The sequence below is a fragment of the Phoenix dactylifera genome, chromosome 1 (genome assembly GCF_051530095.1).
Source record: "Phoenix dactylifera cultivar Ajwa chromosome 1, Ajwa_hap1_PhDact_Kaust_v1.1, whole genome shotgun sequence".
Lineage (NCBI taxonomy): Eukaryota > Viridiplantae > Streptophyta > Magnoliopsida > Arecales > Arecaceae > Phoenix > Phoenix dactylifera.
The window spans coordinates 2596934-2647499 of record NC_143190.1 but is presented as its reverse complement, the minus strand read 5'-3'; the positions used below and the strand labels follow the sequence as shown (position 1 = coordinate 2647499).

At 36.9% G+C, this 50566-nt stretch overlaps 5 protein-coding genes and 1 long non-coding RNA gene across 10 annotated transcripts; 3 read left to right on the top strand and 3 right to left on the bottom strand.

The window, feature by feature from the left end:
* The first annotated feature begins 1196 nt into the window (after positions 1–1196).
* On the top strand, positions 1197–15250 carry LOC103702705 (U1 small nuclear ribonucleoprotein 70 kDa-like). 4 transcript variants are annotated; one of them, XR_015975850.2, is made up of 11 exons: positions 1197–1392; positions 2179–2293; positions 2481–2560; positions 10439–10514; positions 10602–10666; positions 10771–12506; positions 12657–12738; positions 12831–12993; positions 13893–13967; positions 14128–14866; positions 14982–15250. XR_015975850.2 is itself a non-coding variant. In XM_008785244.5 (11 exons), the coding sequence occupies exons 1-10, from the start codon at positions 1297–1299 to the stop codon at positions 14849–14851; spliced, it is 1539 nt and encodes a 512-aa protein (XP_008783466.3). In that variant the 5' UTR covers positions 1198–1296; the 3' UTR covers positions 14852–14866; positions 14982–15250. The 4 variants fall into 4 exon arrangements, 2 of the variants coding, with proteins under 2 accessions (XP_008783466.3, XP_008783465.3); XR_015975847.2 differs by having other exon boundaries at positions 14972–15250; XM_008785244.5 differs by having other exon boundaries at positions 1198–1392; positions 10771–10833.
* A 402-nt stretch (positions 15251–15652) lies between these two features.
* LOC148714998 (uncharacterized) lies at positions 15653–16595 on the top strand. 2 transcript variants are annotated; one of them, XR_015975854.1, is made up of 5 exons: positions 15653–15791; positions 15909–15947; positions 16041–16134; positions 16249–16331; positions 16458–16595. It is a non-coding gene; the product is annotated as an uncharacterized LOC148714998 (long non-coding RNA). The 2 variants fall into 2 exon arrangements; XR_015975853.1 differs by having other exon boundaries at positions 16035–16134.
* A 2231-nt stretch (positions 16596–18826) lies between these two features.
* Positions 18827–25172, bottom strand: LOC103702704 (deoxyuridine 5'-triphosphate nucleotidohydrolase-like). Its single transcript, XM_008785242.5, has 5 exons — positions 24966–25172; positions 19935–20023; positions 19537–19727; positions 19343–19434; positions 18827–19240 (listed from the first exon to the last, which is right to left on the bottom strand). Exons 1-5 carry the CDS (start codon positions 25036–25038, stop codon positions 18996–18998), a joined length of 690 nt encoding a protein of 229 aa, XP_008783464.3. The 5' UTR covers positions 25039–25172; the 3' UTR covers positions 18827–18995.
* A 2019-nt stretch (positions 25173–27191) lies between these two features.
* Positions 27192–28316, bottom strand: LOC103702703 (deoxyuridine 5'-triphosphate nucleotidohydrolase-like). The gene is made up of 3 exons (XM_008785240.4): positions 27923–28316; positions 27729–27820; positions 27192–27625 (listed from the first exon to the last, which is right to left on the bottom strand). The coding sequence occupies exons 1-3, from the start codon at positions 28249–28251 to the stop codon at positions 27381–27383; spliced, it is 666 nt and encodes a 221-aa protein (XP_008783462.3). The 5' UTR covers positions 28252–28316; the 3' UTR covers positions 27192–27380.
* A 3616-nt stretch (positions 28317–31932) lies between these two features.
* On the top strand, positions 31933–38985 carry LOC103702749 (sulfite exporter TauE/SafE family protein 3-like). The gene is made up of 12 exons (XM_039114500.2): positions 31933–32696; positions 32796–32955; positions 33256–33456; positions 34332–34396; positions 34485–34518; positions 34950–35029; positions 35136–35222; positions 35400–35450; positions 37573–37794; positions 38275–38368; positions 38469–38609; positions 38692–38985. The coding sequence occupies exons 1-12, from the start codon at positions 32433–32435 to the stop codon at positions 38796–38798; spliced, it is 1506 nt and encodes a 501-aa protein (XP_038970428.2). The 5' UTR covers positions 31933–32432; the 3' UTR covers positions 38799–38985.
* Positions 38986–40997: 2012 nt separating this feature from the next.
* On the bottom strand, positions 40998–48055 carry LOC103702709 (guanine nucleotide-binding protein subunit beta). The gene is made up of 6 exons (XM_008785251.5): positions 47723–48055; positions 47529–47623; positions 45824–46248; positions 43443–43806; positions 42445–42558; positions 40998–41508 (listed from the first exon to the last, which is right to left on the bottom strand). Exons 1-6 carry the CDS (start codon positions 47826–47828, stop codon positions 41461–41463), a joined length of 1152 nt encoding a protein of 383 aa, XP_008783473.2. The 5' UTR covers positions 47829–48055; the 3' UTR covers positions 40998–41460.
* Between the last annotated feature and the right edge of the window lie 2511 nt (positions 48056–50566).

Sequence of the window (50566 nt, the reverse complement as noted above, 5' to 3'; positions counted from 1 at the left end):
CCTATGAGATAACTTGTTGCCAAGTAAAATTAAAATAAAATAAAAACGATTGCTAGTCAAGTAATTAACCTAATTGATAGAAAATAAAATAAAAATAATTATAATTATGTGGATCCAATACAGCTTAATAAAGCACATACAAGTAAGATTAGATGACTCATTAAACAATTAAGACAACTAACTCAATTAAAGCAGCCAATTAATAATTATTGTGAGGAGCCGTGCAAGGTGTGTGTTTAGTCCCATATCGATTATTCGTTGGGTAGATTTTGGATATTTATACAGGAACAAGGAACCCAAATAATATCTTCTGACTAGCCATTTTGGGTGAGGTCCTCGGTCTAATTACAATTAGACTCTTGATTAATATCATTTTAAAACTTAGGTTCAGCGATTGCATTTGCTAGTCTCTTAAAAGTAGGTATATGCCCATATAGCATGTGCTAAAGATTACTAATATATTATAATGGATGGTTATCAAAATTACTATCATAGCTTACGGAAAGTATAATTTTAGAGCTTTAATATTTACATATACAAGCAGACTAAAGGCGGCAATTTTAGGCCCACCCCAACCAACTCACCTAAAGCCACCTGAAATAAATAGATTGGGGTGAGGATTTTTCATAATTAGATTGGATATAGAGTTAGCAAAGAGCAAACCAATTATAAATGTGCCACATATGGCCCTAGACCTTTCAACTCATGGGTCATTTTGGGTTGAATAAACCTTTATAATTCATCCCTAGTAATAATTGTGTAATGAGCTACAACTACGTCCAATTTTAATTTAAATTTATAAAATTCAAAAAATTAATAATCAATGGAACTCGAAAAAAAAAGAAGAAGCAAAGACAACAAGTTATTTAAGAATCATTAATTTTTCTTCTCTATTTTTTCATCATGCTTTTTCATTCTATGTGGTTACTTAGTCCTAAATTTCTCATATTTGATCATATTTTATTTTAAATAATTAACATATGTAATTAACAAACAAATTGCTAATTAGATTGACAAGTTAAGGATAGCTCTATATAAATAAACAAGTCGCATATGGATTTATCTTTTTCAACGTTTTTATAAAGAGGTTTAGTATATGGAATCGGCAAACCCACACACGAAGTGACGGCAAGGCGGTGCAACGCAACGCCGTATCCGAACCTCCCCCCGCTATAAATATCGACGAATACATTAAAATCCGATACCAAATCCCTAATCGTCGTCTCTCGCCTTCACTCTCTCTTTCGCGGAGTTCCAGAGCGGCGAGGAAGAGCGAAGAAGAGGAGGACGAAGAAGATGGGGGATTACAATGATGCCTTCATGCGGAACAATAACGCCGTCCAGGCCCGCACCAAGGCCCAGAACCGTGCCAACGTCCTCCAGCTCAAGATCGTACGACTCCCGCCCCTCAAACCCTAATTCTTTTTCTCGGATTTCTCCTATTTTTATCAGATTATATTACGATTCGCTTGTTTATCATGATCGCTTCGGATCTTTAGATCTTCTGCTTCTGTCCCAAGCATTCATGATCGCTAGGGATGGATTTAATCTAATATGATCGGCTGGGTTTTTTAATGGTCCGATTTTTTTTGTTTAATAATAAATAATCGAGATGTTCCCGATGGGTTATTAAGTTAGATCTGTAGCGGTTATTTAGAATTTGTATCCACTTATGATCATTAACTTTATTTTTGCTTATCATTATTGGGGTTTTAGATGGATCTTTATAGCTTCAGCTGGATGTTTCTATTGGTTTGAGTTTTGCAGTCGGGATTCTTGGGTTGGTTGCATTCATCAGTACTGCTGAGCGCTTCTTGATTGTCTTTTCTATTGAACATGTTATGATGATAGTTTCTTAGGTGTTAATTATTCTATCAAATTATTAGGATTGGATAGAAATCTCGCTTAATTACTTGATAGCTTGCTCTATTGGTTGGTCTTACTGGTGATGTTGAAGCCTTTTCCGAATATAAACAGCGAGAACAGATGCATGTATTTGTCAATGATTCTCTGATTGATTTAATCCTGCGTTTATATATGTCATAGTTCGTTTTGTTGTTTTAGAGAATGGCATGTCTTCTCTTTCGTTTTTGCTTAAAGTTAAACCATGGCTGATGCCTATGTTATTTTGTGATACTTGCCTCTACAATACTTTTGTGGTGGTTTGGTAATACACAGATTGGTCAGAGTCATCCAACTGGGCTTACTTCCAACCTTCTGAAGCTTTTCGAGCCCCGACCACCTTTGCAATATAAACCGCCTCCAGAGAGAAGGACATGCCCTCCATATACAGGTATTTTATATCAATAAGAGTTAGTTCTGTTAGATGTTAAAGAATTTCTTGCTTTTTGAAACTGACTATGCCTTTTCCTTTTTTTCTTTGCTTTTTGAAGGGATGGCACCAAGTTCTGTTTGTTGTTAAAGAATTTGATGCCTTTTGAAACTGACTATGCCTTTTTCTTTTTCTTTTCTTTTTCAAGGGATGGCACAATTTGTCAGTCAGTTTGCTGAACCAGGGGATCCTGAATATGCTCCGCCAGTCCAGAAGGCTGAAACATCAGTAAGATTTATCTGCTTCCAATTCTTTGTTGATATGGGTTCTAGTATGCTATTTGTCATGCCACTGAGTAGCTTAAAATTCTATTGCTTATAATAATTTTTTGTCAACTACTTTCTAGCTAACCTGATATTAGTTTTGTCCCTAATATCTTGCTTCTCATGATGAGTGCTTAGTCTATGAAAGAGCGCATGATACTTTTTATGTGTAGTTCGTTTCTTTATTGACTGGTTTGAATTTTTTGAGTGAATAAAATCCAATTTGTCCAACATGCTACTCTTTGCCTTTGATCATCCTTTTGCTTTTAAGATGGTAAAATAGGAAACTGTTAGAAACTTGATAGCCATGATGTTGATTCTATCAATTTGGATTTATTATCTTGTATCAGTAATATCTAGAAGCACTATGAGGGCGAGGGTGTTTTTTCGGCAACTTTTTATCTCTGTTATCTTTTTCATATATAAATGCTGATACCAATTTGTGTTAGATATAACCACAAGCCTTGCTTTGTGATATTGCAGTTTTGGTATAAATTCAGAGATAATCCTGAAGGATATTTGAAGGCTGTTGGAAATAGAAAAGTATAACTTAGAAATTATAATATGGAAAATTGTATATTTGTTGAGCAACACTATCCTGTATCTTTGTGCCTTGATAGAATGCATACATACTTGTTTCATGGATGTGCAGAGCTGGAATGACAACTCAAATTCATCTAACATCTTATGTTTAAGAAAAGAATTACATCATTTTATTCTTTAATTTATGCTACTGATATGATGGATAATTCCACACTAAATGATCAAGTGGGGTTTAAGCCATTGCATCATTTTAGGGGATTGTAATTCAATTTTGCCTTTTAACTTTTTTAATTTGTGCCCTAAAGATGCATCTAGTGCTCCATGTCAAGTTTCCTCATTCCAAGTAATTTGGACCCTTCTTAAGAATAGGAGAAACTTGGAGGGCTTTTCTCTGTTTTGTGGCTTGTTTTCTCTCCTTCCTAACAAAGTGTTTGATGTCTACATGATATGGTTGCAAAGCTTGATGAATCATTCCTTGATCTATAGAAACAACCTCATGTAGACGTAACATGGCTTGTTGATTAAGGTTCATTGTGCTTAACCCATGCACTTGATTAATTTTTGTAATGACCTTTTCTATTATCAAACTGTCACATAAGCTAGATATAAATACTTGATATTAAAAAAGAATCATATCCTATTAATTTTGGCACCATAGCTACTTTACTATTTTTTTAATATCCAAGGTCAAGGCTTCTGAAATGGAGAATTTGATTGTCATCAGTATTTTTATCAAAATCTTCAATTAACACTTTTTTCAACCCTTAAAATATTTTCAAAATTAGGGTCAATGTCCTAACCCACTCTAATAAACTTCACTTTATGCTTTCTAGTTGTCACTGATGACCTATCTCTGATGAACTTATGTTTTCATTCCACCGCACTAGTTATATCATGCACCAAAATCAGCAGCCTCTTTTTGCTACCTTTTCTTATGCAGCTGGGCCCTTTTCACTACTGATACTCAATTTCATCTCATGTCATTGAGCTGGTCTTATACTTGTGCTTGTTTAGATCGGTGTCCTCAACAGTTTAACAATCGTACTGTACTCTAAAAGGTGCATCACACTTTTCTTGGAACAGGCATCCTTGTTGGCCTCGCTTATTAGTGTGCACTGATTTAAAATTCTGTCTCCTAGTTATTCACATCTTGTATATTATCATTGCCTAACATCTTGACTCACATTCCATAAAATAGACATTTCTTTTATAGATTTTTTTATGTTCTTTTCAAGGGTAATTGGAAGTTCATAGCACTGTTAGGGTCTGCCATTTTTAAACTAGATGGTGCATTATTAATTCTGTCAATATTACATTAGGGATTCACTGCGTGAAATAATAAAGACAAAGAAATCTAATCTATCTGATTTAGAAGGACCGAATGATGATTCAATCACATGATTAGGGAATATCAATCTTGGAATACATACTAGAGTCTCAAGGAAAGTTTAGATTTTTTTCCTTAAATGATTTTTGTGTTGGTTCAAACGACCTAATTTGTGGTTTTGGTTGAAGCTCTTTTAATAGATATTTAGTATAGGTGGACTAGACTCTCAACGATAGTTTAGATTTTTTTTTAAATGATTTTTTTTGTTGGTTCTAATGGCCTAATTTATGTTCTGCTTGGAGCTTTTCACAGATATTTAGTGTAGGTGGAGATGGGAAAATATTAAAGCTCACCTACCTTCTTCATGATGGTTAAGAGAAATTTCAGGTTCAAACAGAGAGTGTCAGCAAGCTTAATAAGCTTTAGTTCTAGACAATGTTATACATGATTAGACCTTTAAAATCCTTATTCCTTATTACCTTTTACATCAATTGTAATGCTGTGCCGGCAGTAGGATTGCTCATAATTGGGTTTGCAGGCCCTTTTTCTAGGTATATCAGGGTTTCAGAAAGATATCTGGGTGCTGTCCAGAAATTTCTGCAGAGAATAAATCCAAATAAATGTGCTGGGAGAGCTAAATTAGGACTTTCCTGGGTTTTGTAGCATCATTGTAATAGAAGGAAGGTCTACTTTTCCAGGATTTCCAGCATGCAGAATTACTACATGCAAAAATATTAATGGAAACACCCAAAGTGTAAAACTCAATCATCAGGTAGCATATTATGTAAAGAATAATCAAGTATACATAATATAGAAGTGTCAGAACAGGCATAACAGCAGATTTAAATAAAAATTTTGAGCAAAACCAGTGGGATCTGCTAGCGAAAGAAGAAAGAAAGGAAAGAAGTAATGGAGAAAAGGAGAGACAGAAAAGAGAAGAGGAAGAGGGCACTTTGTTGTTGTGGAAGAGAAAGAGCCTTTCTTTTGTTTCTGATCTTCCAAACACAGTACATAAACATAATGGGTCCTGTTCAAGGTTTTAGATAATGGTGTTATGACTGTTATAACAGCCGTCATGTTGGTTTCAGCCATCTTCATACATAATAATGGGCGGAAAATAGTGGCTGTTATAATATGTTATTTTCCATATTATTTACCATTACAGTGCTCCGCTACAACATAAATGATGGTCTTTCTCTAATGAAATACCAGTTTTTTTAAAATTCAATTTTTTGCATTAAATTTCCCTTCAAAAATGGTTATATGGTCTCAAAAATAATATTCTTTTATCCAATGAAAAGTAAAGGGAAAGATAATGCCGTTATCAGTCCATTATTATGCATTATTTTCTGTTAGCTGCTATAACAGTTTAAATATTAAAAATTTGAAATTTTACTCTGTGGGGCAAGAAACAGCCATTATAACCATTATAATGGTTAATAATGGTTTCGGTGGGTGTCCATTGTAACAGTATTACACATAATTTAAAAATTTGGTCCCATTTTTTTAGAATCCAAATTTTCTGCTTTTGCGTTTCCAGAATTGCTCTAGGCCGACACCTTAGTGTGAGGCCCAGAGAGATGACCATCCTAGGTGTAGGAGTGTCTACAGCGAGGGGGAAAGAGAAACTATCTGATTGCATCTCTCATTCCTTCTTTTGTAGGAGTGTCCATCCACGGGTCCCACTAATTAGTTAGTGCTGTTAGGCTTCCAAATTTATGTATCACTTTGTCATTGCCCATCTAACCCTTAACATGACTTTGAGGTCTGTTAACCTCAGTTGCATAGGACTTAATAAGTAAAAAAGAAAGCAAGACTCCAGCAAATTTTTGGCTAAAATTAAATCAAAGACAATGCTTTGACTTGCAACCCTCGTATGCATCATTCAAGATAAGTATTTTTTTTATTTAATTTGATCATCTAGCATAAGTGGAGGTTCCATTTTATGTTTCTCTTTCCTTTTGAAAATTTGATCCAAGCAAAGCAATTTTTTTAACAAACTCTTTCAATATACTTAGCTATATCTTCAGCTCCTCAATGTTCACTTTGAAGTTCTAAGTCTCTAACTACTTTTTCGAAGTTTGAATTTCTAAAATAGAATTCTGAATTAAAAGTAAAGACAATGCATTGATTTAGAACCCTCATATGCATCAATTTGAAACAATTTCTTTTTTTTAAAAAAATAATTTTATCATCTAGCCTAACTAGAGATTCCATTTTATGTTTATCTTTCTGTCTGAAAATTTGATCCAAGTAAAGCTATTTGCTTAACAAACTCTTTCGATATACTTTCAGCCATATCTCTGCTCAATGTTCATATTGAAATATCTAACTACTTTTTTGAAGTTTGAACTTCTAAGTTGAATTCTCAGTTAATCTAGCCAAATTTGGAAGTCCCATTTCTTTATTTTTTTAGTTTTTGCACAATTCAAATAGTCACAACTCAATTTCCCAAAAAAACTTTAGTTTTCCAATAACTTTACCGAACAGCCAAACATACCCTAAGGGCCCATTTGGTTGGGGGTAATTGAGCATGGAAAAATAAATTCTATATCAGATTATCATGTTTGGTAAAAAAATGGATTAGAGAGATGGTAAAATAAATGATGGGCCCCATACCTATTATTCTGAGAGAGAAAGTAAAACAAATATTGCCAGGGAGTGTTATTTGTTTTTTCATGTTGGATTTCGTAGTGGAGGTAATCTGAAAATATTATTTTTTATGAAAATATCCTCACTTATATTATATTAATATTGTATCAATTATATCATATAATCAATGTTAATTGTATTAATATATTATAAATATATTAATATGTTGATTAATAAATATTTATAAATAATAATATATTTAATATATTTATATATTTGTTAATAAATATATATTATGAATAAATAATTAATAAATATTTATTAATTATCAATAAATCTAACATAGGATTTATTAATAGTTAATATATTTATTTATACATCAAAACATACTAAAATTTATTTATAATAATAAACATATTTACTAATATATGTATAATTAATTTAAAAATATTTATTAACTCATGTCAATATATTTGAATATTCAAAATTGCTAATATTGACAACGTTTGTATAAGTGGGCTATAAATGGCCAACAAATGAACTAAATTTTTTTTTATTACTTGAAGTGTTTATTCAAGGGCATTGTTGAAGATTTGGTAATATTCCTGTATAAGATTACATCCAACCAATCATAGTAATCTTTTTCCAATGCCATTTTTTAGAGTAACTTTTCCACCAACCAAACATGGTATATTTTATTTTTTCTGCAATCATTTTGCAAATAAATGATTTTCAGGAATCATCAAATTATTCCGTAATTTGAATATCCCACCCAAATGGACCCTTTTATATCAACTATTAGTGCGTCTAAAACAATTGTAGAAAGCAGACTTGGTGGACCAATCCCATCGTGTACTCCCTATTCTTATGCAGGTAGTTCATGAACTTACCACACACTCATATGCATTGGCTTTCAACCATGTCATCGTACTCATGTTCGGCATGTTCAATGCATGTGATAGGAAAGGGAAGTTTTTGGGTTACTTTGTTTAGGATTTTTGTTTTTGGAAAGGATTTTCGAATGAAGTCCAAGTCGGGCATTTCCCTTGTGGACAAAGATATTTAATCTTGTGTGATAGAGTCCCACCATAAAGCATTGGAACATGAAAAGAGAGAAATAAGGTGTTGCAATGTGGAAATAGTCATAGCATGTGATGGAGATAGGGGCGAAAGTGGACTTGATAATATCCGTCCAGATTCTTTTTAGCATTCGAATCTATTTGGATATGAGTAACCGACTAATATCCATATCCATATTCGTCAAAGAAAAATGCATATAAATATGGATAGACAATTACTGATCCATATCCAATTCTATGTGTAATCCTATTTAATTTTATATAGCACTCATGAATTTTTAAGAAAAATAAATGACTACATTAACATGCTATTAACTCGATTTACCTTTCACTTAGTAATATCTTTGATTCTGTGGTCACAAAGTTTAATTATTCGACTTATATCTATATTTTTGTCCATACTTTCAGTATCTTCTTTGTATTTGTATCCATTTAAAAGAAATATGGATATGAATTTTTGTATTTGACTAACATTCTTATCCATATATGTATTCATCAAATAAAACAAATATGGATATTGGATATACCGGTATTCGATCCATATTCAATCTGGGTTCAGCCCTAGATGGAGATGTTTGGAGGTATGGGAAAGCATAGGTGAAGATTTCAAGATTTGTAGTCTGGCCTTGTGTGGCCTAACCCAAGTGTTTTCATTATATGGGATAGAAGTAGATTGGGCGTGATTCTGCGCTACCTTGACACTTCCATTTGAGTTGGACATGTCTAAACACTTAATAATTTTTTTGTAGAAGGTATTTGAACTCACCCAGCAAAGAGAGCTTGTTCAACTACAATATTGTTAAAAGTGAGTTTTTTTCTTTTCAGAATTTGGTCAAGAATGTAGATATCATAATAATTTTGCAAAACATCATTATTCCAAATCCTTAAGCTAATTAGGAAGTTTGGATGAGAAACTTGCATATTGAAGGGCCTTAACAAATATATGACTAATATTTTGTTTTATGCAATACGTAAATATCATATTTTTAGTTAAAACTATTTTTTCCTATGTATCCCCATGTCTCTTTCTTCCTCTTTTACACATTCAAACACTTCGACACGTGTCCGAATCCGTCGTATCTGTCCATGAAACACTGGTCTGGTTTAAATTCTCGGTAATTTCCCTTTCCTCCTTCAGGCATGAGTACAATCTATCTGAAATAGTTTGTTAGTAAAAAAACAGCAACCATCTTTGATTTACTCTTCCTGTTCTCTTTTTTTCTTCAATTGGCATAGGGGAAAATTACCTCAATGTCATCCTAGCTTATTATCTTTTGGAAAATTATTTCTTGCTGTAGTCTATGTACAATCTCTTCATGTAATGACAGAAGTTTAATGCCACTATTATTTTGATTTTATTTTTCATTATTTAGGATGAGCTAGTCTGAGCTCAAGCCAAGGGTTAGCTGCTTTGGCTTCAGGCCATATGCAGTAGGAGTTATGATCTAACTAGTCTCAAGCTTGAATCTAGGTCCTTTAAACCTGACTAGGGCCTTTTGTCGGCTTCAACTGTTTGGCTCATTAGGGAACTGATAATGCAGAGTATTATTGCTATTTTCTTTTTCTCAATGGATTGACGTAATTTTTCTACCGCATGTACATTTCCATAATGATGGTGTTTTTCAAAAATAAAACTTTGTTGTTCAGTGTCTTGGACTAACCATCCCTTAGAAGGTATTGTTAAAAGATCATCAACTCCTAATGAAATAGATGTAGCAGTTTGAAATTATGTGAGAAAGATGGGAGGTGGGAAAGCAGAATTAAAGCAAGAAAAAATCCTGATTTATAGGATTTTGTAGCTTAGACATTTGAAACATAGGTGTTTTCAGCTTCCACTTCAAAAATATGGATTACTAGAATCTTTAACCTCTACATGATTCACAACCTTTTCCTTGACATCATTTTTGAATTGTCTTCATTTATTGCATTGAGGGTAACATGGAGCTACCTCTTCCTCCATATCTTCTTTACTGTGGCACTTGGTAGTTCTTCATCTGTATGTTGTTTATATGCAGTATGCTGCCATGTACTGCGGTCAGCAAACACCTGGATTAAGAAATGAGAGAAGGGGAAGAAAGTGGAGTTTTGGAGATTGTGAATAGTTTTGAATGCGAGATGGAACATGCATTAGCATTACACGTTGTCAATATATGTGATCTTTTATATACATGTTGTCAGTATCTTTAAATCAAGTATGAAATGATCATCCTCATCTAGAGATGCATGTGTAATAGAAATGGCCCCATTTGATTAAGAAACGTTCATGATTGATACTTTCTCTTATTAATGTTTTGTATTATAGGCAGAAAAAAGAGCAAGGATCCGCAAGCTTCGGCTTGAAAAGGGTGCTATAAAGGCTGCTGAAGAGTTGCAGAAATGTAATCATTCTATGCATAAAATGTTTATAATTTGATTTATAGGTGCTACAGAGTATCGCTAAAATTGTGCATTTCAATCTCACGCAGATGATCCATCTAAAGATCCAAATGTGACCGGGGATCCATACAAGACACTGTTTGTCGCAAGGCTGGTAACTCTTTTATTATTATTAACATTTTCATCTTCCCTTTGCCTTGTAGTTGATCACTTGTTTTGCATATGACATAACCTACCATTTATTGCATGTATGTGCAGAATTACGAGACAACTGAACACAGGATCAAAAGAGAGTTTGAAACTTATGGGCCAATCAAGCGGGTAAGTATATAGGTTTATTCTTGTTGGGAGCTCAAGTAACTGCTCTCAACTTGGGTAAGGAGTTCCATCATTTGAACTTATAAAAAGGAAAACAAAAGCTTCAAAAGTCTCCGACTATCTTCTTCTTTTACTTTTTATACTTCTTGCCATCTTGTTCCAGTTCAAAAATTTAGTTATCTTTGATAAGCTAGGAGCAATACGTGATTTGCATAATCATAACTGACACCATTAATGAAAAAGAATGACCAACTACTTTTTGTTTTTGGGTTCTCTATAAAACTTGAACTCTTACATAAATGGAGAAAAGGATATAATGTCTATTAAGGTACTTGTCTTGGTATCGAGCCTCGTACTGGTGCCACCCTGTCACTTTGTCAGTATGCCCGGTACGGGGGCTGGTTCGGGGTCGGTACATTTTCTATACTACATATTGGTACCGAATCGGTATGGTACAGTATGCCCTATACCGTTTGATTCGGTACAGTATGACGTACCTTGATGTCTACCAAGTTATATTTTTCCTTCCATTTATCAGTTGACTTGTATATATGTCTTTTTATTTTAGTATTCTGGTTAGGTCTTGGGTATGCTGCTTTATCCATTGGTATCTGCGGTCATGAAAATCTCTATTTCTGCACATTTAAGTGCAAACTTGGTGATGCATAGGTGGTGTGTGCAGCCTCCACTTAATTATAACTCTGAAAACAGTGACTATTGAACACCTTCCCTGATATGACAAATGCTCCTGGGTTATTAGCACATCAGGTATATTTTTTGAAAGGTGATGATGGGTTTTCTTTCATTTGTCAACTATAAAAGCTTCCTTTCTGTATAATCAATTACCAGTTGAAAAATACCTAGAAGTTCAGAAGACTTGCTCTGTAAAGGAATAGGGAGCAATGGCAGGTATATTTTCCATAGAGGAAAGCTTGGGTTTGTTGCATCTAATGCTTCCTTTTTAAGTGTCTCAATTATGAAAATGGTAAGTACCAATCATTTTGGGTACTGAGAAGAGTTTTGCCGGGTGAGCAATTTCGGAGTCGGGACAGGTAAATTCTTCATTTGCACATAGGTCTCCCTTGATAATTCCCTTGTTATTTTGATGATTAATAGAAATCATGTAGGAATTTAGATGGTGCTATAGTTTTCAATAACTGGAATGCAGATTGGTGTTATATGCAAAACTTCCGGTAAGAAGATGGCTAATCCGTTTCAGTGCTGAACTTGTGTGGTGTGTTTCTCTCGTTGAATTGCAATGTTAGTGCTTTAACACAATAAAGTTGAGCAGGGTAGTACTGCATGGTGCTTGCTTATCTCCACTTTCGAGTTGTAAAGGGAGGGAAACTTTCTTGGATTTCTTGTTGCTATTTAACCACATTTCATGAGTAGTAGCAAGATCTTTTTCCATTATCTGAGTCCAAGTATGTTGCACTTCTGCTGCTTGTTTCTGATTTTAAAGGTTAAATGGAAATCTTTCTGCAATTCAGAAGATATCCTGGTATATTTTCCCTATTTTATTTAGTGCTAGTTTGCTATATATGAATACCCTGGTAAGGGGTGGGTAAAAGTTTTCGATACCTCTGGTTTACCGAGCACATACATCAGTTTTTCTGCACAAGTTGATTGATATGGCGGTGATTCATCTTGCATGGTGAAGCTTTACACCTTTGAAGGTGAGCACGGCTAGTGAGGCATGGAGCCTGTCTATCGTGCCATTTAAGATATGACACAAATAGAGTATAGGTCAAATAATAATTTTTATTTTATCTGGTATTGCTGGTTTTGCATCATTAATAATGTCTCTTTGATGGCGAGCTTCTCAGGTGCGGCTGATTACTGACAAAGAGACAAATAAACCTAGAGGATATGCTTTCATAGAGTACATGCATACACGAGACATGAAAAGTATGGTTATAAAGCAGTGCTGTCTTATAATCATTGTTATAGCTGAAATATCCTGATGGTGGTCACTATTTGACGATATTTGCATCATGCAGCTGCATACAAGCAAGCTGATGGGAGGAAGCTGGATAATAGAAGAGTACTTGTGGATGTTGAGCGTGGTAGAACTGTTCCAAATTGGCGACCTCGAAGATTGGGTGGTGGACTTGGATCAACCAGGGTTGGAGGTGAAGAAGTTAATCAAAAGCACTCTGGCAGGTAGTAAACCAATTCCCAACCTTCTTTCAGCATATTTTTAAATGGAATCTCCTTATTGGCAATCTCATTCAGTACCTGACATCAGAAATTTATTAATATGTTCCATGCATTTAAGTAATTTGGTTCATCCATTAATTCTTGCTTAAGTCATAAATATTGTCAAAGCGGTTGATTTTGTAATGCAACCAACCACCTTTTGCAGCCATCATTTTAGTTATTTTAGTTATATGGTCATCCAAACTATTTGTAAAATGTGTTCACACCCTACCGAGGAACACAGGTTGTAGCTTTGAATCATATTGAACCTTGTACCTGACTTTTGGCAATGTGTCAACTTATAGTGACCGGCAACTTTCCTGTGTAATTTTCTGTTTGCATATGCTTTAGAAACACTCTAGAACCGTGTTCTTAGCCCACTGAAAAATATCCGAATTAATGTAAAGCCTGGTTTAGCTAAAAGTATTATTTTTCAATAAAAATGTGTTTTTTCTAAATTATAGAGGCTCATTCCCTTTATAGAAATAAAATTATCTCGTCATGAAACTCCTTATAAGATCATTTTGCACTATATTCTCGTAATTTGTTATTCACAATTATTGCATGCTTCCTGATCCAAAACTCTTGTTATTCTTTTTACCATATCTCGTTTTCACCTTTTCACTGGTGGTAATTGGATGGTAAGTTTATGGTTGAAAGTATTCTTCCCAACCAAGTATGATCTTGTGCCCTGGTCTGAGTCTGTAATTAGGCTGTGAGTCAGTATGCTGTGATGCTATGGAAGTATGGTGCTTCTCCATCGGGTCAATTATTATGTTTTAAGTTTCTATATGTTGGTATGGGTAGATGGGTGTGCTTGCATGTTCCCCTTCTTGTACATGATGTTGCCTTCTGCTGACCAGGGAACAGCAGCAGATTTCATCAGGACATTCAAGATCCGAGGAGCCTAGGGTGCGAGATGATCGTCATGTTGATCGGTAAGGTTATCTCTGCATTTTTCAGTTTGCTAGAAGTGTAGACACCGAGAATGTCTTTTACTTGTTCAAACTTAGCACTGAATAGGAAAAGACAGATGCCTCTCATATGGTTTACATCTTATCTTCTGTGGTACTCATGAATTTTTGAACTTTGCTTCAGAGACAGGGAGAAGTCCCGAGAAAGAACAAGAGATAGGGAGCGAGAGCAGGAGAGATCCCGTGAACGTTCCCATGACAGGGTACGAGATCGGGATAGGGATGAGAGGCACCACCACCATAGAGAAAGAGACAGAAACAGAGACAAAGATAGGGAAAGAGATCGTGGGCGTGATCATGATCGGGCTCGTGGCCGAGACAAGGAGAGGGACCGGGGTCGTGAACGTGAACGTGATCGTCCTCGTGAGAAGGAGCGGGAGCGGGAGAGAGATTATGATCGTACGAGCCATGAAAGAGACCGCAGCTATTCTCATGAGAGGGACAATGAGTATAATCTCTCCAAGCTTAAGCATGGTTGGGACCTGTATGGTGGAAGGGAGAGGGATCCAGAGCAAGGTGAAAACAATTATGGACAAGACTGGTATGATGATCCTGGTAAGCATGGTAATGAGCATAACTATGATCAATATCAGCAATCACGACATCAGAAGCAGTATGATCATCTTCAGCCCCATGGTCTTGCTGAGCCTGAGAATACCCGGGAGCGCTCAAAGCGACACGAACCTGAATATTATGATAAGACATATGATGAGGGGCAGCTTGACAGTTATCCAAGTCAATATGGACATGTTGATTCTGAGCCACGTGAGGAGGGGGAGGCCGTTGAAGACCAGGATTTTGGATATCATCATTCAGAAAAATCCATCTCCCAGCAGTATGAAAGCTGATGTTGGATGCTAGCGGTGAGTGCCAATACCTCATTTGCTGGAACAAACAATAATAAGTTCATATATTTTTTAAGACTAGCATTTGATTATAATTTCCTTTTTTCTTATTTCTGGATTCAGCTGCATTCAGGTATTGCTGCTGCTCAGGAACATGGCATCATCATAAATTGCTTGTTGCTACTTATGAAATCTGCTATCAGGGAATATAAAAGTACCAAGGGACAAATCTTATTTTAGTCTTTGCAGGTATTGTAGTACCAGTTATATGACTTCATTTGTTGCTCTTTGCCCATTAGATCTTGTTGAAGAACAAAGGCATAAGTTTGAATGTTTTCATTGTTTAACCTGCTTGGGGAAGTGGTTTTATCATAATGATATTTTTCTCTGGTATTGTTCTTACCTTTCTATTAGCTTTAGGGTTTAGTGTTGACTGTGGATGGCTGTGTTCTGGTATGAGCAGGTGGGATTTAACTAATAAGTTTAGCATTTATACTTTGATGGGGAAATTTTTCTTCCCTCGGTTTCTTGTTGACACAAGAATGCTTACTAGGCCAGGCTGCAAATCGTCGTCACGTTGTAACCTTTGGTGATCCAGCATATGGTCTCCCTGGCTTTCTTTTACATGCTGATTTGCTGTGGGCTCTGTACTCTGAATTGCTGCATGTCTTTTGCCTGCCTTGTCTTTTCTCGAGTATCCTAATCTTACTAACCATTTCTAGCCTAATTTAACTGTCTCCAACTAGGACATGGTATGCCATGGCTCACCGGTAGAGTTGTTCACCGAAAGAGAGAGAATTACCCTGATTGGTGAATACATGCAACCAGAGAGCATCATTGTTCGAAGAGGAATTATCTAGGACAGCATGTTGAACAGTTCACATGTAGGGTGTACAACATGCAGTCCTCTTTTTTCTTAAACCAAAAAAAAGAGAGAAGAATGGTGAGGGCTTATAACCCGACAACTATCCTGTTCCCTTGCTCTTCTTTATTTGCTTTAAATCCAGATTCCCAGGCAGACCAAACTCAATGCTCGCTAAACTGAGGTATTGGAAAACAGGGACGGAGGCTCCCTTCCCCATCATTCTGCCGTGGCAAGGTATACCTTCTGAACTAGAGTTTGATGACGATATGCAGTCGTTTAAAGATAGGATGCAGGCATCACATGTCAGATTTTGCATTGAAGATGCAGGAGGGTTTAGCTTATGGCCGCAATTTCCCATTTCAGAACCACCCAAATTCCTGTTAGCAGGCTTTTTACCAGGAAAAAAAAAAAGAACGCTCCTGTAAGCAGTGGCAGATAGGTTTAATCCAAGCAAGATAAGAATTATGCTGCTTTGTTTTACTTGTGTTCTTACAGAGTTTATTGAACAAGCTGGATGCTCTTTGAAACTCCCCAGAATTACTGAAAGCCATCGTATTCCTGAGGCCATTGTTACAATTGGCGATATTCAATGTTTGAAAGGCTAAACACAGAAGCAAGGTACTTCTTTTTGCCTGACAAAAGAAAAATTGGGGCCTAAGCTTCAAAACAGCTTGAAGTGTTAAGTCTTAGATATTGAATTCAAATAATTAAAGTTAAGTATAATGATTTCGGTACTTTGTCTAGTTTCAGTAAGCCCTCGGTTACTTGCATATAGAACCAGAGAGCCAAATTTGGCCAGCATAAGGTTCGGGTGTTAAAGCTTCAGAGGTATGAACTACGAAATTTAGTGAAGATGAAATAAATGAATTATTGTCTCTTTCATCAGGATGTGATCAATGTTTTGACAATTGTTAAAGGCTGTAAGGCACTTGAGATGTGGAATGCATGTGAGATGGAACATAGAAAGTTATGCTCTGGTGGAGCTGTATTTCTGAATTCAGAAACACTCGGTCAACATTCTAGGGCTACTAAACATTATGTAATAGAATGAAGAGTTTCATGCCTATTCTTTGCCTTCAAGATCATTGCATTTTTTATTTTTATGGGCGCGCTTGCTTGCTTGCTTGCGTCTTTGTGTGCAGCATGTCTGTGTTTTGCAAGAAAGGCAAAAGCGGCATTGTTTTTTGCTCGATAAAGCATAGAGTTTAATCGTCAGCCCAAAGGAGGAAGCTCCTCGCCTCGCCTCATCTTCAAGAGCAAGCTGAGAAGTATTTTCAGCCGGAGACACAGCTGTTCCAAACCATGGGCACTTGCATGTCATGCCTGCTTTAACTTTGGATTCTCGTGTTTGGTATATATTGAGAGGTATCATTATTAGAATGTTTCACATGAGAAAGACTTGAAACTTACGTGATAGACTAGTTAAAAGCGGAACAAATGGAAGCTAAGCCCCCTTCATGCTTCCACCAGGACACCGCTGGTCTCGAAACCCCTCCAAGGGGTTCAGCAGAAGTGACTTGACTGAGAGGTTGTCTAATAACTGCTCCATGCCGTGACTTTAGAAAGATAACATCAGGAAGCATCCAAGAATTTCCCTGCCACCCAGAGTACCAGACTGGAACATTTAAGAAACAGACCAATTTTACCATTTCTTATTTACTTAAGCTCTTTAGGATGCTTTTATAGCTGCATCCATAGTTTCTTTCTGCAGGTTTAAATTTCTTTGATCAAAGGTCCTTGAACAAGGGATTCATTGGTTCGTGAAATTTTTTTTTTCTCGCTGGAATATTTTTTTAATAAGTTGATATATGATGTCTGTAAAAATAGTTTTTATATATTTGGTTAATCATGAAAATAACACGTTCCAAAATAATTTATATTTAGTTGAGCATCCATCTTTCTGAAAAAGTTGTGAAAAATATCTTTTATGCCTTTTTGAAAAAAAACAATACCTCTTGAAAATTAAACTTTTATATATTCTACATGAATTTTTCTTTCTATAAAATGTGGTAATTTCTATCCTCTTTTTTTTTTGAAAAAAAACTCCAACCAACTATGAGGCATGGTGACCACACTTTTTCCTCTCTCTCCTCCTAAGCATTTTAGGTTTTATGCTTAGAATCACTGTTTGTACTTCACAGCAGTACATAATGAGGTGTTCATGTCTTCTCTGCTTTGTGTTCTCAAGGATGGAGAAAATTATCATGCATCTTATCGTCATGAGATCATTCTTCTATATATGAAAAGCAGATTAAGTAGGTTGTTCTGCTCTTTGTTAGAGGATAACAGTGAAATGCTACGATTTGTGATTCGCGTCCTCACAAATGCCCATATCAGGACTTCAAAATTTGTTATCAGTTTCCACAACAGAGCTCATGCTAACTACCACTTATGACTTTGCCCAAGCAGTCAGAAGTTATAGTAATATCAAGAATCATATAACTAAACGGATTTTTTTTCAAAAAAAAGCTTATCCATGAATTATACACAATTAGTTCAAAAAGAAAAAAACATTATAAACTACAATATAGGCATACCATGTGTTATTTCTAAAGACATTGTTCCTCGTTTTTCTGTCGCATGTTTGTTGTCATGGCAATGCTTATATAATATTTCAATAGACTTGCATTCTTTCTTTTGATTCTTTTCCTAATTCTTGATTGGGTCACAACTTGGATCCAATTGAGATTTCACAAGACCTAGAGTTTCTAGATTGCTTGGTTCAAAAAGGTCTCTTGGGTGGTCCATTAATTTCTGACGATGAGACAAAAACCATTCTGAAAATATCCAATTTAGATTTCAGAAAACCTAGAGTTTCTGGATTGCTTGGTTCAAAAAGGTCTCTTGGATGGTCCATTAATTTCTGACAATGAGACAAAAACCATTCTGAAGAGATGAATACTAAAAGAGCATGAACCAAATATTTCAATAGACTTGCATTCTTTCTTTGATTCTTTTCCTAATTCTTGATTGGGTCACAACTTGGATCCACTTGAGATTTCAGAAGACCTAGAGTTTCTAGATTGCTTGGTTCAAAAAGATCTCTTGGATGGTCCATTAATTACTGACAATGACACAAAAACCATTCTGAAAAGATGAATACTAAAAGAGTATGAACCAAACATTACACCATTCAGATGGATGGGGATGCTCAGTGCACAGCAACAAAACATGATTCACTGATCATACTTTACTAGTAGAACTCCCTTCACAAGAAGCAACAAGAATGCATGCCATCCCCAAAATTCTAAAACATCAAGAGCATCTATAATTATCCCATTTTCAAACCCCTGTGGATCCAAACCCTGCAGCTCCCCTAACAGTAGAATCCAAATCAACAACCTCGACAACATCTGGAGTCATAATTCTCTCGATGATCATCTGAGCAATCCGATCGCCCGGCTTCACCTCAAAATCCACATCCGAGTAATTGAACAAAATGACGCCGACCGGTCCACGGTAATCTGCATCGATCACACCCGCTCCCACATCGATGGAATGCTTCCATGCCAGCCCCGACCGAGGCGCTGTAAACCATCGGATGAATCAGAAGCATTTTATCAAATGCATGGATGGCAACTCTGAGGAAACCAAAAAAAAAGAAACCGTTCTGGAGAAAAAGGGATTACCAATGCGGGCGTAGGTCCCTTCAGGAATGGCAATGCTGAGATCAGTGGGAATAAGAGCTTTTCCTCGAGCAGGGACTTTCGCTTCAGCAGCGCTTTTATGAGAAAAGGACAAGAGATTTATAGCATCGGAGATCTAGGATTCGTTTCCTCCTAAGATCGAAAGAGGCCAAAAACAAAAAAGAAGGGTTTTGAACCTGGAAAGGTCATAACCGGCGGAGAGAGGGGAAACTCTCGAAGGCAAGACAGCATTTTGGGAGAGCTTCTTGACCTTAAGGAGAGGAAGGTGGGGGCGGCCGACGGCGGAACCATTCTCCGAGAGGACTAAATTACCATTTCCTGATACCTTCACAGCATCTGGGCAATTACCATGATGAGGACTAAATTCCTGCAAGTATCAAAATTGCAATATTACATCTTATATTAGCATCAACACATATAGCAAGCAGGCATTCTAATCTGTAAGTAAAACCATTCAGGGTGAAGAAACACCAATCATGATATAACAAAAACATGATCTATGTAACATCTCTTTTTGAAGTCTCCCTGCAAGAGTGGAATAAGGCAAACAAAAGGATCTAATGAAATACTTCACCCCAGACACTAGTCCAAGCTTATTATCCCCAGGCTTTGGTAGAAGCCATTGTGGAGAAAGAGGTATAGGGTTGTCAGATCCTTGGATGTCTGCAAAAATCAAAGAAGATCATGAGAGAAAGACATACTACCGCATTTAAAACATAAAAAAAGGAATATAGACGGCATCATAATTTTTAAAAAAAAGTCAAAAAAGTACAGAAAACTTATTAGACTGTTTCCCACATTACTGCATGATGCATGTAATTCTGATTGGTAAACATATTACTTTATACCATTTTTCAGCATACAATATTTACTATATAGCATATTCACATGCTATTTGAGAAGGTATAAATTCTTTTAAATGTACATAATAGAAAACTACTACTGATAGTTGATTGTTGCATCATTGAAACCCATAGAATGTTTGCTCAATTTTTTAGTCTCAATATTCTAAGATATTCAATTTTTTGCTCAAAAATTTATTACCAGACATTCATCATTGGAAATAGCCTTGATCTTGCTGGCACAGGGTTTTCCCATGACTAATTCTGACAGTTGCCTGATGCATATGACACCAGCAGCTACTGGAAAACCTGAGTTTTTGTAATCATTTTTAGGCACTTACCTAGAATCTAAATGAGGTGCCAATCGGATGTGAAGTTACCAGCTATCCACCAAAGCTCCATATTTTGACACAGCTTTCATTTGCTAGTTGTCCAACAACCAACTGTATTGTTAGTTTCTCCTGTTCCTCCAGCGATCAATCAACATCAGGGCACTTTGGTCCATCATATATTTATGCACATCATTTGTTTGGGATTTGCAATGAAATTTAAGATATTAGGGCAATGGCTTAGCATAACTGTATGTCATAACCTTAAATAGTGGAATTTAAAGAATTTTGAAATATTGATGGCTTGCTCAACTTCTACTGGTGATAAAGTCACATCCTTCACACAGTGTATACATCTAAAGGTAAATGATTAACAAAGTGTCAGCATCAATATTGCATGTGTGCATCAGCAATATCAAAATAATCTCAGCACAAATACACAGTTTATAATCAGACATAGATAACCTGTAATATTGAAGAACCAATAAGGATTCATCAAGTTCAACACAAATGACCAACACCACATAAAGCCAAGAAAATTTTTGGCAAGGCCCACTACAGTAAGGTGCAGCAATGCCTGGGATTAAAACAGTTTGAAGCAGCGCATTCCCAGAGACTACAAATCTCTTTTCAACTACTCTAAGAGCCAAAGATGATGGTAAAGTCCACCAGAGTTGATCGACCAGTTAGATGTTCTGGCAAACAATGAATTTTATGATCAAGATCGTAGTAAGAAATAGCATACCAAGCGCCAGCAAAATGTTCCACTCATTTCTCCTCCTCTCACATAACTACCATCAGTAAAACCATTTATCTCTAACAAAACATCAACAGCCTCATCCAAATATTCATCAAGCCAGCTCTTAAAAAAAAACAAAGGGTTATTGAATGGCAAAACCTACACATGTGATGCATGTAGTCCTGTTCACGCGTCCCCTCCCTCCCCCAACAACCCTCTGCACATTCCCATACACCCCATATGCAGATAAACATTCAACCATCAAAAGATCTTGGCTTTCTTGTAATACTTTTGATTTCTTATCGAGGAACCCCAGCTAAGCTCTGAAGAAGGCATCCAAATATACATATCTACTTAGGATGCAGTTCTAACAAAAACATTTTTCATAAAATGACCCCCAGAATTTCTTATGTGCATGCAACAGCAAATCCCTGCAAGGAAAATCATCCTAGTTCTATCTTCACCATTATCCTCCCAAAAAATAGGACAAGAAGAGAACTAACAGTACCAGGATAAACTATAATCCTATCTGTGAAGCTAAAATGTTCCACCCTTTCAGCCCATTTCTCACTACATCTAATTCAACCAGTCATTTCCACTCTCTTATGTTATTTGAATTTTTATTTAATTTTCCATCTTTAACCAAGAGAATGACAAAGCGAAAGACAGATGCCCTCTGGCTATCGTTTCTTAGTTTTCACACAAGATTCCCACTGTTCGGTTCTTAAAGATGCATTTGGTGATTCGCAAGTTAGGTATCCTACATGCTAGGATCCACTGCCAAAAGAAACACGACATCCAATCTCCTAATCCACGAGATGTTTCAAGATGAAAGTTACACTGCATAAGAAGATGTTGGAAATATTGAAAATCTCAAGTATGCAAGTGGGATAATCACCAAACAAGGGTCAATTAATTGCAAAACATTCATCGGAAAATTGGAAATCTTTTGTAAAAGATATCAGCCTAAAGGCATTTATGTAGTAGGAGAGTAGCATTCTTGGACATAAGAAAGACACATCAGCATTTCCAACTTATAAGTATCTCCACCTACTCTCTTCTAGAGGAGAAGATGATCAAGTTGCCTTTTGAGGTCCCATAGGTGATAAATATTCTTGTGTCCATGAGACATTTGACTCCCATAAGTTTCAAGTAGTGATGCTTGAGGCCAAGAAAAATTCAACCAATTCTTCAAGAACATGAGAAAGAGTACCAACATATTAGGAACTTATCTTTGTAGTCATATTTTTTAAGGCAACAACCAGGGCTTAGCCCAATGGCTTAGTACCTTCCTCTTGGAGGTGATCTAAGTCCAATGATGCACATCTGAGATTTCAATTAATATGGTTGTAGATATTGTACAAGAAAAATAATCTAGTGAAGCTTTAGATATGGACCGAAAACAGGATTAGTGATTGCATACATGTTTCCAAAAGAAAGATCAAGGAGACAGTGGTGCTAGATGGAATTCTCCTTGCAAAATTAAGGAGGCTAATGATCATGGAAAAATGACAAGGATGAGCTGATCATCTAGACTTAGCAGGATGGTTATTGGGATTTGGAATATGAATATATTAGGTAATAGGACAGTCGCATGACCTGTTGGACTTACTCTCTTCACTGTTTGGCCTATATGCCATGACGGTGGCCTATATGACATCCCAATAGAGTTCAAACTGACTACGGATATCATATCACCACACGCGCCCGTGCACACACACACACACACACACTCTATATACATATAGAATACTTGTATGATTCACCATTAAAAAACAAAGACCATCTGATGAACATCATCGACAAGCAAAAGTTTTTTAAGTAGCATATCTCTGATATAAGGTCTCGAGATACGACGATACTAAGATATCAAAACAGCTGAATATATCAACTGTACTGCTTCGACAAGTACACGTGCGAATATTCTTATTCAGGTCATGATATATGTTGGCTAAGATGTTACTAACCAATGAAATTTCAAGCCCTGCAGTATAAAGAAAATCTCATTAGTAATACTCTCAAACAATGTGCAGCATCCCTATGAAGTCATGGTACAATAAAAAAGCCATGTTACAGATGTCCAAGACATCTAAGGCCCCATTTGGGGAAGCTTTTGAAATATGGGTGTTGGTAAAAGTTTCGAGAAGCTGTTTTAGTTTTTTCAGAAAGCTCAAACAGCTTTTTGAAAGAAACTCCATTTTGGAGCTTCTCTGAAAAAGCACTTTTAGAAATTGTCAGGAAGTTGTTTTGAATTATAATATATTTTTTCTTTTTGGACCAAAATACCCATAATAAAACAGAATAATTACACAAAATATTCCTTTATAAGTTTGAAAATATAATATTTTATACCTTTATTATTGTATTATACTATAAATATTATATTATATTATATCATAATACATTAGTATGTTATGTTAAATAATTTAATATTATGTTATATTATCTCACAATCATCGAGAGGATGAAAAATTAATTTATGCTAATAATTATGATATTTTATATCTTTATTATTATATTATACTATAAATATAATATTATATTACATTATATCATAATACATTGATATGTTATGTCAAATAATTTAATATTATATTAAATTATTATGCTATAGTGTACAATATTATATTACTATATTATAATAATATTATATTATATTACATTAATATTATACTATATCATATATTTATGTATTAATACATATTATATTTTATTATGCACTGTTGTATACTACTATGCAATATCTTATAAAAGGAAGAGCATCTGGAAATGTTGCATGTAAGGGGCATGACATGCATGATTACCAGTGTTCAGATCAGTAAAGCTAACAAAATTTCAGCTTCTTCTTTGTAACAACCCAGAATCTCACCCAAAATGGCTAGCCGGAAGTTATTATTTGGGTTCCTTGATCCTGTATAAGTACCCAAGATCTACCCAGCGAATAACCGATGTGGGACTAAACACACGCCCGCACGGGTCCTCACATACTCCTCCCGTTCAAGCCTTGACGTCCTCGTCAGGCTAAGGATTCATATCTATTCAAATCTAATCACAAACACCATGATTGGCCCGTAGTCAGCCCCAATAGATCCGTGCTGCAGTGTCCCCTAGTCCATATAGGTTATGGGCCGGGTCCGCTCTGATACCATTTGTAACAACCCAGAATCTCACCCAAAATGGCTAGTCGGAAGTTATTATTTGGGTTCTTTGATCCTGTATAAGTACCCAAGATCTACCCAGCGAATAACCGATGTGGGACTAAACACACGCCCGCACGGGTCCTCACATTCTTCTTCCAGAGAACTTCAAAATCTAAGCTACAAGCTCAATCAGGAAGCATAAAATATACAAAAATTTCCAAGATCGATGTTTAAAAATAAAAGAAGAATCGGATCAAATACCAAAAGCGGCCACATTTCTTACCGTATCAGGAAAAAAAAGAACTATTTCGAAACTAAAACCGAGAAAAACACTACAAATCGGCCAAAAAATTAACCCCTAAAAACAATAGGTTCATCGCACGGGAAGAACAACGAGCTGGCGTCCGAACCGCGAAGGAGCTGAATCGAGATACCAGCTTGGGTTTATCTCCATATGAGCTAGGGTTTTATCTCCAGAGGAAGGGAGAGATCAAAAAAAAGAAACCAAGAACTCGGTGGATTGGGGCTGGGGAGGGGCGGAGAGAAAAAAGAAACCTTTAGGGCTTTGATGCGGCGGAGGCTCCACCGCGAGGCCATGGCGAGAATCGTCATTGTTCCGATTGGCCATCGTCAGCGGCGGAGTCGGCAGAGTCGGAGGCGGACGGAAACCCTTGGGAACTCGCTATTCTCTTCCCGGCGACTGCTCTCTCGGGGGAGAGAGGGGCGGGAAAAATGTAGGCCTGGACCGATCCGACTGGTTCGGATCTGAATCTAAAATTAGAATCCGAACAAAAAATCGGATTGGATCGGACTCACTTAGGACCCGACCCATTTACACTCGTAGTAGAAATACGGACAGATAAAAAAGCGAATGAGATTAGGAAACCCCCGCTTCGCCCCCCCAGCTTTTGTTAGCCCGCCAGGTTCGAATCTTGACCGCCGAGAGCTGGCTCCAGAGCTGCCCTCGTGTCCCGCCGTACAACTCACCGATCTCATCCGTTCATCTCCCTAAGGAGCACTGATCGAACGGTACAAATCAGCCAGTGAGCAGCTCTCAGCGGGCGCCGGTCGAGCTTCTCTAACCCTTGCAGGCTTGCAGGTCTTCCTTGGCGATCCAACACGGCGCAATATAATTATAATGCTCTCTAGTTTGGCATTTGAAGTGTGAAGGACCAATCTTGCCATCATTGTTCATATACCATCACTGCCGTGCAATAGCTTATGATATTGTCTATGTGGTACATGACAAACTACTTCCTGCAAAACATCAATCTCACTCCATCAACAGCTACAAACAACCATGATCATCGAAGAACCATGTTCCTCCTGTTAATTTGAAACATAAAACCATTTCTCATCATATCATATCTTCAAGCTCAACAAATTATTGTGTCAATTGACGGAGCACCATCCAAATGATTTAGAGCATGGGTAGTGATTTATTCTGTGCCATCAGGTACCCAACCCAACCTAATCCTATTAGGACAGATTTTATCCAGCATAGCTGATCCAAAGCATGTATAAGTAACGATGAAATCCATCTTAAACCAAATCCGGATATATTTAACTTTTCACAAATCCCTTCTCCGATATGAAAAAAATTGGTTTATATACAAAAAAAAAAAAAAAAAGCTTTACCCAACCAATCTGTCTTGTCTAACTCTATCAATCCGGGCCCATATCGAGTCTTTACCCACCCCTAGGCAAGTACGAATCGGGTACGACTAATGGCCTACCTGATCCATATCTCATTCATTGTCGTCCCTAGCTTAGAGCAAAATAGAAGCCAAATAGGATAGTCAATATCTTCTTTCTCTCTCCCCCTCTCTATATCATCTTCATTTAGGGTTTCTTTTAGCAAATCCACCAAGCTGCAAGCTATCTTGAAGCAACCATCCAAATTCATCAAATGGAGAGTGCTTATGACTCCCAACATTTGTCAGTTACGCCTCATTATCAAAGACCAGCTTACCGTGCGAGATTAGCAAGCAGGACTCAAATCGATTGATAAATATATGTAGCAAATTGTAAAGACAAAAATCCAACGGCAGCAAATCTATATTGAACATCCCCAAGCAAACAATTATGAAGATCTACCATGCCATTGATCAAATCTTTCAGCATAAACATTAAACCAGTGGACTCATGCATGTCTACACTTCACTACTTGGGCAATCCCATCGTGATCAACCATATGCTCCAGGTGGTGAATCTAACCAAGATTACTAAGAATAGCTCCAAAACAATCATTTGCCCATGCATTGGCAAATAGGACTGCTTGATCTAGAGTATGCTAAGCTATATATCAACTTATAAGTAAGCATCTTTAGAGAAGCCTTTCCATGCCATCAGCCCCATCGATTAAACGACTAAGCTTCTTTTGGTGCCAAGACAAACTCAAGCTACTGGAGGAGATTGCTATGCCAAAGATGTGGTCTTGACAGTTATATCATGATGAGAAGCTCATAAAGTGTCTTCCTTTGAGACATGCAATGAAGGTTTTTATAGAGCCATGGTCTACATATAGTTAAGTAAATCAAATCAAATCGGTATGGATTAAGTTATCATTGGAAATGCAATCAAGAAAAAGGAATGACTCGGGCAAAATGAAAAATAATTTGAGCACCATCTTGCATTCTTTCTTTTGATTATTTTCCTATTTCTTGATTGGGTCACAGCATGGATCCAATTGAGATTTCAGAAGACCTGGAGTTCTAGATTGCTTGGTTCAAAAGGGTCTCTTGGATGGTCCATTAATTACTGACAATGAGACAAAGACCATTCTGAAAAGATGAATACTAAAGGAGCACGAACCAAACATTACACTATTCAGATGGATGGGGATGCTCAGTTCACAGCAACAAAACATGATTCACTGATCTTACTTTACCAGTAGAACTCCCTTCCCAAGAAGCCACATGCCATCCCCAAAATTCTAAAACATCAAGAGCATCTATAATTATCCCATTTTCAAACCCCTGTGGATCCAAACCCTGCAGCTCCCCTAACAGTGGAATCCAAATCAACAACCTCGACCGCATCTGGAGTCATAATCCTCTCAATGATCATCTGAGCAATCCGATCACCCAGCTTCACCTCAAAATCCACATCCGAGTGGTTGAACAGAATGACGCCGACTGGTCCACGGTAATCCGCATCGATCACACCCGCTCCCACATCGATGGAATGCTTCCATGCCAGCCCCGACCGAGGCGCTGCAAAGCATCGGATGAATCAGAAGCATTTTATCAAACATGTGGAGGGCAGCTCCGAGGAAACCAAAAGAAAGGGAAACCGTTCTGGAGAAAAAAGGAATACCAATGCGGGCGTAGGTCCCTTCAGGAATGGCAATGCTGAGATCGGTGGGAATAAGAGCTTTCCCTCGAGCAGGGACTTTCGCTTCAGCGGCGCTTTCATGAGAAAAGGACAAGAGACTCATAGCATCGGAAGTCTAGGATTCGCTTCTTCCTAAGATCGAAAGAGAGCGAAAACAAAAAGGAAGGGTTTTGTACCTGGAGAGGTCGTAACCGGCAGAGAGAGGGGAAGCTCTCGAAGGCAAGACAGCATTTTGGGAGAGCTTCTTGATCTTAAGGAGAGGGAGGTGGTGGCGGCCGACGGCGGAACCGTTCTCCGAGATCCTGGGGGCTTTGAGAGAGGGCTCTTGGACGCCGGGGCTGCCGCTCTCCGCTGCGCCGTTGGCCGCCATGCTGATCCGGGAGCGGCGAGTTGGAAGAGTTCTGAGGGAGGTGGGGAACGGAGATGGAGGGCTGATGAGAGGGGGGTTTGGTTTTAAGCTAGAAAAGCGCGGGAAACTACTTGGCGCCAATGCTTCCCGCGCCATTCCATGCTACAGTCTGCATTTCTTTCGGAAAACCGAGACTAGAAGACGACGGTTACGGTCTCATTTTTCCTAAAAATTAAGCTGATGATATAATATTATTATATATAATAATTATATATTATTATAATATAATAATATTATATTATCATGATATGATTATTATAAAATAATAATGATTTATAATATTATTATAACATCAAGTAATATACTATAATTTTATAATATTATTATATTGTTAGTGCACTGTACTATCATATTATTATTAACTTATAAATTATTCTTAAATTCATTTTTTTAAAAAAATTATTGCTGAGAGTTGAATCTCACTCACTTATCTAAAAAAAAAAAGAGCTTTCCACATATCTAATGTTTGGGCAGGATCTGGATATGGAAATCTTACTTGGATGAAATTTGGATTCTAAGAAACTTGGATGAAGGAAATCAAAACTTAACAATAGAAATCTTACTTGCATTGGTTTTGGAGGGTTTAGAAACACTTCTTAGAGGGCAAAAAACATTTTTGGATGATTTTGTATTTGGTAAAAGCTAATAATATGTTATGGTATCAGCTCATGGCATCCTCATCTTCTTCCTCCTCTTCCACATCCTCTTCTTCATCTTCTTTATCCACCAACTCAACTTCATCTTCCGTTCCATCACCTTCCCTTGTCATAACAAATATTTCCAGCATTGTATCTATTAAGCTTGATGCCACTAATTACTTGATGTGGAAGTCTTTATTTGAACCAATACTTCATGGGCATCATCTAATGGGTTGATGGCTCCACATTGGCTCCACCGAAAAACAGTCCTCAATACAATGACTAGTATGCAGAAGATCAAAAGCTTTTATCTTGGTTTAATGCAAATTTGTCAATCTCAGCTTTGCAATACATAGTGGGAATCAAGTTTGCCAGGAAAGCATGGGAAGTCTTGGAACATCATTATGAATTGGCCATTCCCTCTTATGTCATGACACTTCAGAAAGGTTTACTCTCAATGCAAGATTACTTGCAAAATTTTGAAGTACTTAATGCCGCCCCTGGTTCTATTGTCTCAGATGATGAACTTCGTTTTTGTATTTTGAATGGTTTGCCCCTAATATATCATGATGTTGCTTCTATCATTCGAGATCGAGCTCGAACCTCGTTTATCTTCTTTGAGGAAGCTGACAATCTATTGATTTGTGATGAGGTGAGCCTTGAAGAAGAGACTCAATAGATCTCATGGTTCTAGTATTATACGTTAATGATATCATCCTCACCAGAACAATCAATCCTCTCTTCAATGTCTTATTGATACTCTTAGAAATTCCTTTAAATGTGGGATATGGGACATCTTTCTTACTTCCTTTGTGTTGAGGTTCATCAAACATCTTTAGGTTTATTACCCAATCAAAGCAAGTACATTATGCACCTTCTTCAAAGTGTTAAGATGCTTGGGAGCAAACAAGTGGCATCGCCATTATCTACTCAAAAGTTGGGCCTCTCAGGAAGTCCTCCTTTTGCTGATCCCACTTATTATCAAAGCATAGTTGGAGCTTTGCAATATGTCACTCACACGACCTAACATATTTTTTCTGTTAATCAAGTATGCCAATTCTTGAAGAACCCAATTGAAGAGCATTTTACATCAGTAAAGCATATCCTACGCTTCTTAAAAGGGTTCATCACTTGTGGACTTTATCTCATGCCTAGTTCAATAGATTTTGTTGCCTATTGTGATGCCGATTGGGCAGGCTATCCAATTGATTTCCATTCGTCGGAGGGATGGCCACCCTATACTTAGAGATATATAGAGGATGGTGTCTGGTTGCCGCTCGATCCAAATTGTATATGTATTTCGGAAGACAAACAGAACTGCAGACTGGGTCGCCTCCTTTGTTGTTCATCACTTCGAAGAGGTGTTATGGACTGACACTATAGTTGGCCCATTACCTTTATGTCGTTTTCTTTTTCTTGATGTTGAGGGTAACACTCATGCTCATTTGATGTGAGCTACTGATATACCCAAAAAAAAAAATGATTGCTATTCTACAACTGTTTTGTGGTGTGCTACGAAGCAACCTACGATTTCTAGGTCATCAACAAAAGCTGAGTATCGTCCCATACAGTTATTGAGATCCATTAGTTATGTTCTCTAATCCAAAAACTACATCTCCCTCTTAAGAAGACACCTACTATTTGGTGTGCCAATATATCTACTATTGCCCTCATACGCAATCCTGTTTTCCATACTCACACCAAACATTTGGAAATTGACAATCATTCTGTTCGTGAGAAAGTGGCACAGAAGTTGCTCGATATTCGCTTTGTCTCTTCTATTGAGCAGGTAGCAAACATCTTCACTAAAAGGCTACATCCTTGATGGGTTACACATCTTTTTATAACTTGAATTTATTAAGCAGTTTCTTAGCAATTTGATAGAGCTTGTGTAGAAGTCTATTGATTGTACAATATGTTGTATCTATATAAACAAAAACATAAGATTGTCCAAGTGGATAAGTGGATGATCATTTTCATCAAATCTCTTTCCTCTTTTAACCAACCCAACCAAACACACAAGTCAAACAAGTTTTCCTAGAAGTTACTGTTGTTTGTTTGCTGTGAAATTTAGAAATGAAGGATTCTTCCATTAACTGGACTTTTATTATAACTATTCTAATATTATTGCACCAAATCCCTATTCACACACACACACACACAAAAAAAAAAAAAAAAAAAAAAAACCCTCATATTTGGTGCATGCAAGAGGAAAAAATGTCATTATGTTGGTTGGACTTGTAACCAAATCATCGTAATCCCCTTGCATCACACAGATAAAATCTATATCTAAAATCCATTACATGGATAAAAATCTCTCGCACAAGGTTTTACCATTATCTTTCCCTCTATGAATAGAGAAGCCTTAACAGTCATTAAAAAAACAAAACAAAAAGAAAAGGCCTCTTATTAATTGAAATGCTGTTGGTGAGCCCTCAAGGTGGAACTTCTTTTCCATCTCATCACTCTCTTCTTTTATTCCCCCTTCCCTCTTATGACTATGCCAATTATCAATGTAATCCATGTGATTACTCCTCATGAATATATAGAGTGTATTAGGGACCAAATAGAATTAGTCTAAAAAGTTTTAAAATTAATATGTTCTCGTACGAAAAAAGAGAGAAAAATTAAAAAACCATGGGAAGAAACAAAAAGGAAATACATATCAAGCCTGCAAGAAAGAAAATAAAATGATTCATTCTTTATAATGCCAAACTATGTGTGACATATATTGACCTCAAACTTAGTTCTAACATAAGTTTTAGACCTCAACAACTAATAACTCAATTGGTCGGCATCTATCTCTCCGAATAGGAGGTTTCGGAGGTAGACTCTCTAATTCAACCCTAATCGATTGGAGGATCAAAATCCTTGTTTTGGGACACCATAAGTGCAATAAATCACCACCTTGCATGCGGGAGTTCGAATTAGTCGACTCTTTATTATTTTTTTCATAAACAAATTAATTATTTAATTAATTAATTTTACCTATATCGAATTAATTCTGCACAATAAAAAAAAAAAGAAGCTATATTGTAAGTGCAATATATCACTCTGGCCATCAAGGCCGCATGGAAGTTTCCTAAACCGCCGTTCTTAAATGATATGATAAAAATCACGGATCAACTGAAGGTAACGAGAAGTTTCAGACACACACACACACACAGAGCCAGAGAGAGAGAGAGAGAGAGGGGAGGGGTTAAGAACAAGAAGAAACACATGCCCGTTGTGTATCTTGATTCTCTGATGCCAAGCCGGTGAAGGTTAACCGTCCACGGCCCCAAAAAGAGAATCCACAGCTATCATTCAAAGAAACAACATCGCTTCTACTAATAACGCACCAAAAACGATCACCAAAATCGAGAAACATATTTTTCTCCCCTCAGTCTGAGGAGTAGAATCAATTGCAAGCAGTTACAAATTAGAGCAGCGAGAAGGGAAAGAGCTGGAGATACAGAGTTGCAGCAAAGGCAAGCGAAAACCCGCCATCTTACTATAGTAGTATTCCAGCCAACCAGTGAAAGAGCGATGGAAGACACTCCAAAGCTCTCTCTTCTGTAAAAAGAGAGGAGGAAAGAGAGTGAAAGGCTTTCGATCATTTTGAGTCCATTTTTTGGTAGGTGCTGGGAAAAGAGAGCGATGGGTGGAAGACTGGAGAGCTGGGGGTGGTGGGTAGGAGGAATGTTGCTCCTTTGCTTGAGCCTGGCCTTGGAAAGCGAGGTGGTCTTAGCAAACAGGCCCCTCGCATCCTCACCTCATGAGATGGGAAGTAGTAGTATTAGCATTAGCACCAGCAGCACCAACCACAACAAGTTTATAGAGAAGGATCATAAATATATCCTTGCCAACATCTTCCATTCCCTGTTCGACAATGGCGACTCTTCTTACACCCATGTTTGGCCAGTATGGGACTCTGCTCTTAGAACACAATTCATTTGCTTTTCTTCTGTTATTTGTATATCTTTGTGGTGATTGAATGGAGTTGGATGGGATTGGATTCAGGACATGGAGTTCGGATGGAGGGTCGTGTTGGGTTCGACCATCGGGTTCCTTGGTGCTGCTCTGGGCAGTATTGGAGGTGTCGGCGGAGGTGGGATTTTTGTTCCCATGCTTACCTTGATCATTGGCTTCGACCCAAAGACATCTACAGCCATCTCCAAGTGTAAGACATAGGCTAATATAGATGGAGTAATGTAGAAATAATGTCTCCTTCCTTCTTTATTTCTTTCTTCTTCTGAAAACAGGCCGCATGGCAGGTTCTTAAATTTGAACATTCTGTTTCTCTTTAATCTAGACTCTGGAGCTATACAGAATAAAATAAACTAACAGTTACTATTCTGTTTATGAATTTAAAGTTTGTTAGCTATACAAAGATGGATCTCACCTGTACTGTGTTTTATTCTTGTAAGTCATGATTCGAGTTCCATTTCTTCATTTAAATCCGGCATTGCTTGTCTTGCAGGTATGATCATGGGTGCTGCAGGATCCACAGTGTACTATAACTTGAGGCTCCGCCACCCGACACTGGAATTGCCAATCATTGATTATGACCTTGCTTTGCTGTTTCAGCCCATGCTCATGTTAGGCATCAGTATTGGAGTCGCTTTTAATGTCATTTTTCCTGATTGGATGGTCACTGTTCTCCTCATTATCCTCTTCCTAGGTAAAATGATAGAACAAATTCTTTATGGCCATCACCTCCATAAAAGAAAATTTAGGTACTTCAGATCATCTTATGTTCCAAGCATCTTATCATATGAAATCTCATATTTGGCTGTTTCTGCTTCCCTAAGAAGATTTGGTTGATTTGTTCTTACAATAATATTAATGATTTAGCTAGTTTTCATCTTCTTGCAGACAGAAGCTATAACACCACTTCCACTACAATGAAATCTGAATTTTACTGCACAAGCTGATAATACAATCAAATCGTCAGAAAAAATCACCTACATGTTGAGTCAAAAGAAAAACTACTTCTAACAAAATTCCGAACTAGTAGATGAGTTTCTGTATTTTAGTTGTAAAGGTTGTCTCTTACTCTGTCGCTAGAAGCTTTCATCTAGCATTTTTCATCGCACGATCTGGCAATGTTTTTTCCTTATTATTATCAAAAAACAGTCATGTCTCCAAGTATTGAATTATGTATGCATATTCTCGGCATTTTCCATGTCTGCAGCTCGGTAATTTTCATGACCATTTGCTGGTAACCAATTCTCCAGAAGCTTCATTATCCTTTCACTTAGATCTCATAAGAAATTTAATCTCCTTTTTTTTTCATGCATTAGTACTTTAAGTGGAGTTTCTGGCAAAATCTAATGGCGGTCCTTGATGAAAATTGACCTTATAAGCAATATCATGACTCAAGAAAGTATTTCCTCCCAATGTAGTTCATATTTGGTAGTTTCTCCAAATTATGGTACTATCATCTTAGAGTAATTAATGAATGAAGTATACTTTTCTATATCTCAGTTATTGGTTGCTTCTTTTTTCCCTATGTTTAAGAGAGATGAAATACTAAATTGGTATGACTGATTCCAGGTACATCAACAAAGGCACTTTTCAAAGGTATAGAAACATGGAAAAAAGAATCCATATTGAAAAAGGTCTGTTCCTTACCTCATTGCTTTCAATTTTCTGATCTTGTTTAAATAAACCTTGATTAAGAGAGTTCTTGCGATACTTACATTTCAGGAAGCTGCCAAGCTGCTCACTTCTCAATCAAATGGTAAGTATGACAAAAAACCCACCTCAGCAATTGAAGTAATTGAAAACTATGATCTACTTATGCTCACTAAGCAAACAGTAAGAAGCATGGTTCGCCGTACTGGCCCGAACCGGACAATACAGAGCATACCATGTCATACCAGTTCGGTATCGGTATATATTACGGGAGGCATACCGACATTTGGTACACCGAAAACATCCCATTCTGTACTGTACCGATACAGTGCTAATATGGCACGGGTACCAAGACGGCGAATCTTGGTAAGAAGATTTACAAACCATCCTCTTCTCTCTCATGACAAGTGCATATGCACTACTATACGCACCGAATCGCAGAATCATTCATGCACGCGGTTATTTTTTCTTCTGTTATTTTATTTGAAGCTTTTCCTTGTAGGAAAAAACTAGTATTATCTTTCTTTTGAATTTTAGAGAGTCCAAAACTGGCATACAAACCCCTCCCAGGTGCTCCTGCTGCCAATGCGCAGGTCCTGTCATCTCCAGATGATGAGGTAGGTTTGTTTTTTCCTTTTCTTTTGAGAAAAGAAGAGTCAGGTTCTGTAGTTAACCCATTTGATCTTGAACTTATCAGAATTCTGATGAACTCTGTCTTCCCAGGTTCCAATCAAAGAAAACATCTACTGGAAAGAGTTTATGCTGCTGTTATTTGTGTGGGTGGCATTCCTTGCTGTGCAGATAATTAAGGTGATATATCACTTTTCTAGACTTAAAAAAGTAAAAAAGAACATTGTTAATTGTTAATTTTCATGACCTCGACACTGTGCCCTTTCTCACCGTTGTCTTGATCATTGTACATTATATGCTTATGCTATCTAACTTTTCATATATCATGATTTTCTTTCCTCTGGAATATGTATGCAGACGTATGCCACAACCTGCTCCATAGAATACTGGGTTCTAAATGCTTTACAGGTATCATCTCCTTTGTAGTTTTCTTTTCTTCTTATATTCCTCAAAGCAGATACAAGAGTGTTATTTTGGTAACAGACTAGACCGGAATAGGGTTATTTACATTATTATTGTGAGAAGGGGTCATTTGCGCATATGCAAACAGATATGGATCCCTACATTGTTACATTCTAGATAGGATTAGGAACAGGCATAATCAAACCTGCTTTTGACATAGCTATCATTATTTGGGTACCATTTTCACTTCTTTAGAATTTTATTGAATCAAGAAATAGGTTTAATTGTACATCTTTTAATATATATATATATATATATATATATATAAGGTATCCTCCGGGTAATTCAAATCGGAGCAATTTGATGTCTGACTCAGGCCTATATGACATGACTGATCGATAGGAATACTCCAACATTTATCCTTCAGGAGTCATTGGAACCTCAAAGCATTGGATAACTAAATGTTCATTTACTGCATTTGATCTCATTCCTATTTACTAATTAACAAGGAATAATTAGAATATTGGATAGTTTAAAATGATGTTCAGACACATATAACTGGTCTTTGAAAAAAAGAAACCAGAGGATACTGTTAGACTGGTATTTTTATTGATTCAACTTCATGTTTTGAAGGGAGTTCTCTATAATAGTGTATTCAATGTCCAAATCTGAAACTAATTGACGAACATGTACAAAAATTAAGATCAGCCAGTCTTAAAAAAGGTGTAACATGGAAACAGACTAGCGAAATTCCAGAGGCACATAAAAAGAGTACAGTCTTTATGGAAGTCGATAGAAGAAAGACAGATTTATCACTAGGTGAGCATGTCAGTTTACCACCATTTGAATCAGTAATTATATATTTCATGCTCACTGTTCTCAATCTGACACCAAGTGAGATATTCTTTGATCTCTCATTTGAGCTCTATTTAGATGATCAACCTGTTACACTTGAAGAGCAAATATCCCTTGGCCTTCATCTATATGTTGCTTGCTTCCTTGCCATGTTATTTTGGATCATTTCAATTCTAATTACTTCACATGAGCCCAGCTTTACCTTCAAACTAAACTAGTACTTTTGCAAAGACTTAATATCTTTAAATTTTGCTTCTTTTATGTACATATCTTATCCCACAACCAAATTTCTATGATCTGGCTACCAGAAAGGCATGCTGCTTATGTCAATACACGACTCGAATTCCTGAAAACATAGCCTATGCAACCCTCAGAATCACAGCCTTAATCATTTTGAGTCCTACTTCTAAATCTAGCATTCCTATATCCTTGGATTACATATTTCACCTAGCTGTCGTATCCATCTCTCATCCATCAGCATACTAGAATAATTCTCATATCAAATTATTGCTCTTTTTTTACCTAGAAATCTTCCAATGACTTGTATTAAATCTCAAATGCATACAATCTGATAAAGTTCTAGCTTCATAACAGGTACAATTTGAAACGGGTCTCAACATCCTTGAACTTAAGCAGACAACACAATGGCTTTAATTGTTTTTGGTTGCTGGTTATCTGCTAGTAAAGGCAAGTTATCAGTCCAACCAGCTAAACAGCCATTAACAAAGTTAGGATTAAAGTTATTTGGTCAAAGTCCTAAAAAGCCATTTAACCTGTTTCGAAATAAATTTGACCAGGCTCTCTCTTCTCCCTCTTTACATTTTCAGTTGTTCCATAATCCATTAACTCCTGGAATTTCGACCAAACAGAGGATAATTTTTAGCGCCAGTTAGCTGGCTCGCAGGTGGTTAGAAATGGTTAAATCTATCTACTTCCTGGTTAGCCATTCGGCATCCAAATGCAGCCTAACTGAATATCAGAGCAACAACATATAGGTTTAGTTGATCATTTTGATATGTGGATAGGTCAATTACTATCATCACTTGATAGCTTATCTGGCCAAGTGACAAAGTACAAATGCTTTCCATCGAAAAAAAAAGGACAAAGTACAAATCCTACCATGTAATTGATAAAGCTTCAGTATGTAGAAAGATTCTTTGGCCTAATGTGGATCTGAAAGGAACCCTGCCAAGTTGTGATAGGAAAACAATTATTTAGCTCAGAAAATGGCACATTTGTGGAAGAAACTTGACTGACATTTTGTGTTATGCAGGTGCCAATAGCTCTTTCCGTCACGCTTTGCGAAGCCATCAACCTCTGCAAAGGAAAGAGGACAATTGCCTCTAGGGGGAAGCAAGATATAAGATGGAAAATGCATCAGCTGCTCTTCTACTGTTGCTGTGGGGTATTAGCTGGGATAGTTGGAGGACTGCTTGGACTAGGAGGGGGGTTCATCCTGGGACCATTGTTTCTTGAAATGGGAGTTCCTCCTCAGGTTCTGCTCTCTCTTACACCACTAAAAATGCGGCAATGTCTGAATTCTTCATAATTTGAGAATAGATTTTTAAGTTGAAACAAAACTTCGAAAAAAAAAGGTTAAAAAATAACAGAACAGGCATATGAAAGCCATCTGAAGCTTGTGGAATTCTGCGAATGGAAAGCATTCATAAATGTTATGAACAAAAAAAAAAAAAATCCATGTTAATATATATATATATAATTCATGACCCTTGGTTGGGGGAAAGCTGAAAACTAAAGTTTTTGGACATCAGTCACTAGGTTTTAGTGTAAAGTGTTTATGGATACTTATTAAACAATCGGTCGTGCTGGCCCAAATTGCTCGCTGTGTTTGAAATGGAATGCATATGTTTCAAACATGCTTTTTAAGTCATTATAATGCAGGCATTTGTTTTTGGACTTGAAGATATCCTAGTTCTCATGCATTGTGTTATTAATGTTATTGTGTGTGTTGTAGGTTGCAAGTGCAACATCAACATTTGTGATGACATTTTCGTCATCAATGTCCGTCATACAATATTACCTTCTCCATCGCTTCCCCGTTCCATACGGTAAACAGCATTGCCATCAATTTTACCCCCTGAGAGCTATAATATTAGCTACTACAACTACTGGAATCTTAAAAGCTCTTTGACTGTTTTATTGCTGCAGCTGCCTACTTTGTTTTTCTGGCAACTGTGGCCGCCTTCACCGGTCAGCACATTGTTAGAAGGTTGATTGTGCTCCTAGGCCGAGCATCGCTGATCATCTTCATTCTGGCTTGGACCATCTTTGTGAGCGCAATTAGTTTAGGTAAATATTGTCTCAATTCTTCTGTCAAGGAGATGTTTCTAATGCATGGCCTATAATCTCTAATATGTTGATGTCACTGCAGGTGGTGTTGGTATTGCACACATGGTAGAGAAGCTGGAAAGGAAGGAGCATATGGGTTTTGAAAACCTTTGCTACCACTCTAAATCGCTTCAATTCAAAGTCCTTTAAAGTTTTAAAGATGTAATAGTGATATCCATATCTTTCTTTTTGCTACAGATAGGGTATTTGTCTACTTGAATCCGAGTTGAATCTTTGTTCTTGTAACCATGACAACTGAAACTTGGCATCCTTTTTTCCATATACAAAAGTAAATGCTTAATCTGTGCAGAAATTGCGGCATAATATCTAATAAAAAGTGCAGAGTTCAATTTATTCATCATGAATGTAATTTAAGGTCTAAGATAAAAAGACAAGTAACATTCTGTTCCAACTTCACAAGTAAAATTAACCTAACATAATCATTTGCATTTTAGGGAAAACAGAGGCTAAGATCAATGCTGTAGATCTCCACTTCCGCCAGTCTCTGATTTCCAAAGGACCTACCTAGATTATATTGAAGCCTGGCACTGGAAATCCACCATAGTCTGCATCATGGTTAAGTTCTCTTAGTGCCATGGCCTATCAACTTATTGTTCTCCGATCTCAGTGCCATACTTCCATGTGGTCATGGCATGATATGATATGATATGTAATGGCTGCAAAATAGAAGCATCAGTGACTGAGCTTTCTTTTTCCAAATAATCTTGTTCTACCTAGTCACTGGAAGGCATGAAGATTTGTTCTTCTGGAGTCGACTCATGGGCTTCAAGAAGAAGGGGCTACTGCAGCCAGTAAGAAACTGGTTAGCATTTGAAAGCTAAAAATTGAATCAGAAATCCTGTAGTTCTTGAATTTACTAGAAAGAGAAACAAATGTTAGCTCGAGTATTTATCTTGTATTTGATTTTCCTTTCCATCGCAGCCTATTTCCTTGCTCATTGAACGTTCCAATTAAAACTAATCCCATCACAAGATCAAATTACATGAAGTATTACCATTCTTGATGTCATTTGGCATTAGAAAAACAACAGAACTCTAAAGAGACTCTAAGGAACTTGTTAATTTGTTGCTAACATTAACCAGTTGTTTTTGTCATCTGAAACCTTGAACAAATTATAATGCCTCAGAAGTTCAGAACATTGAATAATGGTTGAATTAGTCACCTGGGAAAGCTCAACCAAATGTGCTAAATACAAGTTGGGATATTCCATATCTTAAAACACACATAAAGGAAACTACAAACAAATCAAGTAGTTATCAGCAATAGATCCAGACAAATATCTCTCTACCATTGGCAAATCATTTGCTAAGAATACTTGATATACAAACATGCTAAGTGTCTTCTCCCGTCTGGAAAAGTGGTCCTGCATTGCGGTGGTAGATATCGGTGCAGCATCAACATCAGAACAGGGAACGAGTCCAAGATGAGATTCCAGAAAAACCGATGGCTAGGAGCATCTACTGTTTGTCATCCTTTCCCAATCTCTTCTCAGCCAGTGCAAATCAAAATATAACTGTGTGAAAGGCCTTATGGCTACTACTCCCAAGCATACATAATTCCACAACGACATGGGACCTGCATTGGTAAACTCCCTCTTGTAGGTCCTTTTTGTGGGTACAAAAGAGGAGCCTGAAGCTTAAACATAAATTCATAGTTCAGAGTACATAACAGAACCACTGCAGAAACTACTAAGGCATCATTTCTAAGATATATACAACAGAATTAATAAGCTGAAACACTAAACCCACCCCAGAGCAGCAGAAGCCCATGTCACGCTACCAATCAACATTGTTCTTAGAGATCGACAGCAAGCCAACTTATAAAAATTCAATTTTCAATTCACCATTTCATTATCTTAATGAAACCGTGTGGGTGCACAGCCCTCCCTTTCTCCTCAACAGCAATACTTGATATATAGGACAGGGAGGAGGATAAATGATATATAAGTAATAAATCTCCTAAGCACTTAAAATCTTAAATCTCTTTTTTAGGCACATCTTACCTTCTAGATAATGAAAAATATCTGGATGCCCCAGAATGTCATTTTCTCAAGGGACAATAAATTGGATATGCCTTACGAACATGCTCCACAACGTGGATAATGAAATATAAGAAATTAAAGAAACATTATTTGGGGGTATCTGTAGAAGCCAGTTTCATCAAGAAAAGAACAAAAATCTGTAGGCCAAATCACAAGGATAAGAGCCCAGAAATTGACGAAGGGGAAAAAGAACAAATTTGTTGCTTCCCAGTTGCTCTACTGCCATTTCATGCAGATCTGATTGATATAACCTATGAAAACATTTTGTATCATTTAATTAACTGGTATATGTTAACTTATCACTTTCCCAGCAAAGTATCAAACCATCTCTGAAGTTCAAATAGCAAACAAAATATCAAGTCAAGATACCAAACCAAGTTGTACAGACCAAACAGAGTACAGACAGGATGAGATAACATTCTCTAGCCTAAAAAAGCCAACAAAAGACATTACATTTTACAAAAAAATATGAGGAAAAAGGAGTTACCGGAATCTAATTATACAAATGACAACAGATAATTGAAATGATGCACGACAGTCCTGATGGCATTTCTGCAACCTTTTCTCTATCTCACGCAAGTGCCCCCATCAAAAAAATTGATATCTCAAGATGCTTGAGCTTCATGGAATCAGGACTTGTAGCTTTAGGGGGCAAGATACAGCAGAATCCATCATACAAGAGCTAGCTGGCATTTGCAAGAAAATGGTCCTCCAAGTTGGGCCCCAAACTGAGATATTCCACAAGTGCTATCAACGCAAAGAATGGATCACCTTCCTGTGTCCTCCAAAGCCCCAAATCTGCCAAAATAATAAAGGACGAGTTTTATAGAATTTGAACCTACATCTTTGTACAACTGGAAAAGATTGATCTCACAAGATGCAGGTAGTGTTAGATGTTCGGATTTTTTTGAATGGACTGAAGCTTGGAACTGTTATAAGCTGACCAAACAGAGGTTTGATCAATCACCTGAGATTGGGCGCACAACTTGAAATTTGAGCATGATAATCAAGTTCTCAAGATGTTAATATCATCCGAAAATATGAAGGATGTAGATAGCAGAGGCATGGAGGAGGAAAAAAAAAGATTGGTACACAGACACTCCATTGCCCCTTATTATGTCTTAAGAGGAAAGAATTTTTGAGATCAAGAAAGCAATAAGGATGATAGAACAAATGGCTAGAACAAGATAATAATCCCCTAGCAGGTGTGCAAAATGAGTCACACCCATTTAATCTAGCTAACCTCTAAGAACCAATATCAAACTCATACCAAGATTTTTCAAGCTAGCTAGACTGATTAAGCATGCCTTGTAGCTAAAAGGCTGAAGTTGATGATAAACAACCCTTCACCGAAGGGTTGATAGAGAGAGAAGTAAATAAAAAGGTGACTCAGTTGTAAACTGGAAAATGGAACATCCAGCTGGTGTGACCAGAGGAGCCTGGGCTGAATTTTGTAGTTCAAATCTGAAACTAGTTGAGATTCTTTTAACTGTTGGAAACAATTTCCAAAAAACAAACAGACAGAAATAAACTTCCAAATGGGGAGACAAAACAAATTTGATTTCCGAGATATTCGATAAAGAAATGATACAACCCATAGTGAAAGTATAAGAAGCTGCATTTCTAGTCATGGTGCACCCTAAGCATAGCAGCTTCTACAAACTCTTAAAATATGTTCTAATGGTTCCAATGGTGAAATCTAATTATTGATTAACAAACTGGATAAGAAGGTACCTTTAGGTTTTTGTCCCAACTTCCTGTGCATAAGGCACTCCCATCAGATGACAAACCTAGGCAGCTTATGCGGCCCTCATGAGAGTTTTGCAGAGTTCCCAAATTCAGGACTACCTGAGAAAAGAGAAAAACATAGATGATCCAAACACCCTTTTCTTATAAAAGTTAGCAAAATGATAAACCAAAACACCCAAAGCAAGAAGGGAGGGGGAACAAATCAAAGTGATGGTTTCACTAACTACAAAGATTGGACTCTTGGCTGAAGTTCTGTCCGAAACTCCAAAACCAAAATCCTCAGTTTCACCTAAAACCAATACAAACCTGGGTGAGTTTTGGAGTTTTGGTTAAATTGATTTTTGCAACCAAAGTCATTGTCTATATGGGTTGCTTATGCTGGATTTTTTTTTTTTTGTGTGTGTGGAAAGGGGGGGCACCATTTATTCATTCCTTCAAATGTTAGGACACATTTTTTAATTAAAGTTATATTTTGCAAGTTCTGAGAATATCTGAAAGTATTGATGCATTAGATTTTAAAAAGGGCATAAAATGATTAGACTGTGATCAAACAGTATCATGATATATTACATATAAAATATGACTTTAGCTTTTTTTTATCATTTCAATGGGAATACCAAAACAATATATTCAACGATCCTAATAAATAAAATGTATTTTAAACTGATTTCCAATTTTTTCTTGATTTTTCTTTAATTTTTTATTTTTCCTAATATAAATTGTTGTTTGGATTTCTTTATAATTCTCAGCCAAACAATCAGAGATATCTTCTTTAATTTTAGTTTTTTTTATTGTCTTCACTCTGGATAAAAACAATTCAGAGATAATATTTAACTGCGAATTTCTAAACATTGCCAAGATTATTTCCTAAAACAAATGATTGACTTCATATAATGTTTCCACTATATTTTTCATTGAAGATTGCCTTTACTGTTTAGAGTTGCACAGGAATTTGTTTTTCCAAATAAAAAAGAAATGCATACCTCAGCTACCAGTGTGTCCCACACATAACAATCACCATTGGAGTATCCAGCAAAAAGGAGTCTACCCGATATTGAGAAGGCAATGGATGTGACAATGGGAACATCATTATCATTATTGTCATGCTGCTGACTATAAACTTGAAGTTGATGTCCTGTCCTCATGTCAAATAATCGGCATGTGCCATCATCAGAGCCAGTCCCAAATCTTTGTCCATCAGGGAAGAATTTGACAGCATTAACATCCCCCACATGACCATGATAAGTTCGGACTGCTCGACTAGCAATTCGAGTATCCCACAGTCGAGCAGTAGCATCGCATGAACCAGAGACAAACATATTTGAATTTGAAGAGTTGATTGAGACACTGGAGATGAAAAACACAAGTTGTTTTCAGTAATATGATTATCTTAGAGTACAGAATGAAAACCAGGTTTCTTTTGTTTAAAACGAAATAAATATAGAAAGATCATATGAAAGTTTCTGTTTGCAGGAACATCGTGCCCGCAAAAGCATCACAGCTCATGCGTTCACAAGAGAATCCATATGACATCAAAAAGAAACAGTTCTGGGAATGTTCTAAGAATTCTCTGTTATTTTCCCCTACCAAAAAAAAAAGAAACAGTTTTGAATTTTGGGAATATTCTAATTCTAAGAATATGCCCTGTTACTTTTTTTTCCAAAACAATCCAGCCTCTTTGCACCAATCTCTCCACTGGCTTACCCATAGATTGTTTCTCTCTCTACTGATGGGAGTAAGGTTAACAAGACCAGACATCATCCCATATCTTCATCATGCTTCATGTATATATATCCCCAAAAATTTTGTCTTATCCAATCTTTCATAAACAGTCAACTAAAAGCTATAAATGTTAATCCCATATGTCCATCATGTTTAGTGCAAAAGAGAGCCACATATGTTATACCAGTATGTCCAAATAATCCCATTTTTAATCCCTCTCCCACTAAAATACAGCAGGCAGCATTATACTCCCTTGTTTTTCCCATTAATGCATGACACCAAATGCAATAATAATAAACAAGATGATAAACAATAAGACTTGTGTCCTTCAGTTGGCAGCCTCCTCCTTAGCACATGCACTAGAAGAGGTTCCATATTCAAAGACAGATGGTGAAATCCCACAAATATTTTCAAAAACGAAAAGCAAAAAAAGGGGAATAACCAGTGGCATAAATGTAAAGAACACTTCCAAATTTTCAATGGTGCAAAGCTATTATCGTATGAAACATTTGTGCACCTCCAAATAACGCTTAACACTACATAAACTTCTACTTGAATTCAATCATCCGTACATATGGGGCATGACTGATGTTTAGAGTTGCAAAACAAATAATTGGTCACTATGTTTTGTTGATTCAAAAACCATTTACCGTATAAGAAGTCTATTAATTTTACATATTATTTATCAACAAGTTCTTTATTTAGTAATATTATTGATTTTTTCAGTCTCTTATAAATACACAAAGTCATGAGAAAGAATAATCAGTACAAGACTATGATATATCAATTACTTAAATTAATCATATGACTAAAACCTCAATGCGTTATTATACAATTTTATATATTTGATAGAATTTTTAGTACAATTAGTCATAGAAACAAAGCATAAATAAATAACGGACTGTAATGTGCAATGCACATGCCCAAATAGCAGTGTCTATCACACAGTTACATAAAATAATTTGAAACATGATATTGGATTTGGACATATCGATTTATTTGCTAGTAATCTCATCAATTTTTAGGAGAATACTGAGTTTGGGAGAATATGTTCACATAATGCATAGAACCTTTGGTAAATGGCAACATACATTATGGGCCTTGATGTTTATACTGAAATGTACTGCTTGCTATCTAAGTTTCAGCAAAGAAAGACACAAAGGAGAGGAAAATCTACAAATGTACAAATGGATAGAACTATCCTTGTTCTAGCACAAACTTATCGGAATTCTGGCAAGGTCATCTAATACTATATGCAAACTAAATATATAAGTATTAGATGGAAACCTACATAGGATCATCTGTTTTGGATAGACAACAAACATTCCTTCAATTTAGGTCAAGATCAGCACAAGTTTGTTCGGAAAAAAAAAAAAAAAAGCTTTCGGTGGACGGAATTCCTCTAAAAACCAAAGATCATAAACAGATTATAACCAAAAAGAGATCTATAGATTTTGTTGCAGTAATTAATGTCAAGTACAAAGCCAGTTATGTGAAATATCTTTTCAAATAAAGACAATAGGCATTCAGCCAATATAAAACTAAGCTACCTATGGAGGAAAAAAATTACAGAAATTTATGACTGCAGCATTTTGGTTTCAAGTACAAGTACATGAATGCATGATAGGATCTATGCAATTACCTCAACACATCAGCTGTGTGTCCTGATGGAAATTCGCCTCCAAAGACGGAGATCCTCTGACCAGTAGTAACATCCCATAAGACACATGTCCGATCCCCTGAGCTGGTAAGCAGTCGAGTCTCCTGATCTGGGACATACTGACAAGATGATACATAGCCCTTGTGCCCAGTAAGTATTCTTGATACTGGTATATTTCCATCTCTATCAACTTGAGAATTGAGATTGAAAATAGAGCACGCACTATCAAGGCCACCACATGCAACAGACTGACTGTTGGGGGCAAAGGCACATGTCATGACCCAAGCACAGTAAAGCTTTATAGCATGCGTTTTCTGGCTTGTCAAGGCATTCCACACAATTAATCTCCCATCTTGAGAAGCACTAACTATCCGATTCCTTTCAGGAGTCCAATCCAGCGAATAGACCTGACAATGTTCTTAGAAAACAGTATACATCAGTTGCTAATTAAAAGGTTGAAGTTTGAGTTTTAATCTCTAAAAGCTAGATCCATAACTAATCCAAAATAATACGAAAGGTCACCATCCAGCAAAAAGTTAAAATGTTATAAATTTTGCACATCCACATCCACACATAATGCTTGACTTAATATCACAATCACAAATGCCACAGTTATGTGCAATTTGACTTATAAGTTGAAATAGAATATCCAATTGAGCAAGGAAAAAGTGGTCAACATCTCCATGCCCCAACCCAAGAATGCAGTAGAAAAAAATGAGATCAATTATTGCAGAACAAGAAAAATGATATAACATTTAGAGTTGATAATACTGAACATGTTTCTTAGTTTCCTTAGTTTTATATCTTATACCTTATGTATACATATATGTTGTTTCCTAGACACATTGATTCATTTTAGTTCTAACTTAATCTTCCTAGTGGGGTCTCCCGATATCGAAGATTATCTTATCCCGAGAAATGTTCGAGATTATGATTAAAAAATAAAGCTTGATAGATATATTGACACAATATGTTCCAATGAAGAAACATATACTCGAAATATTGTTCACCTGTCGTCAGATTTTTGTCTGAACTTAATTTTCACCTATCAAACCTTCCTTACGGGCCAAGAAACATATGATTTCTAATTTAAGAATTTAACCAGTACAGCATTTCATCATTTCCAATTACGTCATATAGCATATGGAAATTAAATAGTGTAAATTGGAACAGCAATGAAAAGAAGAACAGCCAACCAGGAAAGAAAATTCCTTTAGAACATATAATTACATGAACCCGAAGAATGATTTTGAAGTAAATCATCGGTGGATGCTAATTTTGGCTTTGCGTGGTTGACTTGCAAAGAGCAAAAAGTTTTTAGGTCACCTTCGCACAACAGACCAGCTAAGTTTCACACACGTATTTTTTCCAAGCATTGTGTGATAAATAATCATTCAGAATATCTTTTCCCCCTGTGTTTTCGCATCACATCACGCTTCTCCAGTTCAGCAATTCTAATATACACATAAAAAGAGGAAAGAAAAACAAGAACTTCACCTTCCAGTCTAAAAAGTTGAAAACTTTCACTGCTCATCAACAGTTCCATATAATCACGGAATCCTCATTTAACAAAAATACCATGTAAAGGTAGCTTTCAGGCAACCCCATGAACTCAACTAACAAAAACGAAGAAACATGCAGCAAAAGCGCAAAAAATCTCATCTTTACAAAAGAATCAGCAGCCTACTTTCCCCGTATGACCCTGCAGGGTCCTACAGCAAACCAGATCCGTGGAGCCAAAGCTAATCGCCGTTTTCCCATGGCTCTTAGCATACCCAGCAACTGAAAAAACAAAAGAGGGAAAAAAATTCAAACCATTGTTCTCAAGAGAAAAAAAATTGAGGGGAAAAACCGCCAAGAACAAGAACACGAGAATTCCACCATCGGTGTCGAGAAGCGCCTGCCGCCTCTGCTTCAACCGCTCGCGCAGACCGTTCACGGTCGCCGTCGCGGCCATGTGCCGCTCCTTCAGCTCAGCAACATACATGGACAAACCTAACCCTAACCCCGACCCCAATGTTTCAAAACATTAGAGTTCTGCAGCCAATGACCGCCCTCTCTCTAGCTCGATGCGAGCCCTAATCCACCATTCCCACTCCGAGAACGCCAATCTCGGAGCAGAACGGAGGGAGAAACCGATCTAGGGTTTAGGTTCGCGTGGGGCGAATCGAGGAAGAATACGAGGGGACACAGAGGAATAGGGGAAGGTGGGGTAGAGAGAGGGGGGGGGGGGGGGAGTTGTAGGTGGTGATGTTGGAGAGTGTTTAAAGGAGGAAGGGAGACGGAAAGGGCGACGTGGGTCCTGTCCTGACACGTGTCAGAAGAGATTTAGGACAGCGATGTTCGTGGGTCCGAGGGAGAGGTAGAAATTATTAAATGAACCGTTCCACTCAAATGGGCTTCTTGGGCATGCTATGGTACCAATGATATTTTGAAAACTCCCATTCTCTGATTTTTCTCAAAATAAACTTTAACGACAGTATTTCAAAAGACGGTAGTAGATATGGTGTGAGCTTCATGATCAGAGACCATGAGCTAAGATTGATTACGGTAGAGAAATGATGCATATTTGATTAGTCCATCTTAGTGGCCGAGCTGCGCGCGACGTAAGAGGGTCTCGTATATGCTAGTATACACTTGGAGGCTCCGCGAATATTATTGGAAGGTGATTCTGCCATAATGATTGAGTGGATCAGGTACGGGCGTGCTAGGCCAGATCTACACCCACTAATCAGATATGTATGACATTTTCTGGACAATCTTGATTTTTTCTGGGTCGCACATGTTTTTCGGAAGACGAACAGTGTGGCGGACTAAGTCGCCTCCTCCGCAGCTCATCACTCTAGGGCCTTCATATGGGATGGCACTAGCTCCATCTCACAAGACCTTGATTGTATTTTGTATTCTGATTTCTCGTGGCGTACGCACATCTATGTGTAACTGAGACGCGGGTTTACCAAAAAAAAAAAAAAAAAAAAAAACCTGGACTAGCAACCGCTCTTCTAATTGAAATTTTAAATGGCAGCGAAATCAAAATTGGGGGCAGCCGTCGGGCCCGCACGAAAAATGGCTTGGTGAGGTGAAATTTTTACTTGCCAATAGAAAAGCGCCTACAATGAGAGCATTTGCTGGACATAAATCATGAATGAGCTCCATGTATGCAATGTACAAAAATCTAAAATATTAGAGATGGATATTTCTTACAAGAAAAAAAAAAAGAGAAAATGATGAGATTGATATTGAAAGAAAATGAGGCAACTACAAAGAGTAGTGAGAAGTATATTCAAAATCTATAGAAGAAATGGAACCATTCTTGGTGCTTATGTGATGCATTTACTTGCACAGGCGGATATGATTCTAGAGGGAAAAAAAAATAGTGAAATAATAGGGGGCTTTTCTTTTTAAATTCTTATAGGACAATGTTGTTTGATTTTTGTTTTAAGTACAGTTTAGGCCTTCCATGGATCAGTTCAAGATCAAGGTGCTTTGATTGGCTTGGTATTGGGAGATTATTATGGCAGACTTGTTTCTTCTTTGCTAAAGCATGTATACTTAATCCCAGAGGCTCAACTAAAAGCTACGACCGTTTAGATGTTGGAATCCGGAGAGTGTAAAAGGAGAGAGATTCTTCAACTACAATTCAATGGGTCAATCAAATGCAGTATGCTCATGTTGATGCTAGCCCTTATGGAGAAACATTTGGGTCATCGTTCCGGTCTATCCTCTTTCTAAGCAATACACTTTTCATTGTGATGGATTTCAATAAGACTGAAGAAGAAGAAAAAGATTCGAGAAGATAAGAGAAAAAGAAAAAATATAGCATGAATAATTTATGTGGATCGGCTACAAATCTATGTGTATAGATACATATATGCATGCATATATATAGAGAAAAGATATCTACTCCTCTCAATACATGTGTAACCACGTACGTAAATAGGTACATATATGCATATATGTGTACGTACATACGTATAGAGAAAAGATATCTACTTTTCTTTAAGTCAAAAATTAATATTCGAGCACTCAGATCAAAAAGTCATACAATCGACGATAGTCTGTAATATTAAGAATCTACTTTATTGCCCATAATCTACATATGTTAAAATTTGTATAAATTGAAAATCAATGTAATTTAATGTTTAGATCGTAATAAAATATGGTCTCATATTATTTTAACTATACATTTTATGTTTACTTAATGCATAGGGCAAAAACCACCAAAATGTGTTTTCTCCCACTTTTAGGTATTTTAATGATGTAGATCATGATTGATGGTACAAAAGTTTGATTTGGATAGTTGACCCCCTCTCAAAAATCCCCAACCCTATTACATCCCCAGCCTCAAAATGAAAAAATAAAAAGCAGGGACTTGTAGGACAAGCATGCAACTTTAGAGCAAGTGAAGGAAGCACTACCTTGAATGGAATGTTCAATTGGTTCCCTAAGAGTGCTCAAGAGAGATTGAGCCTTGTTGAGAATGAAAAAGAGGCGTATGCCGGTTCCTTCACCATCTTATTTTCCTGGGGTCTTAGAAATGGCTCCATTATTTATCCAATGATCATTGTATACAACACTAAGGAGCCCATGCACCAAATCCTTGCTGCCTACCATTAGAAAGCAAATGGTCCAAGAGGTAAGAACCAAAAACCTTGGATCATCCACTTTTATATAAGATCCTGATCTTCTCCGATCTTGAATTGAGCTGGAGAGGGCATGTCTTCC

Bases quoted from the DNA above. Each gene is read 5' to 3' on its own strand.
- LOC103702703 (XM_008785240.4), bottom strand. From the start codon at position 28,251: ATGGCGCGGGAAGCATTGGCGCCAAGTAGTTTCCCGCGCTTTTCTAGC. The intron at 27,821-27,922 runs GTACAAAACCCT...TTCTCATGAAAG, and splicing joins GCCGGTTACGACCTCTCCAG to CGCCGCTGAAGCGAAAGTCC. The intron at 27,626-27,728 runs GTATTCCTTTTT...GATGCTTTGCAG, and splicing joins AGGGACCTACGCCCGCATTG to CGCCTCGGTCGGGGCTGGCA.
- LOC103702709 (XM_008785251.5), bottom strand. From the start codon at position 47,828: ATGTATGTTGCTGAGCTGAAGGAGCGGCACATGGCCGCGACGGCGACC. The intron at 42,559-43,442 runs GTATGCATTTCT...CTCTTTTCTCAG, and splicing joins GGGACACACTGGTAGCTGAG to GTAGTCCTGAATTTGGGAAC. The intron at 41,509-42,444 runs GTACCTTCTTAT...TTATTTTGGCAG, and splicing joins GTTGGGACAAAAACCTAAAG to ATTTGGGGCTTTGGAGGACA.
- LOC103702704 (XM_008785242.5), bottom strand. From the start codon at position 25,038: ATGGCCAATCGGAACAATGACGATTCTCGCCATGGCCTCGCGGTGGAG. The intron at 20,024-24,965 runs GTTTCTTTTTTC...TGATTTTTGCAG, and splicing joins GCCGCATCAAAGCCCTAAAG to ACATCCAAGGATCTGACAAC. The intron at 19,728-19,934 runs GTGAAGTATTTC...TGATACTTGCAG, and splicing joins AGCTTGGACTAGTGTCTGGG to GAATTTAGTCCTCATCATGG.
- LOC103702749 (XM_039114500.2), top strand. From the start codon at position 32,433: ATGGGTGGAAGACTGGAGAGCTGGGGGTGGTGGGTAGGAGGAATGTTG. The intron at 32,697-32,795 runs GTATGGGACTCT...GATTGGATTCAG, and splicing joins CTTACACCCATGTTTGGCCA to GACATGGAGTTCGGATGGAG. The intron at 35,223-35,399 runs GTGATATATCAC...ATATGTATGCAG, and splicing joins TTGCTGTGCAGATAATTAAG to ACGTATGCCACAACCTGCTC.
- LOC103702705 (XM_008785244.5), top strand. From the start codon at position 1,297: ATGGGGGATTACAATGATGCCTTCATGCGGAACAATAACGCCGTCCAG. The intron at 12,994-13,892 runs GTAGTAAACCAA...TCTGCTGACCAG, and splicing joins AATCAAAAGCACTCTGGCAG to GGAACAGCAGCAGATTTCAT. The intron at 13,968-14,127 runs GTAAGGTTATCT...ACTTTGCTTCAG, and splicing joins GATGATCGTCATGTTGATCG to AGACAGGGAGAAGTCCCGAG.